This window comes from Gastrolobium bilobum, unplaced genomic scaffold (genome assembly GCF_033153095.1).
Source record: "Gastrolobium bilobum isolate Gb01-03AN ecotype WA unplaced genomic scaffold, APGP_CSIRO_Gbil_v1 utg11162, whole genome shotgun sequence".
Taxonomy (NCBI): Eukaryota; Viridiplantae; Streptophyta; class Magnoliopsida; order Fabales; family Fabaceae; genus Gastrolobium; species Gastrolobium bilobum.
Window position 1 is genome coordinate 241,252 of NW_026897605.1, and position 72,089 is coordinate 313,340.

Below are 72,089 nucleotides of genomic sequence, written 5' to 3' on the forward strand. Positions count from 1 at the left end.
ACGAGAGGTGTTCGTCCACCACTCATGGGCATCGCCCTCCAGCATGTAAGTTGCAAACTTCAGCTTCTGCGGGTCTGTACACTGCATGACCCGGAAGATCTTGTCCAGCGATTGCAGCCATCTTGCCGCAGCAATAGGATCCAAAGACCTATCAAAAGAAGGTGGCTTATGCTTTCAGAAAGCGTTCAGCCGACGGTTAATCACATCACGGTCCTCAGCAGGCTCCAGATAGGGTTCCATCACCCTAGTGACATGAGTAGCACTACCAATGTGACTCAGGGTCTCATCCTGAACACTAGGTGGAGGCGGCGGCGGTGGTGGCGTTGGAGGTGGTGGCGGAGGATACTGACCTATAGCAGGTCCAGTCCTCATTTTCTCCAATATGATCTGCATCATGGTCATGTTCGCCAGTCGATTTGCCTCAAAAGCATCCTCTGTGGCCTTTTGGTTCGCTTCTCTAATAGCGTCCATCATTGCCACATTGGCCAATCTAGTGGCCTCCTGCATCTCAGCCAATGCAGTCAGGATTGGATCGGGTTGACCCTCAACAGCCTCTCGTGTTCTCCTGGATCCTACCATGACTCTGCACAAGTTACACAACTTACAAGTTGATCAGGCTCACGCAATGTGATCACATATGTATCATCATAATACAACCCAACGGAGCAAACACAGAAGACAGACACAACCAAACATCTTAAGTTATGCAATACATACAGGCTTTTCCCTTGAACCATTGCTCTGATACCATAAAATGTAACACCCTGTATATATCCGGTAATGTTATCATATCATCGTATTAAGTTGCGCTTAATTAAAAATGCGGAATATCTTTTTCTTTTCAATTATGATGTCATTATCATTACCATCTTGCTTATTGATCAATTAATAAAACATTGCATGTATGTAAATTGCAAAAGACAGCTAACTGAAATACCTCATTAAATAAATAACAGATATAAGTCTCTAATTACGGAACTACAACACGTAGACCGGACAAATCCTGATAGTTTATGCAACTCAACTCAAAGTAGTAACAACCAAGTGGCATGGAAAAATCTCATGCTCACCCAAATAAGGCAACAAAGCCCAACATAAGTCTCAACTGAAAATCATAAATGACAGAAAACATAAACAACATCCAAATCCAGTCATGCCAGCATATAACATATAACAGCAATAATCATCAACTAAGTTCTGGCCTCCTGCCGCCAGAGGCATTAGCCCCCAAGTTACCTGAACCTGAAATAAGCATTCCCCAAACGTGAGGTGAGATCTCTAAACAAGAAATCTCAGTAAGACAGGGGGTCCTCAAGGATCTTCCACCCCAAGCTCACTTACATGTGCAATATAAGTTCAAAAGCGGTTTAACAATATAATTTCCAAAATAGTGCAATGCAACAGATAATCATGTCATGTGTGCCACTTCTATTTTACTGATCAGAGAAATACAGGAATGCGTCTATTACCCACACAATATGCAAGACGCTACTTGCACCCACCCACGGGCTCACCATCTTGTATGACGCTACATACTCAGGCTTACCGACAAGTGGAAACAACACATACATATTATAAGCCATTGCACATACCAACTCAAAAGCATTTCAAAATATCCAAAGCATATAACACGGCATGCATATAAACCATTCCCCCATGGGGTATGGTGGAACCACAACATGGCTAAACCGAGGACACGAAAGCTTACCTTGCAAGCTAACAATCCAAGCCAAGAGTCCAACCAAAGCTTAATGTCCAAACACAGCAGAATCACAATCTGATTTGGACCAGTAATCATATCAATAATCATACTCTATAAGCATACAACATCAAGACAACGCTTCTCTTTACGTTTTACGTCTTAAGGCTTCTACCAAAGCCATAAGCCCTTAATCATTTGATTCTGACTTAGACCAATAATTACAGAAGTTCAACTTCCTCAAACTAGGGTCTACAAACCCCCAATAGCCTTCTGTATGAACAGTGCAGCTACTTTTCTTCGAAAACCCAGAATATCAGGATATTTGTCGGGGACATATCCGGATATCATATCCGAATATCCATATTCGGATATCAAAAGACCCCATATCCGGATATCCATATCCGGAAATTAATATCCGGATATTTCGCGACAGAATGCAGTTTTTGCAATTCGCGAAGATATCCATCCAAGGTTCCAACTTTAACACTATAAAACGTCAAAGCATTCATTTTTACTCTGTTTTAAGTTCACATATCAGTTGGTTACTTGTTTAACTCATTAAACATGCCAAGACATCAACTTTAACCCATTAAACTCATGATCAAAGGTTGGTAACACTTACCCAAGCTTCAAACTCAGAAAAGAAGGCTCTTGGAGCTCACCAAGCAGCTTCAAATACTCAGGCTAAGATGGTGCACAAAAATGGCACACAAGATGAGTTCTTTCTTCGCGAAGGTGACACTTTGAAGTTCAAAATGCCATCACCAAGGTTCCCACAACCCAACTCCCAAACTCAGCCCTCAAAACAGACTCACACAGTGGCAAGGACTCAGAATATGCACCCTCACCCCCTCACAATGATAGCTCTCAAGTGTATACAAGCTTAAAGGTGAAGAACTCAAGCAAAGGTGACAACTTGACCAAGAAAATGGTGAAGGAAGACAATAGAACCAAGCACCAGCTGACCAGCCCCTCAAGAGTCACGTAGGATAGTGTATGGCCTAGGGTTTAGTGCCAAACTAATGTATATATAATCACTTAACAATTAAACACACAATATTAAATTTAATTGCTACGCTTAGCATTTTAATCCCAAAATCAGGATTCTGAACCCACTCAATTTTACCAGAATTTACATATTTTTCTTATATTTTTTGCAGCACATTTCCGGTACGCGCTTTTCCATAGCCAGTATCAGTTCTGGCACCAGTTCTCATTATTTTAACTTGAAACTTATTTTACAAGTCCTATATATTATTCTAGAAATATTCATGCACTTATTATAATTTTCCGGGATACTTTATCGGTACGCATTTATACCGACTAGCAGAACCGGTATCTGCACTTTTCGTCAAAGAAAAGACTTTCAACATTAAAACTCACTTACTATAATTATTAGAGCCTCATAATAATTATTAGGGTCAATTATGGAATTACTTCCTAATTTCACATAATTAATTAATTAACTTCCTTAATTAACGGTGCGGGTTCTTACAGGTTCCACAACAAATAACAAAAATGAAAAAAAAAATTCACCCTCATGAGCGAGTGGTTTGTATGACAAGTGACTCTCATTTTAACTTTCATATCCATCAATGGAGGCATTGTGTTCCCTATCATAAATAGCAGCAGGCTGAGCATCGAAGTCGTATCCTGACAATTTCGTCTTTATAGGAGTCACTATCACTATGTCAACACCGTAAATGCGAAATGTTAGCTTTCCTTACGAATAATGGAGGTTATAGTGGAACGCTCTTACCATAACCTCATAATTGGGGCACGACATATCCACAATCACCCTCATATGTGCCTGCTCCAACAGTGTCACTATGTCAAATCCCTCTGTAAAAAAGAATGTTAAATCCAATGAATTCGGCTCACAAATGCCTCTAGTCATAAAATCATACATAAATTGAGCATGCTCTGTGGGATCATCACCGAACAGGTATCCATATGGCAAGTCTGCAGGGTCAGCCTCAACCTTCCTTTAAGAAGAAGACTCGTCATCGCTGTGCTTGGACCGTCTTTCAATTGTGTGTCTTTTTGAAGGTCATCTATCAATTATATTAACACAAACCTATAAAAACACACGAAAATTGATCAACAACACAAATCACAAACATAATAATTAAAAAAATTGAAAAATTAGTTATGAAAATCAACCAATTTTTGTTTTAAAACTATACAACCACAAATCCTAAATCATATAAAACCATCAAAACCTAAACTAGACAACCATAAATCCAAAAAATCAAAGCATAAAATCAAGCCAATCGAAGGAAATTGATCTCATTTTTGTCCAGGGTTCATAAAAAGTTTTTTGCCCAAATATATACTTGAACCAAAGTCCAATCGGATGAACAAGGAGAGAATGATGTTGGGGAAAGAACCCACCACACGATTTGAGAAAGATTTCTAACAAAATTTACGAATTTGGGAGTTAGGGTTGCTCTCCTACTCAAGTACCTCGTTCTGTTTTTATCCCTTTTGGTCGAAATGGTTTTTTTTTTAAATCCACCTCACATGAAATACTTGAGTACTTGAGTCATGTATTCGAGTAACTTAGGGTCTCGAAACTTATTCGAGTATATAACTCATGTACTTAGTATTTTACCTAGTCAAAAATTAAATATAAACATATTGATATAGGATTTTATGATGGAAGCAAAATTATAATTTTTATTTTAATACGGGGCAAAAGTGTCAATCACCTTCAAATACTTGTACAAACTTTTTTTTTTTTTTTTTTGATAACAACTTGTACAAACTTTAGCCCTTCTTGAAAAGTTCAAATTGAGTACGAGAACTAAGCAGCCATTTGACAATTCCAAAGGCGCTTTGTTTGGCTATCTGCCTATTAGTCAGTAGATTCTTTTATCCTAATTTTTGCGCAATCCACGAGGAAAGTCATGTATGGTCAATGGAGATTGGATCATGCCAGGTAGAAACAAATATAAAGGGAAAACGACCATTTGAAAAACAAATAATCGGAAAAAACATATTATCAAATTGATGTAGTTAGTTTTGGGGTTAGTTTCGTACGTTTTAGATGCGGATTACCACGATGGCAATAGATTGTGTATAGTAAATTTATGTTATCAGTCCCGCATGTATTTGGTGAATAAATTTTTAATACAATTAATGCATCGAAGATTCGGTGCAACTGACAATTCATATTGTGATATGTAGATAAAAACTATTATATTATCGAAAAAAGGAAAAAAATTAAATGACAACTGATTAAATAATGTAATATTTTTTGTCCACGTGTCATAATATGATGATAGTTACACCAAATCTTTAGTGTATCGTTTGCATTAAAAATTTATTCATATTTGATAGGAGACGTTTTAGAATGCAAATGCAAGCCATTCGGGATTAGTGAATTATTTTTATAATTATTTTTTAAAATTGCATTAGTATATTATTGAGCCAAATACAGAGGACAAAGGATAAATCTTAATTCACAAGACTAGAAACTTTGTTCCGGTAAAACTGATGAGGATTGTTATGTGCCAGTTTATCCTTAGACGTTTTGAAAAGAAACTGTTTTCCAAATTCCAAACATGTGATCTTCCGGTCGGTCACATTATAGCCATGTTTGCCGCTCAAGGCTCGTCCTCCAAGTAGGAAACAAATATGAAAAACAATAACTTAAAGGATAAAAAAATTCTATATAAAAATTTGTACAACTTTGAGTTTTAGGGCCCGTTTGTAGGATTTTTTTTGTTTTTCTTGGATTTGTTGGTTGGATAAATAGGAATGCATTATTTGGTACAGGATTTTTAAAAATTTTCCGGAAATCTGATTTTTCCGGAATTTTATTTGGTGTGTAAATTTTTTTGAAAAAACCATCCAGGAATATCATTCAGAAGGTAGTATTTTAGAATTTCTATGGCAAGAAAAAATTTAATACAACTAAACATAGCATCAAGAAAAATAACTCAATATTCTCGAGAATATGTTAGTCTACCAAATAACTTTTTGATAACATTCTCATAAAACTTATTTTCTCATCATATTCCTAGAAATCATTATTTCCGGATAAAAAAAAAATTTCTCCTTTACCAAATGCCCCTTAAAAATTATTTAAGTGGCTGGGAACTGGAATGATAAATGAATAGACGTCAAAAGTGAATGAAATTATGAAAAAAATAATATAAAAGTGGTTGAGGCATAGTGAAGAGGTAGTAGTAGATGCGGTTAAGTAACCCACCTGGCTACCATAGCTTCCAATCAGAAGAATGAAACTGAAACGTAGACAACAAACTAATTAACCGATGTTATTTAAGAAACTTCCATGAATGTTTTCAAACAAGAGCAAAAAGACAAATTGAATAACTTTTTTTTTTGGTAATCTAAATTGAATAACTTCTACCAAGGGAACAGAAGTTTTACTGTCCTTGATCGTGACCCATTTTGAGGCAGTTGTTATCTTTCCTATTTGTCGGAATTTTCTGCCTTGATGCAATCCATCCTAATAAAATAGAGTTATTGAGGTTGAAAGGTCCAAAGAAAAATCAATAAATCATTTATTTAAGGGGACGTTTGGTACTTGGGAATCTCGAAAATTCTCAGGAAATTGAATTTTTCTAAATTTTAAATTTATGGATATTATCATAAACTGAATATAAAAATTATATTTTTGAAAATTGAGATTTTTGGCTAAAAAAAAATTTCTCCTCTACCAAACACCCCCTAAGTGATAAAGAGTTAGTTTCCTTATCTCAAGTTCGAACTTTAAGAATTGAAAAAATAGTTTTGGGAGAATTGTTTCCTATAATGAGTCTAATAGTGTTTGAAGTGAACTAATCATATAATCTATGAAATGATGGATATATTCAAAAAAATATTCCAAAAAAAAAGTTATCATGTTTCTTACTTTGTAGTGAATAGAAGTGATTAGATGCTACACTTATAATTTTTTTTAAACAATTTAAATTAACTATTAAAATATTCATTAGTTTTAAATATAACCAAATTTATTCAACATCAATTCTCTTAAATTTTAATTTGATGCATGTCTGTGACTTTGAGTTTTCTCAAGATATTCTCGACCGACAGCTGAATATTAATTTTTTTTAGACGTAAACCTCTACTGGCAAAGCATTTAATAGTAACTCGTTGATCATTGTATCTTAATTGTTATCTTTTGGTTAGTATATACTAGTACTTTCCTTATTAAAATCACAAACAAGTGAAACTTAAATGACATTGGAGTAAATAAAGTTAACTGAGTCTTGCTTTTTCTAATCTAGGTAAAAAATACCTGGAATCGTCAGTGTACTACAGGGTTAATTATTAAAAAAAGTTTCATTTTCACAAATGCATGAACTTGGACGAAAATGAAGAAATTTTGATGTAACTGATATCAACAACCACCTGTTGCGCAGAAAATGTAGGAAATATATATGTAGGACTCACGTTGAAGAGCTGTTAAGAACTATTACTACAGTCTGATGTTGTGAATTGTGATAAACAACTTCACATTTTGAAATTTGTACAACAATATAATTGATATCTTCATAAAAAGAAAATAATTTTTTAAAATCTTCCAAATGTAAAAGAGAAGAAAAGAACAAATGAGTAGGAATAGTAAATTTCGACATGTGAAATTCATCTTCAGGTTGATGGGTTTTTAAATTTGTGTGGGATGTGCTGGCTTCGCCACTGATAATAACATTGGTGAAAGTAATACTTTGAGATTGTGATTTATTGTGTCGTGTTATTCAGCATAAAAAATGATACACTTTGAAATTGACAAATTATTTGTATCGTGTTAATTTATATAATAAATTATTCACTTTGAAGTTAATGAAATATTTCTCTCATGACATATATGTTCGATCTTGGTCGATCGGGTATGTCCACCCATATGGTAGGGAGTCATTATTGGATTTGTATACTAAATGATTTCTATTTATAAGAGAGATACCACAAGGGTTTACGGATCATTGTGCACTAATGAAAAAAGGCATAGGCAGAATATGATTGTGTGCATAGTGATAGTTAATATAAAATGAGCAAAAATTGTGTATCCGGTGACTTTAACCCCTATTTTGAAATTGACAAATTATTCGTATCGTGTTAACTCATGTAATAAATTATACACTTTGAAGTTAACAAATTATTTGTTTTGTGTCATATCAATCTCATAAAATGAACAAATCATGTTGGTATTAAATATATTCATATCCATATTCATACTAAACTCGTATGATATCATATCATGTTAACCAAAATTTCAGCAGACTTTAGAACCAACAAAATAACTAATAAAGGGCTGTATACAAAAAAAAAAAAAAAAAAAAAACTAATAGGGCCAAAATAATGATAGTTCAGTTGATGCATGAGAGCTGAGCAAGTGAAAATGAAAGAATGTGTTCGATCCTCCATAATATCATTTTTTGGGGAGGAATTTAAAATGTTAATCCTAAAGAGGTCCTAAACAGAATTGCCTTCTATAAAAGATACACGTAATTTATAAAAAAATAAAATAAAATAAGGGAATGCTTCCCGCCTTTACATGCAACAAAAGATATGGGGAATACTTTTTCTATTTGCGTTAAATCTATCGAAGGTAAGATTGACCGTGGAAATTTGTTACTATCGATAACTTTGACAGAGAAGACTTTCACCATTTGAGGAGAGGAAAATGATGGGATAGGTACACGATACCGCTGGCAATCAATCAAGAAAGCCTTTGGTGGGTATATGGGCAAAAAATCCGTACTAACGTTAATTTTGAAATGTATCTCCATCTAAAACACATTGCAAAAGAATGGCCAATCTAGAGCAGTCAAACACGTAGGTTTGACTGACGAGATAAGTCCCGCCGGTGTGAAAGGCGAGATCAGAAGCCACGTAGGAAGCCCAACCAATCGCGTCAGTCCATGTCACGTGTTTTCCACGTATCCCGCCACCTGCTGTGACATGTACCAGTCCCGCCATGTCAGTTGGCGAGACTAAGCCACGTAGCCAAAGTCTTGTAACACTGGTTGGCGGCATTCCTTTACAACCGTTCATTTCTTATCTCTTCCCGAACCGGTGCCTCTCTCCCTCCTCCCTCTTGTTCCCTCCCTCTTCTTCTTCTCCGTTTGTCTCCCTCGTTTCTTTCCATTTTCGTAAGTCAGAGAGTGAAGCAAGCAAATTTTTGGGTCCAAAGATCGTTCTCCAGTCCGTTGGCACCTCCGTCGGAGCAACTGTGTGCGTTCCCATCTTTCCGTTTAGTCACGAAACCACAGGTATTTTGGCATTGTATTTTTTTTACCTATTGGCTCGATTTTTATATGTGTGTGTTATGTTGTTGTTTGTATGGTGTTGTGTTTGAACTACTTATAGGCATGATCTGGTTATTTTTTTTCCGGGGACCACATGTTTGTTTTTTGCATGTTGTGGTGTATTGATGTGGACAGATTCATGTGTTCTCAAGTTGTTTTGTTATATATCTGTTAAAAAAATTGCCTCACTTTTTGATTTTAAAATCTCTTGGGACATAGTTTTGTAATGGAGTCCGCTGTCAAACAAAAATTACAACATATATGAACGAACAATTGAATTTGAAGAAGGGCAAACGGTGGTGGCATGAAAGGAACTGAAATTACAACATGAACAATTGAATTTGAAGAAGAGCAAACGGTGGTGGCATGAAATGAAACGGTTCTTTTTTTTTTTTGGAAATAATGAAACGGTTCTTTTAATAATTATTAGTAAATACAATTTTAATTAGTAATTTTTTTTTTAATTAGTAAATAGTGGCCCATTTGTTTGCGTAATTAATAAATAAGATAAATATTAATATTAATCAAATATATTAATTATAACAAACCTGCACATACTTAGTCATATTAAATAATAATCATGTCATTAAAGCCCTTTTCAAATATTCTGCATTAATTAAGAAAAATAATTTTGGAATCCTTAGTAGGCATCAAGCTAGGTTATTCGTAAGATTGGCCATTAATCAATGTAATTTTGGCTTTTGGTAAACAGTGATTAATGTCATAATTATGTTGTAATTTTAATTAGTGACCTGATTAATAGTAATCATATTGAAATTTACAATGCTTTATAAAAACCATGTTAGAAAACTAAGTTGTTAATATTGAAAATTATAAACATTAATCTGAAATAGTAATTTAGATTGAATATATTTATAATAATTACAATTATTAATTATTGAAATCGTAATAATTGTTTTAATAATTATATAATTGCAGATCTCATGTTAATGAATAAAACCTAAGAAAAAACATATTAAGTTGATTTAATAACTATTAAAAAAGTAAATAAATAGCCATTACCATTTAGTGAATTAGTTAAATATTATTCATGCTATTAAATCTCTTATACAAAATAATTTATTAACATTACAATGTTGCAAAAATGCTTTAGGGTAATTTAATTAATGTAATTGGCATGATTTAATAGTAATTCATGTTTGTATTAGTATTAATAAAATTTGTCTTAGCAATGGCATAGTGACCTGTGTGTAAAAATAAGATAGTATCAATGAAAATTTGTAAAACGTAAATTTAATGACTGTATATTTGCCAAGGTTAATTAAATCGACATGAAACTTTATAGTAAAGTAATAAATACTATTGTAATTATTTAGTATATGCTGTTGTTATTACAATTGCAGTCATATTTTATTAAATAGTAATTGCAATAGTACCTTAATTATGTAGTCCCTATAATAATTGATAAATTTTACAAATTGTTGTTAGTTAAATGGCTAGTGATGGACCTCGCATTGACCCTGGTCCGAAAGAGTGGGGTGTACTAGATGAAGATGTGCAGCAATGTCATAGATCCCAGGTGGTGTGGAACGAAGGACATTTAAAGTCTCTGAGAGTGAGACGAGCTTCAGAGGGTAGGGGAAACAGAGATGTACACGACCCAGATGACATCCCCCAGGACCTGCAGCAGCATTTGGTGCGTGCAGGTTTTTGGCATGCGGCTCGCATGAGAAGATTACCGGTATGTTTCATTTATGAATTTTATTTTATTTATTACATGTTACCAATAATAACGACCTTTATGCATATTTTTACGATTACGCTTCTCACATGCAGATTGACCATAGGCTGATTACTGCACTGGTGGAGAGGTGGAGGCCGGAGACTCACACTTTCCACATGCCTGTGGGAGAGATGACACTCACTTTACAGGATGTTGAGGCCATTCTGGGTTTACGCACTGAGGGTCGGGTAGTTTCCGGCTTTACCCATGCCAACTGGGAGGACGTAATTCTGCAGTATATGGGAAGATCTCCACTTGAAGACGATTTGGATGGTGGAAACCTTAAGATGAGTTGGTTGACTCATCATTGGGGTCATTGGGCCACGCATTCAGGTACTCACGAGGGACAGATTAGGTACACTCGTGCCTATCTGATGCGTCTGTTTGGAGGTTTCTTGCTGTGTGACAAGTCAAGTTCAGTTGTCGGGAGTAGATACATTCAACTATTAGATGGGGACTTTGAGGAAACCAATACATATAGCTGGGGATCTGCGGTACTTGCAGTACTGTTCCGTGAGCTATGTCAGGCAACATCTTCAGGGGCCAGTGATATTGGGGGATGTACGTTGTTGTTACAGATATGGGCATGGACCCGTTTTCCTACCATAGCACCGCCCATGCCACTACCAAGTGACCCAGCCGATCACTATGGACGACGGTATACAGTAACATTTGTTTCAGTAGCCTTTTTTTGGTATTTTTGTATCGTTTTCCTATCATTCATTTGTGTGGGATGTATTATTTTTTTGTAGGTTTAACAATGTGGTATTGCAGCGACACCGATTTCACCTGAAGGATTACCGGATTGAGCTTGATCAAATGGGTAGAGACAATGTACGAATGATTCATCTAGTTGGTTTATATTTGCATCGTATTATAATGTTCCATGTGGCTTATGCATATTTTATTTTTATAGGTTGTGTGGGAGCCATATAAGGAGGTTGGCTATGAGTTTCTGGGTGCAGATGCTGACATGCAGAACAAATGGAGGGCTGTTACACCTGTACTCACCTTCCACATTGTCGAGATGCACCAGCCTGACCGTTGCATGCGGCAATTTGGCATGCAACAACACATCCCTAGACTTGCTGGTCGGTTGAGAGGTGCACATGATCTTACGTTACGGGGTAAGATCACTGAGAATTGGGAATCGAAGATGGCCCCCCACATACAATTGTGGAACACTAGACATGAGCGCATTGAGACAGGCGAAGCGTGGCAGGGGATCATGTCCCCAAACTCTGAGTACATGACCTGGTATTTTAGGCACACTCGACGGTTCATGACGAGGCAGGTCGCAAAGATTGGCCATGTTGTACGTAATGTTATTGTTCTTGCCTTTTATGTATTTTATTGCGAATACGTGTGGATTTAGGACGGCCCTGTCCACGCATCATTGAGACATCAGGCACAAGCTTTGGACCGGGATGTGGGGGAATTCCATCTTCACTACCAATCGGCAAAAATGGAGAAGAGTAGACATGCATAATGGAGGTTACTGAGAATACCGGATCCACGTATTGCTCAACATCAAGGGCTACCTTCTTACATGATGCAATAACATGGCTACACGGGATTTTGAATGCTTGAAACTTACCACATTGGCATTTCCGATCAGTGAGGTTAACCGAAAAAGTAGACCCTTGGTCATCGACTTCAAATGAGGTGCGCGCCACATTATACTCCCGAACACGCATTGATGTTGCCCTCTCATTGTTCTTTGTCATCGCTTCTGAAATAACATTTGAGAAATGCTTTCCAATCTCGACATCTTTCTGTGCTTTACACCCTCTTTTAAAAAAGTAACGAGCAAGTCGACTATATGTGCATTTTACCAAAGAAGTTATTGGCATGTTCCTCGCTCCCTTAAAAACCCTGTTGACTGATTCAGACAAGTTAGTTGTCATGTGACCATATCTTCGTCCACCCTCGTCGTAACTCCGAGTCCATTTCTCTTTTGGAACAGCCTCAATCCACGTAGCGACTTCTGGACTAATGCTGCAGAACTCGGCATACGCGGCATCAAAGTAGTCTTTATTTGCAACATATCCTACGAAAAAAAACACATATTTATATAATAAAGGACCCAATCGACAAAGGATTTACACAGTTTCATGTAACTAGTTTGCATATATAACCTAGCTTCTTTAGGAAACCCTTCATGTATTGATCCTTGAATCGTGTATTAAAATTGCTCCCCACATGACGAAGGCAAAACACATGGTATGCATTAGGAGGTTGCCATCCAATGTCTGGATTGGCCACTGCTGATAAAATGCTTTTGTGTCGATCAGAAATAAGGCTTATTCCAGTCTTACTGGTTACATGCATTCGGATGGATGCCAAAAAATATTCCCATGCATCTTTAGTTTCACTTTCAACGACCGCAAATGCGATTGGCAATACCTCATTGTTGCCATCTTGCGCTGTGGCGATCAATAATGTCCCTTTGTATTTACCGTACAAATGCGTACCATCGACCTGTATGACTGGTTTACACCATTTAAACGCCTCCCGACATTGACCGAAAGTCCAGAAAACACGTTGAAAAACCCTAGACCCAGTAATAACTTGTCCATTCATGACACACGATCCATGTTGAATATGGTAAACAGACCCCGGAGAAAAATTCAACATGTGCGCGAACCATCTTGGCAAGAACGCGTATGACTCGTCCCAATCACCGTAAATCTTAGCAATTGCTTTCTGCTTTCCCTTCCACGCCTTCCTATAAGAAACATTATATCCAAAAAGGGCAGTAACTCGTTCTTGTATCAAGATAACGGCCACCGACGGCGAAGCCTTCACCATGTCTGCATACACATATAGATATGATTTGTAATTAGTTATAATATCCACCTTCACATGATAAACACATAAATTGTCGCAGTACGAAAACTTCAACAATGTATATAGTACCTAGAATGGCCTCAGATATAAATTGTGAATCAAGTTGTTTGTTATCTTGCGAAAGGGTTGTGCTAACACAAGAATGTTTTCCACCCCATTTAGTGACTACCCAGCTGTTGCTATTCTTCGGTTTAATTGCCCTTACTCGCCAATTGCAACCTTCTTCATGCTTACGACATTTCATAGACAACTTCGTGGTAGTACTCTCAACCACTACAGCTTCTTGATGCTCATTCATGCAGTAATGTTTTATAGCGGCTTGCACATCGCTCTTCAACCGGAACTCTTGTTTCACATACATTTTGTCTCCTCTTGTCCACTGACCACGACCTAAGCCTTCAACATCCAGTATGTCTTCGTTCGGATAATCCAAATTAACAGCCTCATAGTGTGGGATGTCATCCCAAAATGGTGTCACATCTACAAAAAAAATAAAAAAATACGATATGGCAAATATTAAAGCGATTAAAAAAAATTTAATAATTCAACACGTTCAATGGCTAACCTGATGTTGGTGGAATAACCGCATTATTGGACGCAGGGATAACTGTCTCCTGTGTTATGGGATTATCATGATGTTCATCATCTCCTCCATCACTATCATTCTGATCATGGTCATTTGCCAATAGAGTGTCTTCATCTTCCTCCTCCTCTTCATTGTCAGGTTCAACATCTACCATATAGTCGCTTTCATCTCCATGCGCAATAGTTGATTGTGTGGGTTGGGGTACCGATGATGACGACATTTGTGTCTGACTGTTAAGGTCTAACCCACGTGTCGGTGTTGACATTTCGTCTGATGTCTCAATATCCACGTATAACTCAACAAATTGAGAAGTAGTAGAGTTTTGGACAAATGTTCCAAGAAAAATATGAATGTCCTCATCATCAGTTAGATCAAAACCTGCATATTTGCGATTTCCACTTGAGACTCTACCCGTTATTGAAGAAATTACCTGATTTTGTTGCAACTTCAACTTCTGACGAATCTTCTGAAGTAGATCTTCAATGGACAAGCCTCGCACAATATACATTGCTCTTTTTTCCCCTTCGAATCTCAACCCGCCTACACCGTTAATTTTAGAACCATTATAATATACAAAAGACTGATATTGTTCCATTGTAATAATACAGGGGTATATGCAAATAACACAAAAAGATCAGATGCAAGTGGAGATTAAAAAAAGTAAATAAACAACATTTGAATCCGCATTACAGCAAGTGACACAAAACCTTTTGGAAATTAATTACACACAGCAAGTGATACAAACAAATTACTACAAGTAAAGAAACCGTCCGTCAAAATCATATACAAAAATAGCAAACATAAACCAAATTCCAAATTTTCAATACTAGCAAACACCGGAAGACCCTATATATAACCAGACATGTATCAACCGTAAGTGTCAGTGGCGAGATTGACTATCGGACGCTACCCCACAATTATTTTGTTGAGTACGGGACGTTACCCCACGAGTGTGGCGAGGGGAGGCCGGAACGCGTCACAAGAACTGCGGATGTGTCACACACGTGGCTTAGTCTCGCCAACTGACATGGCGGGACTGGTACATGTCACAGCAGGTGGCGGGATACGTGGAAAACACGTGACATGGACTGACGCGATTGGTTGCGCTTCCTACGTAGCTTCTGATCTCGTCTTTCTCACTGGCGGGACTTATCTCGTCAGTCAAACCTACGTGTTTGACTGCTCTACTATGGTCATTCTTTTGAAAAGTGTTTTACGATGGAGATACATATAAAAAATAACTTTAGTACGGATTTTTTGCCTGGGTATATGAATTATGAAGTGCTAAAATTTGCCATAATTTTGGTAATTTAAGTTCTGTTCATGTGCTACATCTCTCACACACTGTCTGAATATAACCAGTAGTATTATTTACTTAAAAGTTTATATTAAATCAATTAATGTTATTTAGATAACTGTACTTATTATTTATTAATGAATAGAATACTAAAATTTTAAGAAAATAGATAATTTTTTTTTATTTGTTATAATAAAGACAGCAAGATCTGAATCTATAATCTCATATAAATTATTCAAGTCCTTCATTACTAGTTCACTCCTAATTACTTAACCAAATGTTTTGTATGATGTTTAGAATTCAAAGTGGTAAAGATTCATTAATGTAATTTCAATCTTGATTTACTAAAATAGAGAAATTAATTATATTCAGCTCTTATATATATCCAATATAATAGTCATTGATCCTACTAAAATCTAATAGTTTACTGACTAATAAATTAGAGTCGTAAGTATAACTAATAATAAGTATAAGACTTATTATCTAACATGAGTGAAAGTTAATTCTTCCCACGTATACTTATATAAAATAAGAAGATAAATGAATTTTGCTTTAAAACCTAGAGTTTACAAACCCATCTATTTTTCTGTTTTCTGTAGATTCTATTTTCTTCACAATTCACATGACGATGTGTTGTGACTACTATCCAATATATACATAAGTATTTCCTAACATTATCAAGGATGTTTATCAAGTTGGATTGAATAACGAACCCGAAAATTAATTTGAACCAATTACTATAGTTCAAGTTAATGAGTTAAATTGACTTAATATGTTTGGTCTTTTAAAGGAATTGACCTCAATTTATTATCTCAATAATTAAACAATGACATCAACTTAGTCCCTAGCTATCTCAAAATAAGTCGACATCAATTTATTTTTAATCTTTCAATCTCATAGCCTGTGCAAAAAATTGATAATTTTGATATATCACTTTCCATAATTAAGGAACTAAATTAATATTACTTATCTTTTTTTTTTTTTTTTTTTTTTTTGTAATAATATTACTTATCTTTCATAAACCAAAGCATCCCAACCGAACCTTTAAAGAACCAAAATCAATATTGACCCTAAAATTTGGGTGCAACAGCATTTATAATGTGTTAAGTGTATTCTCCTTTAATTGAGATACTTTTTGTTTTCTTTCTTTCATTTTTAAGGTAACTTGTTCACTCTGAACATGTTATACTAGTAAGGTAATCCATTTCAACCTACCAACATTTCCCTCCTTACTTTTCTACTGTACAAACCTATTTCCCTGAAGTTAATTTCCATAATATCATTCACTTTCACTTGCTCTGCTTATTCTTATTCTGTAATGAATATATATTTATGGATTCGTTTTTTCTACCATTACTGCAGATAAGTTATTTGCAGTAAGCCCAATACGATATCGTTTTGGGGCGGAAATCATGGTATTTTTGTAATTTTAATTTATTTCAGAGTTATTATAGTCTTTATAATTTTAATTTTTTAATTTTTCAATCCCAAAATGACATTGTTTTGAAAATAAATGCGGATAACTTATATGCATTAACTGCAGAAATATTTTTCTATATATTTATTCATATTAATGTATCTGTATCACAGAGAACTTTAATCTAATTCTACCTTTTAATATACCACAAAAAAAAAATTATAATACTACTTTTCAAAGTATATTGTCAAAAATAAAAATCATAATTAGCGGACATAAGTTTTAAAAATTTAAGATTTCTATAACAGAACTAATATTTAATAAAAATAAAAAATAATTAAAAGAATGATTTGAGATTTCATATTAAGTTTGTCAAAATACTTTATACCAAAAAAAAAAAAAAAAGTTTGTCAAAATACCAATTCATCAAGTAACAACTTCTTTCTCTTACCTCCGGTAATAATTGATCCCAAAACGAACCTGTCATCTTGCTTCTTCTTTAATTTGTAGTAAGTATTAATTGATTTTAATTGTTGAAGAGGTACTGTGTTAAATAAAGCGAGCAAGAATCAATAATTTTGAATTTCTTTCTAAGATATGGTTGGAGAAAATGTAAGAAAAGTGAAAAACGTAACAATTTGGCACACCATATTTACCCAACTATACCCCCTTTTTTTTTTGGTAACAAAGCCCAAAAAACACAACTATACTTTGATAAACAGGTAATTAAGTGACTTATTTTAATTGTTTATTTCTATTAGTTTTCATATAACATAAATAAAACGTCCTTGTCTTTTTGAAAAATAGTAATGCCTATGTTTTATTTAATAACAAATAGGTGACATATTGTAATAATTAACTAGAATTTCATTTTATTTTTTAAAAAGAAAAACTAGTTAATGGTAGTTACGTTGACACATTGAGATGAATAAACATGAACTCAGGATGACAAATTGCATATTAAGTCTATTATTATAAAAAAAACAAAGACTTGGGGTATGAAATGTACCTAAAAGGCGTAACGTGTCAAAATATACATGCATCATGCATTAGTAAAAGTTATTTTCAGAAGTAATATCTAATAAAGTTGTACATCTAATGAAAGCTAACTTACCATTACCAATATAAATTCAAGAAAAGAAAAGAAAAAAGTATAGTAGGTATAACATGACATGTACTATATCCTAAAAGTAAAGAACGTGTACCTGATGTCAAGCCTTGGAAGTTGTTGAAAGAAATTATGTTAGTGAAGTACTTCAATAAAGAAAAGTATTTAAGGTTTTAATTCTAATGAAAGCAAAACCAAAATTTCAAAAATAAGTAAAAATCTTCACACACACAAACACACAAATCTTCACACATGTTGTTGATGTTGCCATAGGATAGTTGCACTTTAAATTAAAATAATATAAAAGGTTAGTTAAACTAAAATAATCAATAGCAAAACCAAGTTGTTAAATCGCAATATGTATCATGTATTATTTGAACAGTTTTTTGTATCGTGAATTGTAACGAATCATAATATACAAAAATATAATAAAAAATAATTTATAAATATTTATTAAAATATTTATTTAATTATTTTCTTTATTAATACATATTTTTAGGTTAATTTTTGATTTTAAATCAAAAATTAAATCATTATTTTTTTCTTATTAATAATTATATTTTAGATTTTTTTAATTTGAATCATAAATCAAAATTTTTATTTATTTATTTTATTAGAAGTCATAAATTTTGATTTAATTTTCGTATTATATGATACGCAATACGTATCGTATAACACAATTTCTTATCATCCTATATAAATCTTTTTTTGATACACCACATGATATTATCGTTATGCATGCTTATTAATTGTATCGTATTGTACGAATCATATCATATATACTAAAAGGAAAAATATTTTCTCATATTGCATGAGAATTGAATTATCATGTTGTGACCGTTCGATTTGTATGCAAAGTTTTTCTTTTCTTTTTATTTTTTAATAAATGTAAAATTCACCCATAATTGAGTCACAACGTGATAATTCAATTCTCATGCGACGTGAGAAAATCAAACTCCATAATAAAAATACCAATAATTATAAGTAAAATTAATAATTACTGCTTAGAGGACAAGACTAATTAAAAGTAGGTGGCGCGAAAACAACTGGTCCTACTTCTCCCTCCATTCCCCAACTGAAACCGTTTTCTCATATTTCGTTTTAATTTTTATTTTGTTATTTTTTTAATAAAATTTTTCTTAAGAAAACCTTTTTATTCTCATTGGTAGCACGAAATCATAAATTTTTTTTCTCTCTTTTAATTGTCTCCCTTTATCGTTCCCTCTCTGTCTTTCAAAATCACGAAAAAGCTTTCGCCGAAAAACCAGTCTCTGACGACCGGCCGTACTCCCTCCGTTCATCTCCGGCGACATCGGAAGGTTATGGATTCTCTACCTTCGTTCTTCTTCGGAGGAAGAAGGAGTTATCACTCGTTTATTTACACTGATTTTCATTCACTTTCTGAAGCTTTGGGCGAAGTTCCAACGCGTTTGGGCGCGCGAAATTTCTCATAATTGAGAAAATTATGTTCTGATTAATTTCCGCTTTGGATATATATTTTTTTAATTTTTTTTTCTTAATTTGTTTGATCTAGATCACTTCATTTACTATCACATTATGCAGGGATCACTTTGGTTTTTATTCATGATCGAGTTTTTCTGCTTTTGATTTTCATTTCTTTTTTCAATAGATTAGAGGTTGAATTTTCAAAATTAAGTTTCTATTTTGTTTCTTGATTGAACGAAGGGATTTAGAATAAGATTCAATGAACTAGCTTTTCGTGTTGTTTCTGTGAGATTCGATTCGTTACATCAACAGTGGTACACTGAACGTGTCTTCAGTAAGAGAGACACGAACATGTCGTCCATCCATCCACACATCTGTCATGGATCTCTCTTCGGAACCCTTTGTTAGTTTGTTTCTTTCTAAATTTTCCGAGAAATTTTTTTTCTTCTCTTTCTTTCTTTGATTTCATCGAAATTCGTTCATATTAATCAGCAAAACAATTCGGGGTGGTTAAAAACGAAATTACTATTCTATGCTTTTTCTATTATTAGTGCTGTTATTGTAATTTTATTTATTTATGGGAAAAATATAAAAGATAGAAACTTATATCATTTTAAATCCTAACAGTTGATTTTCGTTCATCAACAGTTATAATCTATTGGGTCAAACTTAATGGATCAAATTTATTATTAATTAATTAATAATTTTGATTCAATAGATTATAACAGTTGATGGACGGAAATCAACAATTAAGATCTATAACTTATATCTTTAAAATAACAGATGTTATTTTCTTTATTTATATATATATTTTTGTTAAAGGAAACGATGTCTCTGAATTTTTTGCTTGTTTTTTTCCGAAGCTAATTATATATGTATTTCTGAATCGTGCTAGTTTTATAGGGATGGACAATGATCGTCCCTGCACGTGGACCTGCATGTCTTTACACATCTACCCGAGAACATTACCACCTGCGATTCCAACCTTCGATTAAATTAAGAACATTATAATAATTGTGCACAGCATACAAACAAAACAACAGACATAATTTAGAGGAAAACTCATAAATAAACAGTTAGAGTACCACATAGTATACTATGGTAATTACTATTAATTAGTATGGTGGTTCATCTTAGGAAAAAACCTACAACATTGATTTAGGTGAAGAATAGTTTGTTTCTTCGGGGGAAGGAGAGGGTAGTTTTTTCTGAAATAGAGAGTTTTGGTAATCCCTTTCGTTGAGTATACCCTTTTATGAAAAGGGGTTTGTTGTTGCTGTGAGAGTGAAGAAATAGGAGATAGTGCGTTTTATGTGGAGTGAAACCCATTGCCAGCGCACGCACACAACCATGGCACTCCCGTGAGAGAGGGGAAAATTTTAAAGCCTGTACCTTACCCTACGCACTTCCTCTCTCTTATCCTACACCATCCGTTATCTAGATTCTAAGTCCACTTCCTCCTTTCCCCAATTTCCAAGGGGACCCCTCCCTTACCCCCCCTGCAATTTGAAACCTTCTTATTGTTCAGTTAAACAAATAACCAACGTCTAATGATAATAAACGGTAAATGCACATCGTGGTCGTGACAGTTTCAGAGAGTTTCTCTCACCCATTACACCAAATGTTGTTTGCCCTCTCTGTGTTCTTCTTGCCATGTCCTGATCTGGTTCAATTTGGGCTCAATTTAATGAGAAAAACACACCCACTTGCGTTTACTGGGTGTGATTGTCAAAATCGTTCTCCGACAGATCTGAGTCTTTGTAAAGATGTGCGCTTTTTCCATTATTATTTTTTTCTCTTTTCCTTTTTGAGATGGGTTTAATTCTTTTCTTTTCTGTTTTTTTTTTTTATTTATTTTAATCTGACTTTTAGGCTGTTGCATTTCTGGCAGATTTACTGCACAGTAAAGGACCTCCTTTCTGGATAGTTTTGGGGCGGTTCATTTATTCCGTTGAATGCGGGACACATGATTGTCAAGGCTGCTGAATCTGGTTTAGTTTGATGAAAATTCCTATCAATGTGGTCTGATTGGGATAAGGTGGATGGATGTGTGTGAATCAGAGCAAGCATCACAGAAACACAAAGCTGTGGTGACCCCAAGACTACCTTTGATTCTGACTGAAAAGAACAATGCAGCCACCACCAGGCGCTCTCGAACAAGGGAGGTTAGTTCTCGGTACAAGTCACCTACTCCTCCGGCCACCCCTTCTGGTCCTCGTAGATGCCCTTCACCAAACCTCACAAGAACAACACCTTCTTCATCCTCCCAGTTGTTACAAAAGAGAGCTCACTCGGTGGAAAGGAAGAGACCTTCAACCCCTCCATCCCCACCACCTAGACCTTCTACACCTGTCAATGAGTCTTCTGTGTCGTCAAGAAGGATAGCAGGAAGCCGTTTGCCTGATAGTCTATGGCCTTCTACAATGAGAAGTTTGAGCGTTTCTTTCCAGTCAGATACCATCTCCATACCTGTTAGCAAGAAAGAGAAGCTAGTTAGTAGTGCCTCTGATAGAACTCTGAGGCCTGCTTCAAATGTGACACACAAGCAGCCTGAAAGTCCAACCACAAGAAAGGCTACGCCAGAGAGAAAGAGGAGTCCCCTTAAAGGGAAAAGTACTTCTAATCAGTCTGAGAATTCTAAACCAGTTGATAGTTTGCCTTCTCGGTTAATAGATCAGCATCGGTGGCCGAGTAGGATAGGTGGGAAGGTATCTTCTAGTGCATTAAACAGAAGTGTTGATCGTGCTGATACCAGAACGTTGAACACTTCTGTTCCAGGAACTGGTTTGTCTTCACTGAGAAGATTGTCTATATCAGAAGAAGAAAGTAAACCCTTGCAACGGGCTTCCAGTGATTCTGTAAGACTATTATCGCTTATTGGAAGTGGCAGAATAGGAAGAGAGGTTAAATCAGTTGATGACTGTTCGCTACATGAATTAAGACCTCACAAATCTGTTTCTGCAACTCCTTCGGATAAAGCAGGATTAGCAACTGCTGGAGTCAGATCTCAGTCCTTGTCAGCTCCGGGATCACGGCTGCCCTCACCTAGTAAGACCTCAGTGCTATCCTCTTCTAGTTCAAGAGGTGTCAGTCCGTGTAGGTCAAGGCCATCAACTCCTCCTTCTAGAGGGGTTAGTCCATCTCGAATAAGGCAAACCTATTCATCCATTCAATCCAACAATTCAATTTCAGTGCTCAGCTTTGTTGCTGATTTTAAAAAGGTGAAAAAGGGCGCAGAAGATGCTCACCAATTACGACTTCTCTACAACAGATACTTGCAATGGAGGTTCGCCAATGCGAGAGCTGAGGCGATACTTCACATCCAAAATGCTATTGTGAAGGTATTGCTGAGTACCTTTGACAACCTGACAAACTCTTTTTGATGTAGTTCTTCTGCTGTGTATATGATTGCATTTGTCAAATCATTTGCCTATTTTTTTATTTTTTTATTTTTAAAAAAGAACTTATTCAATGGTGCAGAAAACTCTATATAATGTTTGGATCACTACTTTGTCCCTGTGGGAGTCTGTTATTAGGAAAAGGATCAATCTTCAGCAGCTGAAGCTCGAGCTTAAGCTAAATTCTGTTTTAAATGACCAAGTAATATTTCTCCCTTCACTGGAATATAATTTTATATGCCAGCTTTTATTGTTCATGGTATATCATAGTTACTTTTTCCTTCTTCTTTTTGTGTTTTTTCCTTATAGGATAATTTAACATGAGATAGTTATTGACTGACTCGTTGGTATGTTTATAAGTGATGCAAATATACACAGCAAGAGATAGGTTCTATATATAAAAAAAAGCCACTCCTTATTAAACCCCGACTAGCGAGGGTTAGAATGAGGACAATCATTGTACGCAGTCTTCCTATTACATATTTTTGCAAAGAAACTATTTCTCGAATTCGAACCTGTGACATTTCTGTCACAAAGGAGCAACTCTACTGTAACACCCCGTTTTAGAACCAGTTTGTTAATATTACGTATGGCATTAAGCGTAGTTACAATCACAACAATTGAATTATAATACGAATAAACTTTTCCTTTTTCGTTAATAAACGTTTCTGTCTAAAATCAATTTCGTAATTGAAACAATTCCAGTAACTGTAATCATAACTTAAACGATGAGTGGAACACTGGATGTAATTTTATTTAGACCATACGTTGCTACCCCAGTGTGCCGAGTAGTTCCCTTAGACCAACAAGGCTTGAAAGCTCATTCTTATTGATATTCAACACTAAACACCTCCACTTTTTATTAACTTAAAGAATTTTATACTACTTCTATGGTCCTCATCTCCCAATATGTTATAGATCTCTTCGTTAGTTGCGCGTGGATTCAAACCACGCTCAAATGGGAACACCGTAGCTCAAGTTATGAATTTTTGAAGAAAAAGGTGCTGAATTCGCAGGTGCCACAGTTCTGGAGATCACACTCTATTTTAGTATTTCACCCATAACTTGGGTTATACTTATCCGATTGATGCAATCTTGGTCTCATTGGAAAGCTAAGAAAAAGATCTATAACTTCCATTAAGACACAAGGGTCCAAACCTATCATATAGGATATGAAAAATTGACAACAAGACATGATATCTTTATATTTACATTGATCTCAACCTAAATGTCTTCTTTCACCTAATTGGCATTGTATAACTACTACAAGACATAATCCTTACAATTTTAAGACGCACATTTATCAAAATAGGCATTCATGCCCTTCCATCATATATATACAACAAGTACTATATTACACAGTATCCAAATTTCTTTAATACATAACCATGAGACTTAGCTACAAAACACTATGATCAAATGCTTGGCTCCCATCAACAAGAGACACTAAAAGAGGTGAGCATAGGCTAAGGCCATCAAAATAAAGCATGACGTACATATATCAAATGGCTTTCAAATGTAAATCCTATACATGGGAACTACTAAATGACATGCATAACCAAAATAATGCAACATCCTCATGTATCAATCTAGTCCAAGTATGGCCACTTGCCACCAGAGGCTTCTGTGACTCTGGACCTGAAAGGGGGTCCCCACAACACGGGGTGAGATATACGAATATACCTCAGTAAACCAGGGGTCCTTGGAGCATTTCTCCACCCCATAGTTCACTCACAGTATAATAGCAATAACAGTAAGTAATACAGTAAATACATATTCATGCAGTGTGTCAAACATCTCCAGGAGACATCCCTCGAGCTCTCATGCTGTCCTAAGGATACTCAGGTGCAAATAGTCCTACTGGCCAGCTAAACTACCAAGTATGAATTACGCATCGTCATGCAACATGCAAAACACAGGGAAACACCATCCTATGCCACACCCAGTGCATACACATACGTATAACAAAGCATTAAACTACTTTACTACATTTACATACACTATCAACAACCACTACCCATTCAGGGCTTGGTGGAACAATTAAGGGATCAATTTCCAGGGTCTGAAGGCTTACCTCAATTGCTTCCAATCTCAACCTTTGTCCCACCCAATGTGCAAGTGCAACTAATCAAACTTCACAATCAATACCTACATCAAAGTACTAGACAATCTATCAAGGCAATCCAATGAATACCAATATATTCATCAACCCAACAAACATATTCACACCACAATAGGCATGGACTTACCAATCTCAATGAGCTAATCAAATTCCATTGCTTCCTCCAATGGTTGGTCACTCAAGGATGGTCCAATTGCCTCAATCCTAGCAATCACATGGATACAATCAATATCCAACCAAACCATTGCTTACAAATGCAAGAAAATCCACAAACTAGGCATAAATTCTTGCAATTTTCATAGTATAATCAAATGACTATCTAAGTTCATTTCTACCATTTATTCATCATTCCTAACAACATTTGTAAAGGGGTTTCGCTTCAATCTAAATCAAACCCATAAAACCCACAAAATCACTATTCATCATCTTCAACCTCATGCAATCTCCATGGAAACAAGTGTTAAGGAGTGGAAACTTATCACACAAGGCCACACAACCAAGGAATGAAGGTCTCTTAAGCTCCTATGGAAAGAAATGCCCTCAAACTCCTCCAATCACAAAATGGTTCGAATTTTGGGAAGAAGAAATCTCATTCCACAATGCTTCCTACTCAAAACCAAGCTTGGATTCACAAAGAGGGGAAGATTTGAAGCAAGATTGGCTTTGGAATGGTTTGGTTTGGTGGAGAATCAAGGAAGTTAGGGTTTGAGTTGGAAATGGCTTTCTCTCTTCCTCACTCTCAGCATCCAACGAAGAAGGGAGAAATAAGTGAGTTTTTGTGTTTTTAGCATTTAACATAGTTGAGTTATTTCCACCGAGTAAAAGCTTATCTATCTATTTAACTCCGTTCTCTTTCAAACTTTACCCAAAGGTTTGGAATATTTTTCTAGGAATATTTCTACTTTTACTTTTATATTTTGGGTACTTTTGCCTACTAACATTTTTACCGCATAATTTTCATTGACTGTACTTTTTACCTCAAAAGTGACCCTAATTTATTTAATTAGATATTTTACCTAATTTAACCCACTAATACAAGATTAATTGCTTAATTACACGCAATTAATTAAATCTCATAGTGAGGGATATTATATCTATCACTGCTCCAGCCAGCCCTTTAGATAGGTCATATATAGTGAAAAGTTGTTTTTCTTTTACTTTCGGATTATAGTTTATTTAAATGAATTTTAATTTTTGAAAAAGAAAGATTATGATTCTGTTTGTTGAAGTTGGAGAACATCTGATATAGTTTTGGAAAGGGCTAACATTTTGATCTAGATACTGTTATTGCATGAAATCTTCTTCAAAGTTGAGGTTCTAATTTCACTTGCTATAAGTGTGTGATGCTATTTTGTTTCCTTCTTCAATTGTTCCATATTTTAACACTTAACCATACATTTTTTAAATGTGGACCATTGACAATGACTGAAGCAGATGACCTACCTTGATGATTGGGCTGTGCTTGAAAGAGATCACGTTGATGCTCTATCTGGGGCTGTGGAAGACTTGGAGGCGAGCACTCTTCGTCTTCCAGTAACTGGAGGAGCAACCGTACGTATGGTGGTAGGGTGTCTTTTTGATTTTATAACTTTAGAGAAACACTGACTTAAGTACTATGTTTGCACTTTTACAGGCTGATATTGAGCATTTGAAGGTTGCTATCTGTCAAGCTGTTGGCGTCATGCAAGCAATGGGATCTGCAATATGCACTTTGCTCTCGCAGGTGAGTTGATGCTTTTCTACATGATTTGTACAGTATATATTAACATTGATGGGGATAAATATAACAGACTAAGATTTTCAATAATTTGCATCATCACCTAGCACATGTCTATCAAGCTATTTTGTAAGCCAATGCATTTATTATCAAACTTGTTATTTTCACTGTGGGCATGTTTATCCTTTCCTTCCTTTTGATTTCCAAATTGTAAAATAAAATTTTTGGATTTATTGGTAAAGGCCTTATTGTTGATTTCTTTATCTTCGTCAGATCATATGGTCTATTCCTGGTGCTTACACCATGTTATTTTTGTGTGTAATAGTTAGAGGGTATGAACGGTTTAATTTCTGAAGTTGCTGTTGTAGCAGCGCAGGAAAAAGCCATGCTTGATGAATGTGAAATGCTACTGGCTTCGGTAGCAGCTATGCAGGTGAGAGTCATGATATATGGTTTAAGAACATGAATTATGGACAGCAAATATCTCAAGCTTATATTGCCTTTGAACATAAATTAATTAGTAGGAAGTAAATTCCACTTCCACTTCAGTTATATATCACTGTGCGTTGAATAATTTAAATTTGATCTGATTTGTATTACACATTGTAGGGATTCAACTTTTAAGTCATGATGAATTAGAGAATCGTACTAATGCACTCTAGATCTAGATAATCAAGACCCTGGTTTGATTGTAAACTAGTGTCACTTCCTTACTATGCTAATGTTTTCAATATATTAGTACCTTCCTTTTTGGTTTGTCTTTCATTGACTGTGTCAGCAGCATATTATAAAGAGAGTGAGAATTCAGATTATGGAGTTTTCTTGCTCTTGAGCTACACTACCTCATTCTTCACAGAAGTAACTATGTCCTATTTTCAGTCAAAGGACGGATATCTGCATATTAGACAACCATTTTGTATCTTAAAACGAGTTAGTTGTTGAGGAAACTTGAGCGCGTCATTATGCAAAATGCTTCTCAGGGTCAAAATCTTTCTCTTGTTGATTTTTGCAAAAATTACCTACGATATAAAGTAAATTTCTGAAAATCGTGAAGAACTTTTTGAGCGTATGGTTTACTGGTCTCATAAAACAATGTTAGGATTTAGAACTTAATCGTTTTTCTAGGAAGATTAGGACCCAATTGGCAGGATATAATTTCTAGATATTTTAGACATTCTTACTTGTATGAATATCACAAGACTTAATGGAACATCCGTCTCGAGTCGGTTCAGTTAGCACACATATGATACTAAACAGAAACAGCGGAAGACTTAACTTAGGAAAATACGCGCTAACTTTTTCTTTTTCTTTTATCCTTTTCTCATGATATATCACATTGCATACATCTTCTAGTTTACTTTTCATTTGACGGAGACGAAAATCAGACAAAGTAACATCTGTAAATCGGACAAATGGGGATTTGCGAATCTCACTCTCAAGATATCCTGATAAACAGTTTATATAATCTATGATTATAGAAATATCAGATATCCATCACAAGTCACATACCCATCCATGGGCTCATATATAACTTCGCTCTGTGCCACTAAATCTAACAGCATGCAAAATCAACACATACACATAACTGAATACTGCATCATCATATAAGCATGCCTGAATACACAATTGTACATGCATCAAAACGGAAACGTGTACAAGACATATATAGGCCATATACAAGGAATGGATCAGACATCATGATCCTCAAAACAATGGAATACTAATGCAAAATAACAATCCTCCAAAATAATAGTAGCATACTGCTACCCAAAATTCGGTCCACGATGCACTCTATCCATGGGTCGTATCCCTGCCTCGTGTAGGCTCACCGACAATCTCTACACCTGAAATGATGTCCCCAAACGGGGTGAGATAACAAATCTCAATAAGCTCCAGGTTTATAGAGAATTCTCCATACCCTGGGCTCACTCCTACATGAAAGTCAGATACAGAGTATACAAGGCATCATATAACAGATATCACAACTGAACAAAGCATATATACATATCTTATTAGAGGCGTACGCAGTCATTCCCAAGGGAGGACCCAAGCGGAACCAGAAACATATTAGAGGTGTACACAGTCAGTCCCGAGGGAGGACACCAAGCAGACATCAGTGCACATAGAAGCAATGGCCAAAGATCATTACAGAAATCACATCAGAACAAAAAATATCATATTATCAAATAGCTCTATATGAATGTATCTATACAAAGCATCAAATACAATCATACAATTCAACCATAGTCCACTAACCATGGTGGAGCACACAAGTAGGAATAGACTCCTTAAACATAGAGCTTATCTCTTGAAGCTTTTTAATTTGCTTACTTGAAGAACAAGCTACTTATCTTGCTCCAAAGGAATCTAAACGCTCACAGTCCCTTGGCACACCTAGAGAAAGAATCCAAAACAAAACTCAATAAAATGCTACACTGGCATGTAATTACAAGGCATACACTTTATTGTTTACTTTCATTTCTTCACACTTATACCAATCCTATGTCAATCCACAAGTCAAGACCGCAATTTCTTAAACTCATTTATTAGATCATTTAAGGATGATTACCTTACATAGGGTCTTAGAATAACCCAACCAAGCTTCTAAAATACTCTTTACAATTTTTAACAATTCCTAGCCTCACCACTCCCACAAGGCCGAATCCAAGACTAAGGGAAAAGCTAGGAATTTTCATCTATTCATTTCACACCACCAAAGGTCCCTAAATTATTTATGCATTCCCCTTAACAATTTAAACACAACATAGGCATACTTTCCTTCACAAGGCCGAGGCACCCATAAAAGAAACCAAGATGCCTTTCGTCATTTCTTAAGCCATCTCACTTCATAATCCTATTAATTCCATGCATTGGAACCTCAACACATTATCAAAACAAAGTTTAACACAATCAATCCCTAAGCAACCCTATAGGTCGAAATCTAGAGGGAGCTTTTCCAATGGATTTTTCTTTTTATTAACTCAATTTAACCACTCATACACACTTCCACATACATATAATCCTTCACAAATTATGCAATTTAATTTTTGCACACCAAACCCCCAAAAAGCCCAACATGGCCTAACCCTACATAGTGGTCCAGGGGAATTTTTTTCAAATTCTAAACACATGTTCATACTTATTTCACATCCTAACTTCATTAACCACACTAATCCATCTTAAATTTCAATTTTCAAACTAAATAACATTCCACAAAAAGTGCTCATAATATTCAAAACTTAAATCATGACATTTAAACCAATGGAATGAGGATCTCTTACCTCAAATCACCTATACAAGGCTTGGAGAACAAAACTCAAGCTTGGTTCCACCCAAAAACCCAATCTCTCTTTAGGATGAATAGTGACCGAAATTTGAGAAGAAGAGAACTCTTCATACAAGCCCTTTCAGCCCAAACGAATAGGTGGAATGGGTTCAAAATGATCTCTACTTAAAGTTTCATGTGTGACACCTTTGTGTTTTGGTGGCTAGATGAGTGAGAAAGAGAAGAGAGAGAAACTGAGAAAGCAACCTAAACTCCCCCCCCCCCTTCACCCTTGGCTGTCGCTGGTTTCTGGTGTGGAAGGAGAGAGAAAAGTGAAAAATGGTAATGAATAGTGCTCACTTAAGTTTATAAAGTCATTTGGTCTTTTACCGGTTGTTTTCCTCTCATTTAATTTCACTTAAATTGACCAGGAACTAACTTAAAAGCTACGGACATATTTTTATTTTTCTGAATTTATTTACTTAATTTTTATTCCCAAAGGAATAGTATTTTTAATTCATAGTAGGGTGCACCGTTTATGACGAAATGCATTGTGAATCACTTACTGTGCACTGTTTACGCACAAAACTGTAAAACTTATAAACTTAACACTTTTGGTCTAAACATGACTTGTTTGGCATATATTGGACTTCCTTAATCTTATTTCATCAATTATTTAGTTCTGGACTCTACCGGTTGCTTAAACAGAGGTACAAAATACCTGGCAGAAACACTATTCATGAGATTTTCACGGAAAGTGCAAGACTATACAATTTTTCGTTCTGAACTCATATTTGACATCAGAATTTCCCAAATTAGGTCTCTAAACTCATTTTGCTCATTTTAAGCTCTACCGGTTGATTTACAACAATGCAGAACATCTGGCAGAAAGCACTATTCATGACTTAGTCATGATTACAGTCAAAATACTCAAAATCATGTTCTGAATCTAATTATGACATTTAAATCCTTAAATTAAATCACTAATTAAGATTTACCAGCGAGGTCATTATACTTAATCTATATGGCTTATGCGTAGTTTGCTGTATAACCTTTAGATTATCCTGCCTAAAATAACGATGTTAATACACTTGGGTTTTAGTTGCTAAAGTGATGCAGCTACACTATCTATTGATGTTTGCTTATAAGAGAACTTCTGTCTTGATCTTCAGTTGAGAATTCCCACGGGTAAATATATTCATAAAGTTTTATGCTTCTTTGTAATGCCAGAATGGACAAATGAGAAGGACAATGAATATGCCTGGGGCATGGGTTTATTGAATATTCCTCTTGGAGGGTTTAGCCGTTCAGGGATTTGATGGCCTGGCTGAAGTCTATCTCTCCTTACCCCTTTCCTCATTTTTCTATCATTGGGGTTCATGTTGTTTGTCATTGTTTCTTAGGGGTTATAATTAGTTTATCTTTTTTTGATTTACCGTTCTTGTATCTTCAGGGTCAGCTCAATATCTAAAGTCCAAATACAGTTCTATATCTTTATCAATTATCTTCACGTTGCTTTCCCTTGTTACCTGTTTTACTCGTATTCCCCTTTGCTACACGGAGCTTTATCTCATCTGTTTGTCTCATAAAATTTAGGACAATGAACTTTTTCAGTAATGCTTACTGTAAAGCAGCTAACATGACAAGTTCGTGAAAGAACACTTATTAGGGAAAGCTGGATATTTCATTTTATTTTATTTTTCCCATTTCTGTCTGGAGATCTTATAGTATGTTTTATAATGACGGGACATCCTTTGATGATGGGCTTGGACAGTTTAAAAGGACTTGTGTCTGAAATTGTTCTTCATCATCAATTGATGCATAAATGGAATAGAATTGCATTGCTTTCATCACCACCATCATGCTTGTGTTAGTTTCTAATCAATTTTGGCAAAAACAGGTTGAGGAAAGTAGCCTTCGGACGCAGCTAATGCAAATCAAGCAAGCTTTGGGTATAAGCAAGTAGCCAAATTTCGGAAATTTAAACACACATGAACCTGACCTGCTGCCAAGCTAACAAGTAATAGCTTATCGCTTGCGGCTTCAGCCATAGCATCAGTATCTAATATATTTCAGCTTCTTTACCACTGTAAATTTTTTAATAGGTTTTCTTCCCGTTAAATATGATGGAATCGATATTGTTTTATCATCCTTTTTTTTTCCCCATCTTTTTCTTCTTTCTTTCTTTTTTTTCTCCCCAATACTAGAGAGGCATGAGGCCTCCAATTGTAATTTTGTATCAGGCAAAGGAAAAGAAAATGAAAAGCAATGGAGCAAAATATTGACACCCATCCAAATTTACGCTTTGCTTTTATCATATTTACCATCAACATTTTGACTTTATACAGACTGGCTTGTTGCAAGTTATCTGAATAATAATAGGGGAGGGTTATATTTATTACCAGATAAGTTTATCACTCTTACAATCAATCTCATCACCGTTAGATTAAAATTAAATCTAACGGTTCATAATTATCCTTTATAATCCTATTTTTTACTCTCACACCCCCCTCTCTGTCTCTCTCTTTAGGTTTGAGATATGCACATTTCTTTCTTTCTCTAGGTTTTAAAATCAACTCTCTCATACTCTTTAGTGTTATAGTGTTTTGATCTTCAATTCCAGTAAAAATATCTCACCAAAACGAATAATCGGACATGTAATTAATTCTTTCCGTTACATAATAAACGCAGCGCAAAGAATTATAAGGGATGTATTCCATTACAACTTTTACGAGTTCGGTTGTCTGATAACATGCCCTTAGATTTAATTTTCGAAATTATAAGGGGTTGGTTTGAATTTGTGTTTTCGGATGTCAAAGTCATAAAAAATTTGTATCCACATTTACGCTTTCAAAGAATTTGGAGAGAGATGTGCAGATCCCAAACCTAGAGAGAGAGGGGAATATGAGAGTAAAAATTAGGATTATAAGAGATAGTTATGAACCGTTAGATTTAATTTTAATCTAACGGTGATGAAATTGGTTGTAAGGGTGGTAAACTTACCTGGTGGTAAGTATAACCTTATAAAGAAGTCCCTTAGAATTTAGAATCATACCATTTTTTTTTTTTTGGTTTAATGTTTGTCCTTTTAAAAGATATAGAATTGTATCATTTTAAGTAAGAGAAAAATACAATCAAGAAAATAATAGGTGGAGAAAGTGAGTGATATTTTTAATTTAAATTTTAAATAAAAATATATTGGTTTGTGTTTTTCTCTCACTTAAAATGACATAATTATATATTATTTAAAAGAATAAATATTTTTTCTCTTTTTTAATTTTAAGATAATAAAAATTTAAAGCAGAATATTTAAATTTAAATTAATTTTGTAATAAGGTAATTATTATTCACAACTCGAATATTAAAGCTACATAAGATATGCCCTAATATTATAAATGAAAAAAAAAAGTTTGTATTTTAATTTTTTTTAAGGAAGCTCAAAATAAAATAAGAATAAAAATAAAAAAAAAAATTATGGCATTCATCAAACACCTGGACTGCATATGCGCACGCAGATGATCCACAGCGTGCACATTATGTGAACCAGTTAGCCAGAACTCGCTGCTCAGCTTAATCAACAAAGGGTGCACTATAATTGAGGTTAATGTGATCCTACCCTACTTGTCTTTTATCTGATGATTAGTTCCATTATCATGCAATAGTTATCTATGCATTGCTGCTGGAGAAGTTAATAGGGAAGATGAGGAGGGTAGGATATTATTAAGAGAATGTTACTTACTGTAAGCATGATGTGGAAGAAGAATAAGAAAAGAAATGCATGCATGGTTGATGGTCATGTTGAGAAGTTAGCCATCCCTTTTTTTTTTTTTTTTGCCCTTATTGGAACTGAACCCAGAACTGAGTTCAGGACCATAAAAAATGTGTGGGTTTGTTCAGGAAATAGATTTATCTGTCATTAATAGGAAAAATATTAAACCCTAACTTTAAATGACAAATGTAAACCAATATATAAGTTATCTGCTTGCAGGAGAAACATTAACCCCTATATAGCATTGCATTCTTTTGTGTCCATACAGAAGATGATGTTCTCTTTGTGAATGTATGGAAATCATATTTAGTTTCAATCTTTATGGTTTGCATCTTCTCTGAATTTTTGTAACGGAGCTTTTAGTGATATGTTTTCATATTTAATTTTGAACTATAAGCATAAAAGTCACCATGTTTCATCTTCCATCTGATTATCAAGTGTTCTCCAAATTTTTCATCTTCTTTTTTTTTACACCAAAATTTCCATTTTTTATTTCCCTTATCTGTTGCTAGGTTCAGCATCTTCTCTGGATTTCAGTCAGTCTAATAACTGTATCTGCTATTTGGACTTCAGGTGAATAAATTAAGTGATCTTGATCTCATTTGCAGCCAAAAAAATCAATGGTAACACTTGTTCCTACTTACAAAATTAACTATATAGCTCTACCCTTTCGCTTTTCATTTAATGCAAAAAGGGAAAATGGAAAAGAAAAGGACATGTTGCATGTTGTTTCACAAAAAATTGTACTCGAGCATTATTTCATATTGGTGCATCTAGGCTCTTCGAATTCGTTTCGTACTTGTAAAAAAAATGACATGCATCTTCAAGAGATGTAGGTAAAACAGATTCAGCAACTGATTCCACATTGCTTGATATCAGGCCCCTTAGTTTTTAACACAAAAGGGTCAATTCTTACCCAAACCAAGGAGAAGATAGAAGCCAAAAGCACAGACCATATGACAATAAGAGTTGGTGTTCTGTTCTGCCTACCCATCAGACCTTTAAGGAAAGGGTACAAATGGACAATAACCCATGAAGAAAAGAAGAGCTTCCCAAGCATTGCTCCCCAAGAATGTTCACCACTGTTTATGGCATCTGTGAACCCTGCTACAATACCAATAAGGTTGATTATTATGATAGTAGTTGGAGGTATTAGGAGTGCAGTCCATTTAATTGTGTATAGTTCACGAAACTCCCCATCATCTGGGGCCTTTGATGCAACACTGAAGTTTGTATTATTAACTTTAGCTAGGGCTCCCATTAGGCCTTGTACAAGGGCAAAGAGGTTTGCAGACACACTGCCAATGACCCAGAATTGCTGATTTCTCCACCATTCCTCAAGGCCAACTCCACTCCATCTCAATTCAAGAATAGCCGAAGCAAAGATTGAGATGAACAGAGAAATAAATATTAGACTTGCAAAAGTTCCTACCTGGAAATTGAACCAATGAACAATGGCTTCATCAGTGAATAAAGAAAGAGCTTGAAAGCATTTCAAAAGTTCTCAGGAAACTTTGGTAGCAAGTACGAAGAACCTTAGAGAAATTAGATTTATGTTTCTATTCTCATTTTATAGGGAATGTATACTAAACTTTTGTTTATTCATTTTACTTGAGTGATATTTAACCCTTGCTACATGCATTACAGTTCATTTAATCTAGCATGCTCACTTTAAAAATGTAAATGAAAAACTGCCTTGTTAGAGGTTCATGATTATCCAATGGTATTTTCTAAAGGACAAGCCCCTATGCACAAGGCTCCCAAACTTTGCCAGGGTATGGGTGAGGGTAAATTGTACGTTGTCTTACCCTTTCATTTTCGCAAAGAGACAATTTTCTAGACTCAAACCCGTGACCTTCCTATCTCAAAGGAGCAATCTCACTGTTGCTCTTATCCAATGACTATCATTAGTTGTTTTTGTTAAGGCATTAATTGTAATAAATAAATTAGTTAAAGAAAATTTGTTACCGATGGTGTGATGAATTTGTCAGTGAGCAAGCAGATTGCAGGAATGAGACAATATATTAGGAGAGGTATTGAGCTGAAGGGGTAGACAGTGCTGTTAATATAAGCAATTCTCTGAAGCCCCTTGAGTCTTCCTTCCTTGAAGCCATACCATAGTGGGCAATGGCGGCTGAAGAGGATCTGAAGTGATCCCACTGCCCATCTTAACACCTGGTTTAGTCTATCTGTAAGGTTGATAGGAGCTGTACCCCTGAATGCAGGTCTCTTTGGCATGCAGTATACAGATCTCCAACCATGACAATGCATCTTGAAACTTGCAAGCATATCTGCTGCTATAGATCCATAACTCAAACCTATCTGCACATGCCAAAAATGATAAAGAATGTTTCAGCTGTATATCTATCATCTCATTTGGGAAAACCTTTGAGGGACATGGAAAAGTGCTTTGTTTTAATACCTCATATCCCCAGAGAGTTCTGTCTTCATAGCTACAACTCATGACATGAATGGCTTCTTTAAGCAGGGCTTCCTGACTTGAAGAAGGATCAGCACCACCTTCTTCTGTTATTGAAGAATTCACAAAAAGTGTTGAGTTTCCAAATTTATTTTCAGCATTCATCTGTGACTTCAATAGCTGCTTGTCTTCATCTGTTGCTGCTATAAAAAGAAAAGTGGTTGTTAAGATGGAAGGGGATAAGAAAAATGTTCCTGTGTTTTTGTTAAATTATGGAGGATTCTGGTCACCTGTTATGCTTCCATCCTCTCCATTTTCATCCTGTTTTGAGTGCACTTGCACTATTCGTGGGCGTTTCGAAGCCTTTGGAGAATCAAAGCCATAAAAAGCGTTCCTTCTGAAGATACATGCTGAACCAACATAAGCTGGTCCTTGAATTCCATCAAGGCACCTCATGTTAATCTACAGAAAAATGGTACCATATCAAATTCCACTCACACAATGAAGGGAACAAAGTGAATTTAAAAAACAAAGACACAGAATTTAGAGCTAAAACTATTGCACTTACATCAAATAAAACACTGTTTTTATTGGCATAACGATCATGTCTATCTAGGCTGTCAAATCTTAGTGGAAACTGGACAAAGCCAATGGTATTCCCAAGTTGTATGTCCATAAAGAAACACATGGCCTCTCGCACGACTTTGCTGTTATTCACATAATGATTGCAATCCAAGTTCAGCACGAAAGGAGCATTGCTTAGCACGGCTGACACGCGTAGCTGGACAGAAATTCAGGAGCTTTTAGTCCACAAAAAGCTTATTTTAGCTTTATGAGAATGAGAAAATATAATCTAAACGATGAGAGAAGGTGCTTGAAATGTTTACCAAGGCATTCATTGCACCAGCTTTGCTGTGGTGTTGAAATGCAGGCCTTTTCTCGCGAGATATGTAGACAAGGCAAGGAAGTTCATTACCTTCATGGCCTCCATTCTTAGCAAGAAGGATTTGTATCATACTTGGATGATCTTTGGTATTGTTTCCTGGCCATGGTGTCTCATCTTGCATAGTCCACCCTTCTGGGGGAACTCTCATGGATTTAGCCACAAGTGCATTTATCCTCACCTTAAATTCTTCATATTCTCTCTGTCAAGTAACAAGAAGCAGTGAGATTTTGTTCTTCATTCTAAAAGGAGGCATTAAGATGATTAATGCTAACCTTCATAGTACGACGTTCTTTTACGTATGTGGACTGAAGCTTATCCTTCATATAATCTATCTTCTCAGAAAAGTACTTCTCTGGTGCTCTAGGTTCTGCAGAAAATTTTTTGCAGAAAGGTACCCACTTTCGCGCAAATTCAGCAGTTTCTTGAAGAGCTTCAAAGGTGAGCATGGAAGCTCCATCATCAGAAACATAGCATGAGATTTTGTCAGCAGGGTAATCCAAGGCCAAGATTGAAAGAACAGTATTGGCTGTAACTAGAGGAGGTTCCTTGATTGGATCTATGGTAGTGACAAAGATATCTATTGGAGAAAGCATGTTTGGCTTGTTCTCCGGTTCAAACCTGCATTACAAGTTTTAGACATTTAGCTTATTAATTCATATTTCAGCTCTTATTAGAAGTAGAATCAACCATAAAGTCATGAACGTTGTATAATGTGTTGTTAGTGACTCATTATAATTTAATAGCCCATGTTATTTTGTAATATTGGTTACTTGGTGCCTACTCTTGCTCTTGGAAGTTATATGAATATGAAAATTAGCTCCATTTAGATCACAGCTGCAGAGAAATTCATGACACCTGATTGAAAGACGATCAAGGTATGTCTCGCGATCAATAGGAAACCATTTTGGAATCTGATCAACCAGCCATGACAATGCAAGCCAGATTTCACATATTACAGATGTGAACCAGAGTCCAATTGCATCAGGTACTGGGTGGAAGATTCTGTACTGAAAGAAGAGTAATAGAATGATGAACCGAGCCGCAACCATCATTCTATAAGGACTGAGTCTGCCTGATGGTATTGCTACTTTCCTTGAGAGTGGCTGTCTAGTTTCATCTTTCCTGCATCATATTATATGACAGCACACAAAACATTAATTAGTTTAGCATTTTCCTAGAATTCAGGACACATGGTTGCTAAAATAGTATCACAAGGTTCCTAAATTACGGAATGGTGTCATGATGATGCATACATGGCCTTTTCAGGATCAACTGAGGCATCAGTTTCAGGCATCAGATTGCCTTGACTCAACTTCCAGTCATCTATTTTCTCCTTGTCATGCAATTTTGCACCACCTGCTTCATGAAGACATGTTAATTATATTAAGCAAGTGTTTTAACTCTATTTTCTTACTTATTGTAGCAAGAAGAGAAAGTTACTCCTCCATCATAAAGAGATCCATAATTTCAAATTACAAACTAGGAAACAAAAATTAAAGGTGATAACGGAGAAGGCTAAAACATACCAGGTTCTCCAATACTGTGAGAAGATATGGGTAGCTCCCCATTCACCTGCATGTTGCGTACAAATAGTCTAAATTACTATGTAAAGGAATAGTCCAGTAAAAATGAAAATGAAAACCTTAAAAAAAAATATCACTCCCTGTTAAACCCGACTAGCGAGTGTGGGGTGAAGATAATCCTTATACGCAGCCTTATCCTTGCATAATTGCAAAGAGACTGTTTTCTTGATTCGAACTCATGACCTTTCAGTCATGAAGGAGCAGCTTTACCACTACTCCAATTTGCCCCCTTTAAAGGTAAAAATATTAATTATATACATTAAATGCAAGTAGAATTTTGTTTCCTTCTATAAGGCTTAGACTAACATTTGCTAAACCTACCGGTATTGATTTAGAGTTCTCATTATCATCTCCATGGTTCATTTTCCCTTGCAGCTTCTCTTCATACTGAAGCTTGTACTTTTCTTCTTCCATTTTGAATTCATGTTCAATATCATCCACATCATCTTCATCTTCATCTCCCTCCACTCTTGGGCTTCCTTTTCACATTAATAAATAACAATCAAAGACAAAAGTTACAAAATATAATTTCCATCGTCTCATATATTCAGTATATAGTTACTTGTTTTCCAATTACCTTTGATACGCTTGTATCTTGTATGACACTGAGGGCAAACTTGAGTCCCTTCCCTTCTTTCATACTCATAGCATGGCCTGCACACTGGGAAACCACACTCCTCACAAGCTACAAACAAGTCTCCATCCACCGTAAGTCCCACAGAATCACCACATATGTCACAGAGTTGACCATCTAAGTTCTTCACATGCTTAGGCTGCAACAAAATTAGGTATAAGTTATTCAAACATATAGAAAATGTCACCAAATTATAATACAAAGAAACTTCTCTTCCTTGTTTCTCAATTGTTTACCTCATCGCGTCCTTGAACAACCAAAAGCTCATTGCTGTTATGAGACCCTGCAAAAAGTCCAGTCCTAGCTTCCATGGTGAGTGGGGAATGGAAGCAGTGCAAGTATTGGTGAATGAGGTTCTAGTTTATATATATAACACCTCTCCTGAATTAAGGTAAAGGGTAGAGGTTCCTGTTTTTGGTGTCCACATAAAGGTGCTAGTGTTGGTTGTGGGGTTATTATTGACTTGAAGAGTTGAAGTTATCCTGCAACTAAACTTGCGTTGAAACCAGGATAGAGTTTGCATTTAAGAAAAATAGCTTAATGCTGAGACATCATCTTTCTGAAAAGGGCACGTATTTTTGTGTAGTTTATAGGTTAAAGTTCTCTCCTTGTTAAGGTGCGTAGGTGGAATAAGCATATCTCATGTATCAGTTTCATAATGTTTATACAGCAACTATAGAAACAGGACGTTCTTCCTAAGATGCTTGACGTTTTATACTTACTAGTGACACTTATGCTCAAGTTCAGATCCATGTTGCTGCTTGGTATGCAACTCAATCTTTTTCAGGATACTGAGATCCTCTCTCTTGATGTTTCCTCTCACAAAAATTGATGTGTTATGTTGTTTTAAACACAACCCCACAAAAATGACTATAATGGAAAAGAAGGATAGGATGTCACCACCTTGTTTCTTCACTTAAAAGATACATGCTTCCACCTTTTACATGCAATTACCATCGTAGATAGGGTGAGTTCAGCCATTTACTTTTTGAATTTGACATGATAGCAATGTTAAAAGAGATTCTTCTTGAAGATATGCATATGAACCCAACTTGATATTTTTCATGTCCTTATCACATTAGGAAACAAAGGACTGAAGTCTAATGTATAAAATTTTATTCCCCTCTTTCTTCGTCCTCCTTTATATTATGTTCATGAAGCAAAATCCTGACACGTCAATGATTGGATTCAAAGAAGATGGCTTGAAGATCAAATAAAAAACCAGGTCGCCAGATACCAATGTATTGATCAAGTAAGTTGTTTTGCTTTCATGCTTTCTAGTGCACGTTTTAAGCAACTCATTCTGTTGAATGTTTTTTAACAAACATCTTGAGCCTTATTTCAAACATTTTGTTTAATTCAGCATGTCTTTTATTTTTCAGCGGATATAATCATTGTGAAGCACACCTGCTTCGTAATTTATTATTATTATGTTGTTGTTGTTGTTTGGCAATGCACTAGTGCATGGATGAAAAAGCAAGCAGAGGAAGAAACAGAACACAGTAGCATTCGTATATTCCTTCTTATGTATAAATGTAGTGGAGAGTAAGCACGGAAAAATCCACTAAAGGGACATTCTAGAGTTAATGCCCAATGCAAATTCTTAAAATAACGTTCTTAAATACATATTTTCTTGAAATATGATACATTTTTTGCTGTCCAATGGCAATAATGAAACTAACTTCATGCCTCATGATTTTAGTGAAACAATTCAGTTTAGAATTCATTATGTTACCTCTCTCTCTCTCTCTCTCTCTCTCTCTCTCTCTCTCTCTCTCTCTCTCTATATATATATATATATATATATATATATATATATGAGAAGAATCCGTTCACAAATATTTTTTACAAATTACACTAAGTATGACCGGTCATACACTCTTGATTGAAGTATGACCGATTATACTTAGTGTAGTTTGTAAACAAAAATTTTGTAAATATAACCTTCCCCATATATATTGAAAAAAGTATTTATCTTGCCGTATAAGATAAAATTATTTCCTACAATTCTAAAATGATATTGTTTTGTGGTTAGGAAACAAATATCCGATATTTTGAGATTTTTTTTTTTTTGGTAAGCGATATTTTGAGAATTTTACTTGTGTATTAGGAAAATTCATTTTACAATAAAGAAGCACAATTCTCAAAATGCTCGTAATTTTTTTTTTTTCAAATCCTAAAACAACATCATTTTAGGTTCCACAAGATAACTTTATCTTAAAAATAGTTTTCCCATATATAATATATATATATATATATTATATATATATATATATAGGTCCATCAGGTGTCCAGTGACCGTATTATAACTATGTACTCTAGAGAATACATAGTTATAATATGAAAATTATACTTTTTTTCACTTTCCACGTTAGCATACAAGTTTCTTAAGAGAGAGAAAAAATTATACCTTTAACATTATAACTATGTATTTTCTTGAGTACATAGTTATAATGTTGTGACTGAACAAAACCTTATATCTAGTAACTGGACACCCAATTTTCCACATATATATATATATATATATATATATGTAATTTGAGCTGAATTTTATGAGAAATATTTGCTCAGTAAGCTTTTCCAAGTCTATAAAGAAAGCTATGATTTTATCAAAAAAAGAGAGAAATAGAAAACTAGGATTTCAGTAAAGTTTTTGCTTTATAATGTCCAGGGTTACACTTGCTGCTGCAATTGCTGCCACTAATGACAATGTTTTTAGTCTAAATATTTTTGCTTTCTTCTTTTAACTTTTTCTCTTTCTAGTTTATATTATTCTCTTGCATATGCTATTTATTATATATGCTTTTGAATTTAACATCATGAGAAAGAGTACAATTAAGCAACATTTTAATATTGCAACAGTGAATAGCTAAAACTGTAATTTTGATTTACTTTAAAATCCTTAGGCAGGTTGAGCCAGAACATATGATAACCAAGATGTCATTGACAACATTTACAAAAAATGAAAAACACTGCATTTTATACTACACAAAATTTTCACTCTTTCCTTATTCATCCTTGTGCATGGCCAATTTTTGTTGGTTTGCGCATCATAGTTTAAAATCAACAATGTACATAAATTTTCTAAAGATGTTCATCAAAGAATATAATAGGAAAACAAGTCTTCTAGCAGTTGATTCCACATAGCTTGGTATCTGGTCCCTTAGTCTTGAGGACAAATGGATCAATTCTTACCCAAAGCAAGGAGAAAATAGAAGCCAATAGCACTGACCAAATCACAACAATTGTTGGTGTGCGGTTTTGTCTACCCATCAAACCTTTAAGGAATGGATACAGATGAACAATCACCCAAAAGGAAAAGAATAGCTTTCCAAATAGTGGTCCCCAAGATTGGTATCCGTTGTTTATGGCATCTGAGATTCCAGCAACAACACCAACAATGTTGATGATTAAGATAGTGGTTGGAGGAATTAGGAGAGTGGTCCATTTAAAGGTGTATAATTCTCCAAACTCTTCATCATCTGTTGCTTTGGATGTAACAGTGAAGTTGGTGTCAATTCCACCTAGAACCTTCAAAAGACCTTGTATAACAGCAAACAGGTGTGCTGATACACCACCAATGACCCAGAATTGTTCATTTCTCCACCATTCCTCAATGCTCACTCCACTCCATTTCAACTCAAGAACACCGGTCGCAATGATTGAAGAGAAGAGAGCAATGAAATACAAACCAGCAAAAGTGCTTATCTGGATCATCATCAACCAAAAGAAAAATAGCATTATAAGCTAAAGAGACCTTGAATTAGGATTGGAGGACCTAGCTTTTTTAAACTAATGTATTGGATTAAAAGGTTAAGTCCTAGTACATAATAAAGATGATTAGCATTCACATCATGTCTTGTTGTTTTGAAGGTTATTATCATGGAAAAGTGGCAGGCTATAATGTCATAAGCATGTCAAGTATAAGTATAACTCAGTTGCTAACAGGAAGAGAAAGAATAAAATTGTTACCGGCGGCATGATGAATTTGTCAGTGAGTAAGCAAATTGCAGGAAGAATACAGTAGGCAACTAGAGGTATGGAGGTGAAAGGGTAGACAGTTGTGTTTGCATAGGCAAATCTCTCAAGCCACTTTAGCTTCTTTTCCTTGAAACCATACCATAAAGGACAATGGCGACTGAAGAAGATCTCAATGGAGCCAAGGGCCCAACGAAGCACCTGGTTAAGTCTATCTGACAAGTTGATAGGAGCAGTACCCTTGAATGCAGGTCTCTTTGGCACGCAGTAAATGGACCTCCAACCACGGCAATGCATCTTAAAACCTGTTAGAATATCCTCTGTGATAGATCCATAGATCCAACCAAGCTGCACATTTGAAAAGCAAAAACATGGTCATATGAGCTAACTTTCTTATAATTAGAACAAACCAAACCATTACCCATTAAATCCCAACTAGCGAGGGTGGAGTAAGGGCAATTCTTGTACACAATCTTAACCTTGCATATTTACAAAGAGACTATTTTCCAGATTCAAAACCCGTGATCTTTTGATCACAAAGGAGTAGCTTTACCACTACTCCACGCTCGTCCTCTTTTCTTATAATTAGAACAAATATAAGATATATATCAAAAGAGTCCTAAGGCAAGAGTGGTTGTTAGTTATTGTACCTCAAGTCCCCATTCAGTTTTATCTTCATATCCACAGCTGATTACATGAATGGCTTCTTTAAGCAGACCTGCTGGACTTGAGGAAGGAGGCACACCACCCTCTTCCATCAAGGTTGAAGTCACAAAAATAGATGACTGCCCAAATTTCTTCTCAAAATTCATCTGGGACATCAGAATCTCTTTGTCATCATCCATCCCTATTTTAGACAAGTGATCACAGAAGGTTAGTGTACGTAAAAGGAAATCAATTTGGATATAAGTTAGTGCCAAGAAAGACTAATGATTAATAAAAAGAAAAAAGAAAAAGAACCTTTTAGGCTTGCAGCCTCTCCATTTGCATCACTCTTTGCATGCTTATTCTTCTTGCGGCTTCCAAAACATGGGCAGCAGTCACAGCTTACCATTTTTGGACGCTTGGGACCCTTGGGAGGATTATAGCCATATAAAGCTTGCCTCCTAAAAACACAACCTGTGCCCACATATACAGGACCCTGAATACCATCTAGACCCTTCATGTTAATCTGCAGAAAGACAGAAGAAAAGGGTAAGTAATCAAATATTCTGCACATAATGTTTAAAAGAAAAACATTTGCATGGAAAAAATCCTGTTATTGCTGAGATTTTTTTCAGTGACTTACATCAAAGAAAACCGTGTTCCTGTTAGCATAACGATCATGTGTATCAATGCCATCGAATCTCTGAGGAAACTGGACATAGCAGATCTTTTTCCCAGTTTGAGGGTCCATCAAGAAGCACATGGCCTCTCTGGCAGCCTTACTATTATTCACATAATGATCACAATCCAAGTTCAGCATGAAAGGAGCATTTGTGAGAACAGCAGACACCCGAACCTGGAAATCACAGCAATTATTAGCAAGAGTCAAATAAGTTATGATTCATTAAGGTGAATGAATGGACATAATGGAAGTAACAAAAGATGCTAAAAAATTCTACCAAAGCATTCATGGCACCAGCTTTCTTGTGATGTTGAAAACCAGGCCTTTTCTCTCTGGAAACATAAACAAGGCGAGGAAGCTGGTTTCCTTCAGCATCAAGACCTCCATTGTTACCAAGAAACACTTGAATCATACCAGGATGATCCCTAGTGTTGTTCCCTGGCCAAGGTGTCCCATCTTGCATGATCCACCCTCCTGGAGGAACTTTCTGTGCTTTTGCAACAAGTGCATTGATCCTAACCTTAAACTCTTCATATTCTCTCTGTCAAACACAAAATTAACAGTGAATCCATGTTCTAAAGTGATATCAAAATCTCAATATTTTTTATTTTTTTTTCAGAATTCTGCTATATATTAAGAGGGCGAGCCTAAAGCAGTGATAAAGTTGCTCTTTTGTGACTGAAAGGTCACAGATTCAAATCGAGTAAACAATCTTTTGACAAATATATAAGGACAAGACTGTTTACAAGGATTATCCTCGCCTCTATCATCGCTAATCAAAGTTTAATGGGGAGTGGTTATTCTGGTATATAAAATGTGTATACTTAATACAAACCTTCATAGCTCTACGCTCCTTAACAAAGGTGGGTTGAACTTTGTCCTTGAGGTAGTCAATTTTCTCACTAAAGTACATCTCAGGTGCACGAGGTTCTATAGAAAATTTCTTACAAAACGGTACCCACTTCCGAGCAAACTCTGCAGTTTCTGAAAGGGATTCAAATGTACACATTGAAGCTCCATCATCAGAAATGTAGCATGATATCTTATCAACAGGGTAATCTATGGCCAATATTGAAAGAACAGTGTTTGCTGTAACCAGAGGAGGTTCCTTCATGGGATCCACAGTACTAACAAAGAAATCTATAGGAGCAAGCATGTTGGGTTCACCTTCACGCTCATACCTGAAAAACAACAACATTTTTGTCAGCAACATGTTAACTTTAGACATTGGGATCATGGTAGTTAAAATCAAAATTTTACGTAAAAACGGAAGGGAATAAAAATCGTAAAACATAAAATCGTAACATAAAAAAAATCGTAAAAACGTAAAAGCACTCGGAATATTGGTAAACGTTTTGACGATAAAAAATGGTATAATCGGATCTCAATATTGCCATCAAAATGACCCTTGTAAAACCCATTATATAAATTTTATACACACATTACATGACTTACAAAAATACAATTTTCTATTGTTTAGATTGCACGGAGTGAAAGCTAATCACTTGGAGTGTAGAAATGATATCAAATGTTGCATAAAGGTGTTCTTTCCTTTGATATAAATTTTGAAGAGATAAAGAATGTTGACCAAAAGCTTCAAATGTTTTGTGTCCTAATTAGACTCTCCATCAAATTAACCATTCAACATAAAGTGGTGACTTTTGCAGGAACTGTGCAACCTTTACCTGATGGAAAGACGATCAAGGTAGGTTTCTCGTTCAATAGGAAACCATTTGGGAAACTGATCAAGAATCCATGAAAAAGCAAACCAGATTTCACATACAATAGAGGTTAGCCATAGTCCGATTGCATCATGAACTGGGTTCATGATTCTGTATCTGAGGAAGAAAGCAAGAATAACAAGCCTTGCCACAATCACCATCCTATATGGATTGATTTTGCTTGATGCTATTGGCACTTTCCTTGATAGTGGTTGTCTTGCTTCATCTAACCTGCAACAATTCACATTCACATAGTGACCAAAATATCAGTTAAGGGATGACCCATCATTGCTATTATTTAATTCATTTCATTATCATGAACAAATTGGAAGCATGCATACATAGCTGCATCTTGATCTTCATCAGGTTCAGGCCCCAAATTTCCTTGCTGCAATTTCCAGTCATCCATTCTATCTTTCCATCCCTCCTCTTTCTTTTCATCCCATCTTGCACTTCCTGCATTGATCATCATCATATACAGCACACCACACAATTGTTAATCATTTTCACCATGTTGAGGTAGACAAAGAGAAACATTTCAAGGTTGTGTTCATGTGGCAAAGGTTTAGACTAATTAAAGAGGATTGGCCAATCACCATTATCAAATCTAAAAAAACTTAGAATAAACTACATCTTACCAGGTTCTGACATGGGATATGGATGAACTCTTTTATGCAGTGAAGATGATAACATCTGATCCCCATAACCATTGGATGATATTGGGAACTCCCCACTTACCTGCATGCTTGCATGAAAATTTTTTAGTTCTATTGAAATTTATAGCACTGGATTGTGCTTTTTTTTTTTTTTATTGAATATAAGAACAAGTTCTTTAGTCTAGAGAGTATAAGCTTGATTAAAAGTGGTGTAAATCTTACAGGGCGAGAAAGACCACCAGCAATAACATGTGGGAACTGAGCATTCTCATCATCTTCAGGACCTCTTCCATAGCTCATCTTCCCATGAAGCATGGCTTCTGCAGTATGGCCATGCTTGTTCCTTTGGTCCTCAATATTGAACTCATGTTCAATATCATCCACATCCTCTTCATCTTCATCTCCCTCCACTCGCGGGCTCCCTTACCACATTCACAACATAATCAACAAACATATAGATCATATCAGTTTCCCTCCTTGTTTTACCATTTAAGTTCAACCAATTCAAAACACTAGAAAATTTGAGTGCTAATAACATTACTACAACTATATCCAAAGTTTTAAAATAGCAACTAAATTCATTTGAGGCTAATAAAAACCAAAAACCACTATCCATCAAACCCCCGACTTTGCGTGCATAGGGGTAAGGAAAATCCTTATTCCTTTTGCAAAGAACAGCTTTATCACTACTCTAGGCTCGCCGTATATGATTGAGGCTAATGCATAAGGCTATGAGATATAATTGCTTACCTTTGAGACGCTTATATCTGGTCTTGCACTGTGGACAAAGTTGGCTCCCTTCTCTCCTTTCGTACTCATAGCACGGCCGGCACACCGGAAAACCACACTCATTGCAGGCAACAAACAAGTCTCCATCCACCGTGAGTCCAACACCATCGCCACAAATCTCACAAACCTGGCCATCCAAGTTCTTCAAAGGCTTGTGCTGCACCAAACCAAGTAATAGTATTATTAATCTAACTGTTTGATAAAAACAAACACAAAAAGCCTTTTAACAATGCATGCTTATTGTTCTAGTATCTTTCATTGTTACTACATTACCTCTTCATGGCCATGAATGACCACTAGCTCATTGCGGTTGTGTGATCCAGCAACTAGTCCAGCACTGGCTTCCATATCTTGGTGGTGACTTGGTGAATGGGACAATGGATTGATGATAAAAAAAAAAAAAAAACACAGCACAACACAAGGGCGTGTTGTGATGTGGTGTGAAGTGTAGTGTAGTGTAGTGGTGAGGTTGAGATCAAAGGTTTGTGTTTTATGAAGGAAGATTAGTGATGATGTTGCAGGGCTTGTTGTTCTCACCTAATGTGTCCACATAAGGGTGTTGTTGTTGGTTAAAGGGTCACCATTGCCTTAAAGCTAAGCTTCATCTATTTTTCAACCACCATGGCCTTTGAAGCCTTCTCCAACAGCTATGTTAGTGTGAATCTTGCGCTTCCTTTCCTTCCTTTCCTTTTCAATCTTACAAGGCTCCAAAAATGGTCACTCTATATTATTTTCACTTGCTTGTTGATCACATTTTTAAATTAATTTTTTCTTTGGTTGTTCATAAATCATGGTACAAGCTTAATTACTAGTGGTTAAGATGTGCCAAATCAGCCTAATATTGAAAACACATGGTTGATGTTAAAGGATGGTTTATTAGTATCAATCAAATTAAGTTTTATGCTTTGATGTTTGGTTAGTGCAAGTTATTTGAAGGATTTACGGGGAAAAATTAAAGGTGGTGAGGTCAACAAGGTAATATAGAAATGAAATGAGATAGTCATAAAACCTTGCTTTCCAAAGATTATTAATCATTGGTATACTTCTATGGTCAAACGCTTTTTCTTAACATGGGATGAATGAAATTCACACTTATCTCACGTAACGTATAATTGTGTCTCGTGAGAGTGATGTTTGGAGATTAGAAATCAAATCTTACAAAGCCATTTCGTATACCACACTAATAAGTAATAACAATGGCTACATTAGAAGAAAAAAAATTTCAAAAAAAGAGTCCCAATGGGCATTACAAGGTTCCTCATCAATCACAATTAAACTTTGAGCCATACATTATCAATAAATTTAGAATATTTTTTAAAAATGAGTTTATATGTCATAAAAAATTATATCAAATTATCATTAAAAAATGATCATATTGAAATTGTTTTTTCAAAAGTTGGTGATGGTTGAACACAATTTTAAAGCCAACTCTAATATATATCGACAAAACCTTTTAAATTTTACAATTGATTAACTTTTAAGAAAACTTATTTAATTAGAATTCTAATTAGCAACTTCACGGTAATAATCTAATTATCTCACATTTGGCCATCTCGTAATCCTATTCTACTATATATTTAACTTTGAATGTTTGTACTCTTTCCCAACTAATGAGGCATTTGTATATTATTTAAACTTAAAATCAATAATTTCTTATATATATATATATATATATATATATATATATATATATATATATATATATATGCTTATATTTCATAAAAAAATATAAATCCTATATTTTCTCAATAGTTAATAAATATATTTTCCACTTTTAGATTGCTCCCAAAACTTTACAGTTAGGGGTGGTAAACAAACCAGAGGTCTTTCAGGGGCCTTTGGCTCAGCTCGTGAATGACTGAGTTTATATGTCTAAAATTGGTTGTTGGAATCAGGCTTGAACTTGTATAAAAGCTCGTTTAATAAAAAGGCCTCAAGCTCCAATTCAAAAGCTCGGCCTTAAAGTCTCTCAAGCTGACCTAATATATTAATTTTTATTTTTATTTTATATTTTTTATACTACTTCTAATAACTCCCTCTCTCTCCTCAATCTATTTCAACTCATTTTATTAGTTAAACAGACATTTTAAATAATTTTGTTCTATATTATGTTGTTTGGATATACATTGAATTTATGAATATTTAGTGTTGTTGATTGTATATTTTATTTGGATAAATTTTTATTGTCTTATTTTTTTAAAACAGGCTAATAGGCTAAACAAGGCTTTTATTTTTTGTAAATAAGTCAGGCCACAAGCCGATAATTATATTCATAACAGGTAACAGGCTTGGTCAAACTGACACATTTAAACACAGACTTAGTGCCTGTTTGGATCCTCTCTTTTTTAAGCTAGAAGCTACTTATGAGCATAAGCTAAGCCAAACAGGTTTTGGGAAAAACTCTTATAACGAAAAGCTCTTTTTTTTATAATGAAGAAAAAAGCTGAAAACTAAAAGCTCTTAGGAGGAGCTTTTTTTTTAAGCTCTTATCTGTTTTTCTTGAATTGTGTGCTTTTATTTAAAATGGAGAGTGATAAAGATAGAGAGAGATATAATTTTCTTGAATTATGTGATTTTAAGTAATTTTTAAGCTAAAACTTTTATGTAATTTCCAAACAGCTTTTAGCTTCTTTTTTTAAGCTCTTTTTTTTAGCTTTAGCTTATAAGTAGCTTCTAACTTAAAAATAAGAGGATCCAAACAGGTTCTTAACTTTTTAATACCAAAGCTCGGCTCGGCTCGGCTCGTTAACACCCCTATTTGCAGTTAAAAAGTTTCATTTTTATACACTGAAAGTTCAATATCATATTCCATCAGTCAACCATGAGCTGAAAAATCATTAAAATAAATGTAAAATACATTTTATTCTTTTAAGGTTGTTCCCTTTTACAACTTATCTTTTAAAATGTTTTGGCTTAATTACATTTTGATCCTTCAATTATGGTTAATGTGTGATTTTAATCTCCTAATATATAATGTTTTACAATAATTGAATTTTTCAATTTTTCTAATTGAAAAAAGTCAAGTCCCTTCATGAATTCTTTGTCCAATTAGTAACAGAAATTACTGACATCGCTAAAATTTTATATATTTGACATGACACTTTATGGAATAAAAAATTTTAATGGACCGATTAATTATTTAAATTAATTAATTTATAATATTTAAAAAATTTCATTATGTCTAATATATTTATATTGGAAAATATAAACAAATTAAAGTTACCAATAAATTTATTAAAATGTCAACTTAGTAAAGGGAATCATTATGCAAATATTGAACGACAAAATGATAGAAGACCTAATTATTTTCAATTAGAGAATTTGAAAGATTTGATTGCAGCAAAAAAAAAAATTCTGGGAACCAAAAACACACACTAGTTATGGTAAAGGAGCCGAAATCGCATTTAAGCCTTTTTATTATCACTTAACCTCTTTTAGTTTGATTAACAGTTTTTTTAATAAATCAAATGGAAAATAACCTCCATATACTGTAGCGATTAAGGAAAAAAAATTAGGTAGACTAAGTGATACCAAAAAAAAATAAAAAATTTGTTGCTGTAATTGTAATATCACTTGGTGTGCTCATACCTTTTTTTTTCTGTTTGGTGTAACTTAAAGTTACGGTCTCTTTGGTTTAAGTAAATATTTTTTTTTATTTTCTATTTTTATTAATAATTACAAAAATACTACCCTGTTTTCCGCAAACCAAATTTTCCTTGTAGGGATGGCGTATGATGCACCGACACTTCAAACATCCTGATGTGTCGTGTCCGACATTTCTGGACACTTTGACACTCCTCGAGACTAAAAAAAAGGTTCAAAGATTGCGTTACGTTACATTCTTAGTTCCAACTATTAGCTTCTTTGGATTACAATTATCATTTTATTGAGTTTAATATAAATATTTGGGATATATTCTGTTTCTTTGTAAAATTGATGAGTATTATAAGTTTAGCTTCATTTTTTTATTAAATTATTGAATAGTAAATATAGGGAAAGATATTTGTCCTTTTAAATAACACAACTTATGTCATTTCACTCTCACAAAGAGGTGGGACCCACACCTTTATATTTTTTTGTCCATTCTCTCTCCTCCTTTATCTATCTCTTTCTCTCACTTAAAATTATACAACTTTACGTCCTTTAAAATGATACACATTTTTTCCTTAAATATAATATACAATACATAAATTAAAAATATTATTTAATATCAAAACGTGTCCTAACGTGTCAAAATCTAACATTTTTTAAAATTAACGTGTCAGAATACCATGTCTTATCATATCTGTATTCTATGTTGGTATCGGTGCAACATTGGAGATAGCAATGGGTAAGGTCTAGGTAGGATATTAGAGTCTATACCGGTACTACTAATATTCTTAGCCTCAAAAAGATTTGACCTTTTCCATAATAATTGCCATGATAAAACTCTTTTGAAGTTGTAATAATGGATGAATAAGTAATAGCGTTAAAAGAATTACCTTTACATCCTAAAACAAATTCTTAAAACAGTTGCATATACTTTTCCTTTGAACAATCCCTCACTAATTTTGTGTTAAAGACATATTATGGATATCTAGACTACTCGTGGTTGTTGAATTCCTAATTGTAACTAGAAAAGCACAATTTTTAAGTACAAGAAGGAAAGTATAGAGAATGTTTGGGCTCTGTTGAGATTGGCCTTAGTTTCCGCGATCCTTCCATAAATATATTATTCTAAAACCATAAAATTAATCCACCGCATAAGAATCGAGCTCTCGCTAGACTCGTTTATCACAGAATAATATTTGAAATGCAACTTTTACAAAAATACGCCATTTTCTGCACAACATAACTTGCACAACAATATCTCTGCATAAAAATGTGCTTTTTATCACCTGTGTTGTTTCTGTAGACATAATTATACTTCAAAGTTATCTATTTAGCTTTCTTTTTTTATTAGAGAGTACATATAATATACATCTCTATAGACGAGGACATTCTAACGGAAGGTTAGAAACGAAAGTTACACAATACCATACAACTAGAATAGGTGCTCTCTACAAGATAAGGTTTCCCATCACAGCAATAAAAAAATGCACAAAATTTGACTAGTCGATCCTTAACTGCTGTCAAATTACAGAATGTTAGAACCCAGAGAAAAACAAAAAAAAAAATTGAAAAAGACATTAAACATTCTTTTGAAAAAATAAAATACTCATGTACATATAACGTGTTGCTTTCAGGAGACTACGTTCTATTCAAGTAAAAAACATGTCAAATTTGACTGGAAAATGTGTCCTCTACAACAAGAAAAAGGTTTCCCATCACAGCTATAAAAAAACACTAAATTTGACTGGAAGATCCTTAACTGCTGTCAAATTACAGTCTTAGAACCCGGAGAGAAACAAAAAGAAAAAGGCATTAACATTTAAAAAAAAAAAAAAAAAAATACTATTGTATACGTATCACGTGTTGCTTTCAGGAGACTACGTTCTATGCAAGTAAAAACATGTCAGCAATCTTGGAGCGTAAGCACTTCAAAACTAAGCTACCTTCAAATCGTTAGGTACGTAGGTTGCAGCTTCTACATCTTGCGATAGAGTAGTCACTCCGACTTTGAGACCACAATATATAAGCATTAAGCTGCCCCTTAAAACAGGTAAGCGTGTTCAACTTACCATATCAAGCACGCATATTCACCAGAAATTGATGGCTTTCCCTGCCAATGGGTATGTTGTTGGGACAGTATACTTCTTGATGAAGGTATGAAGCCTCAAACTAGTCACCAATTCCACGTGCATTGAATTTGAAAAGTAGTAAATATTACTACTGTCAACTTCAACTATTCAATATTCAACAATAATAATAATAATTTTAATAAAGCACTTGGATGAAAGATTGCTTAGGCTAGCGGGATCCCTCTAGTAACTTATATTCGTTGAAGAGAACTATCATTTAGGAATTATACATATGCTATAAAACACTCAGAGATCCCAACCTCGATGAAGAATGTAAGTTACCCACACTCTATTCTACAATTAGAAACTTGGTGAAAGTTTACAGTTATGCTTGGACACCAGCGGAGACTTCATCTGCTGCTGACTTGTCTCTTTCCTTTGGTGGTTCTTGAGTTTTCTGCAGATCAGCTTTACTTGGAACCATAACTATGAAGATGTTCCTGTCGCGGAAGCTTTTACTCTCCTCTGTTGCAAGCTGTATATCACCAGAGTGTGGTTTGGATAAGAAATTCAAATAGTTAATAGAATTAAAAGTTCCCCATGAAAGCTAAAACAGAAATCAGCATGTTAATTGACTTGTGGTTAAGTTTTCCAATGCTTAACAATTATCTTACTCGATCATAATAAGGCAAAGAGGTATCACATACCTGCCCAACATCACTCTGGAAAAGTTTAATAAGCTCAATAGCAATATTCCTGAATTCGTTTTCACGGCCTTTAAGGTTCACTATGATCTTAACCTGCAGGAATTGATCCAAAAGATATCGATAAAGTAATACCATAAAAATAGTATGCTTTTGTTCTGTATATAATATGCCCGCATAACTAAAAAATTCGTGCAACCTTTGTCACCATCTTTCAAAAACTTCCGTGCAGCTTTCAACCGCACAGAATAGTCATGTTGATCTATGTTGAATCTGTTAATAAAAGTTTAAAGAAATTTTTAGTAAAAAATCACATATGACAGCAAAAATAATTGAGCAACCTAAACCTCAGCTAATCCCAGCTCATAAAAGGCAACCCCTATCACTGCTCTAATTGGGGTCATTTATTACTAAGTTAATGTTATACCTTTCGAAATTAGGGGTGAAAAATCCACTGATTGGCTTTTCATAAAAAAACTCACACCTGAAATTATCACCTCCATTTTTAAGGGGAAAACCAAATAAACTATAAAAAAACATACATAAATCATAGAATAAGTTTGATGTCATGATCAAATTCAAGGGCCATGATTGCTGCTGTATATGGACTAGCCAGCCTAGAAAGCCTTCAGAGAAACATTTACCAAAATAGACTTACTGATGGCCCCTCCCCCCAAAAATCTCAACATTCCAAAATACTCAAAATTATCAGAATTCAAACATCTCTTACCCCTCCATCATATCTACTAAGGCCTCATTACCATTCAAAGATATAACACAAACCTTGAACATAAGGTCAGCAAAAATGGATACCCCCAAATGATTGGCTACATAAAAAGGGACCAAGCAAAACAGAATCTCTACCATACCATGTGGCAAAATGCAGAAACACACACAAATGACTGAAACCATGATCAAATAACACCAAGCATTGATTAACAAATGTGACATGTTCTATCACTATTCCATTCCACTATAGAGTTTCCTAAACACCGGAGCTCTATTTTATTTCCATGATTATTTTCTTTCTTCCTATTAGTCGTCTCTTTCTCCTGTCTGTTTTATTAACAACCTTCTCTCTGCCGTCTGCTACTGCCTACTGCAATCTGATGACTTTCCGGCTAGCTTTCTGGCCAGCAACACCACCATCAGCCACTCCTCTAAATTGGTCAATCTCCGGTAGTTTCAGGATCAACCTCATCTCGCCATCTAATGACTTTTTTGGTGACTTTTTCTTATCAATAAGATATACAATGATGAAATAGTGACGAAATGGTTGTGATTTCTCTTATCTCACAGATAAATTATGCTGGCAATGAATATTATATGGTTGCGACGCATCTAATTATCGCTCAATTAACATGGCTACCATCCTGTAGCATTTTGATAATGGCCACTATATTATTACATGCGCATACCTGCACGACATTGATCTTACTATTGTTTCAAATGCAAAGGTTTACAATGGAGAGGACTACGTACAACAAGAGTAGCATGGAAGGTAGAATTCCCTAATTCATCAGGCCGATGAACTGGGCCACCATAGCTAGCAATCTTGTCACAGTATGCATCAAGGGCTGGATCCATTTGTGAAAGCATAACATGCACTGCATCATGGAGCTCAAGCTGGGTACTGCTACAAAAATGAGTGCTCGACTTCATCATGTCCAACCAGAGGATAATATGGATCAGAGTTATGAAGCATTTAAAAGGACTAAGAATGGTGTTGCGCATGCAGAAGACAAGTCACAACAAAATTCTGTACCATCAAAGTCTTCCCAGGAGCATTAGGCAAATGAAATAAATTCTGAAAGGCTGGAACCGTGTCAATTGATGAAAATTTGCATGGAACTTACAATGGCACTCGGATTGTCAGTAGAGCTTGAACAAATAGCCTTGCTAATGGCAACAGTTTTGATGATGTGACAATGCTAGATGGTGAATTTTCAAGACAAGTGGAGTCTGTCAAGTAGCTTTTGCTAAGCGTAGTGAAAGTTACTGCAATTCCACTTCTGTATCGGCATAGGCTTCTACTTTGTGGTGGTGAAGGTACATCATTCTTATGTGGTCTTTGTATTTAGCCTTGCTGATGGAAGCAGTCTTGATGATGCCACAATGCTAGATGGTGAATTTTCACGACAAGTGTAGTCTATCAAGCAGCTTTTTGTTAAGTGTAGTGCAAATTATTGCAATTCCAGTTGTGTATCGGCCTAGGCTTCTACTCTGTTGCAGTGAAAGTACAGGGCTGGATCATTCTAATGAGTCTTTGTATTTAGCCACAAGCTTCGGCAGAAAATCTATGTAGCTTGATCACCCTTTCTATGTAGCCACCCCTTTGGGCGACTACATTGTCAAGTAAGTACCAAGGTTTGTGTTATCTCTTCAAATGGTTATTCCAGTTTTGTAGATGTGATTGTATCAGATATGATGAATGGATATGAGAACTATAAAAATTATTGTAATCTAGTTGTATTTTGGGAAGTTTAGTTTTCAGGTGTGGATTCTACCTGAATTTTTTAAGTAAAATTTGTACTTGTTTTCCTTTGATTTGGAAAATGCTTTAAATGAGATCAGTATGTTAGTTTTATCTATGTATATAGTTACGATGTATCACATAATTTATGTTTATGATAGGTATTATACAAGGGCAAGCCTTCAAGTAGTGATAAAGTTGCTCCTTTGTAACCGGAAGGTCATGGATTCAAGTCCAGAAAATAGTCTCTTTGCAAAATGCAAGGGTAAGCTGTGTACAATCAATTCTTATCCCAACCTTCGCAAAATCAGGAAGCCTTTGTGCAGTGGGGTTTTCCCTTTTATAGGTATCAGATCAAAATCACACACAAAGGGAGATATGTATCTCCTCCTCAGCTGATATCAAGGTGATATCAGATCAGTGAGGTCTGATATGTGTATAAAAGTAGGAAAACTTGCAGAAAATAAAAAGAAAGCACACTATATCCCAGGCATTCAAAAGGTCAGGTTCTCTCCCCACTTCTCTTACTTTTTTCCTGCTACTCTGTTTACATCGCTTCCCATGTGTCCCACGCTGCTTCACTGTTTTCTCTCTCTCTCAATCATGAGACCCATGCCACATAGGATGTTAGTTACTCACCTTCCTAGTCATGTTACCTAGGGGAGCTGATCCCCTGCTTCTCATGCAACTTCTTCCTAACATACGCTTTCTTCTTGGGTGGGTATATATCAGTTTGTCTCAGAGCAGCACAACTAAAAAAATTCCTTCTGATACATCATGTTCTAACTTCAAATTGATCCCAAGTCCACTACCCGAAGCAAGATTTTCATGATAAAATGCCTAAAAGTTAGAATACACGGCTTTCTTTCTTTATTGTCGCTGATAGTTTCTAAACAATTAAAAAGCACCAAGTCTGTGTAAATGAATTGAAAGTTCCAAAACAATTAAAGAGGTACACATGTCTAATGCTTTTCAAGAGAACCCATAGTCAACCTGCCTAAATCTAGGGGTCATAACAAAATATGACATCTTCACAGTTCTGAAATCTGACCATTTACTTATTAAAGTTTAAAATTATTAATGCTTGACCTATAATTACGCTTCAGAATTCCGTAAAGATTAGAGAACAAATGAATCTCAGAAATAACAAAAATAAGGAAAGAGGACCTAGGCCAGAACATTACCCCATTTTGAGCTCCTTCAAATCCACCCGATTGGCTGTGTTTAAAAGAACATGTCAGTAGTTAACCTTTATTGGTAAATCTGAGTTCTACATCAATCAATTAGAAGAAAACAGCAAAGTTTAAATTAAAATAAAAATACAATGGTTAACAGCACTTTTTTTCTGCTGTCCTCTTTTCTTCTTTTGCAGTTCAAATCTATATTTACTGTAAAAGAAGCAAATATAATTTATCTCTAAATTTCAAGCTCCAACAATTCCCAAAGGATAAGTATATAAGGGCAGTGAGCAGGCAGAAAAGGAAAAAAAAAAAAAGGCAAATATAGTCTTTCATCAACCATATGCTTATCTTATTATAGACTGATTTTAACTTCCTCTAAATTTTCAGCATGTGAGTTATGTTGAAAAACTTAATGACCTACCATCAAAATGAAGAATATACACCAGCTGCTAGAAGCACTGCATCCATTTATGCACAACTGAATGCAAACAATACTCCCACCTTCACCACCCCTCCTCCTTGCCCAGTAAAAATTGAAAAAACAAGTAGTTGCAATTGCATAAAGCTAGAAGGAAAAAAAAATAGACACCAAATTAATTATTAGTCTATCAAGCCTATTGATCAGTACTAAAATATTCAATCGTTTGAACATGTAGACAAGAGATCATTAACTACTAAACTTACTGATCAAATGTCTGCACATGACAATTTGACACGGATACAAAAAATAGATTATCAATTACAGCCATCAACTAGAAGAATTGTGATAGTATATTATTGTGTTGAGATTTTTGTGTGATCGTAAAATCCCTCTTGGACTAAAACGATATTTTATTTAACAGGTGTGCAAAGCTATACGGAGTTGAACATTAGTCAACACAGAAACAACATGACCACAAAATGAAAGTAGCTGAAATGAGGATCTTGAGATCGATTTGTGGTCAAAGAATGATAGATAAGATTATAAATAAAGATATTCAATGAAAAGCTAGAATAGACCAGTGGAAAAAAAGATGAGAGAACATAAATTGAGATAGTTTTGGCGTGTTCTTCGAAGACCCTTAGATGAAATTTGTTATCGAGAGCATGACATAAAGAAAGGAAAAGGTCGACCGAAACTTACCGGGGAAAATTAGAATGGCATGTGGTTTGTTGTAGGAAAGAGTGGAGAAAAGCTAGAATTTTTCTATGTTTTTATTTTTATTTTTTATTTTATTTTATTTTATTTTTCCCTAATCTGTTCTTGCTTTTATATGGGTTCTTGGACTGCCTACCATAACTATTTTGGGATAAAAGTGATATTGAGATTTAATGTGAACTTTAAAAGATATCCAGGTAAGCCAAAAAATAAATTTAAATAGAAGTGCATAATTTCTCTCCGGATATAAAAAGATCGTACTTGTAATCTATCATTTTAACAACAGGAGGATCTGCATCTGGGGATACTATCACCTGAAAAAATAAGAGAAGATAAGTCACTGATATGCACTCATGTCAGAAGCACCATGCATTCCTACGATCATGTAATAAAAGTGTGTACTGATTCTACTAATGAAACTGAGTCGAAACACTTCAGTTTTCATCATTTAAAAAAACTGGCTAACAAGGGTTATAAATTGCAGACAGCATCCAGTGATGCGACCGCGTAACATCCTGGTTGCAGTTGCAGCCGCAACAGCATTAGGCCATGACTGTGGATGACATTGAACACAATTGGCCGCATCAGCCCATAACAATTGCAACCCAACCGCAATTTAAAACCCTGATGGCTAACTATTACTTAAGTTTAAGGTTGCAATACTTGTCTAACTGAATTGTTAGGAAATTCTTTCCCTATATATTTCTCAACTTCATATCACCAATGGACTCCGGGAATTCAATGGCAGTAACCACTGAACACACAAGGCCACAGAAATTCATGCCTACTATTCAAGTTTAACTGTTTGAAAAAAATGCCAGTAGCGAAGAGCTCCCCCATCTTCCCAGAAAATCCACTGAAAAGGGAATCAGATAGCCACCAAAAATATATAGAATCCGGCATGTGCATTATCCAAACACAGTGTGCAACCTAACTACGACTTTAGGAAACAAAAAAATAAATAAATAAATAAAATTATACCAAGTCAAGTTCAGCATCTTGAGCCATTTGAAGTGCCTGAATCTTAGACACGACTCCGACCTACGAAAACGGAAATGATTCATGATGGAATTGGAACATTAAGTACTCCTAACAAAGCAAACGATGAAGTAACTAACCATGTTCTGATTCGCATCAATAAGTCTAACCGAAGCTGACCTATTATTTCAAATCACAACAAAAAAAAAAAAAAAAAAATATTCAAGCAATACAATTCAACAAAACTTGAAAATAGAGACGCAATGGAGTACCTGAGGGCGGAGATGTCGAGGGATCGATCTTCGTCGGAGTCGGAGGGGCGTGAGTCGCCGCCATAGCGGGCGGTTACGGAGGCGGCGACGGTGAGAGAAATAGGAGATAGAAAACGAGAGTTTGATTTAAGGGGATTTGGGTTAGAGATGCAAAAGGTAAAGAGTTTGATATTTACAGGTTTATGAATGACTTCAAATTTATGGGGAATTTAGCAGTGAGCCCAGCCATGACGCTATAAGCTCAGCTCAACAAAAGAGTAATATACTTCAACAGTGAAGTGAGTGTTTTTTAAATTTGGCGCATTGTTCCGTAGGAAATTGACCCTTTTGTCACTCATGTCAAGATCCATTAAAAATTTTCCAAAATTTCACGTCTCATTCATACTACAACAACAAGTGAGATTGGATTGACACATGACGAAAAAATATGCAGTGGTCCTTACTCTCTCCTCTTTCTCCCTTTCTCTCTCTTCTCTCTTCTCTCTAGCCGACTCACGTGTTCCCGGAGCACAAAATAAACGCTCGACACATGACAGTTGCCACAAATTTCACCCAATATTGTACCGATATGTGATCAATGTGGCACACTACCACAACTGGAAAGAAGTTATTCACCTGACTAATCTCAGGTCATGCAACGAGATTAGGTTGTCAACCCGAGTTCAATCCGTCAAAAAATGAGTCAAATCACGGGACATTATTTTTATGAAAAAATACAAAATATAATATACAAAAATGGACAAAATCCACATATGTTGTCATTATTTTTCTTCCTCCTCTAAACCTAAGTCTCTAATCTTCTCACATCCCTGCCATTTTTATATTGTTAGACTGTGTTGGCTCTGTTTGGTTCAAATATCTTACCCACTTGGTACCAAGTAGTTCTGATTGTTTCTGGATGTCGATCCAAATTTGGTTGAAGAAAATTCGAAACTAAAATATTTTGCTTTTATTTCTCTTTTTGTAACTCTTTGTTTAAGCTAATGGAAGCCACATAGCTGATGCATTAATACTACAGGGTCATTTAAATATGCTGAAAACGAGTCAACTTGCGAGCCAATTTTCGAGTCAACCCGCGAGCCAACTCGCGAGCTATTTTTTCAAGTCAACCCACGAGCCATATTTTTTAGCCAACCCTAATCCGACTCGGGTCAGATTGGGTTGGGTTTTCTGGCTCGTTTTTTTTTCGAGCCAACCCTAACTCGGCTCTTTTTTTCGGGTTGGGTCGGGTCGGGCCGAGTTGGCCCGTTTTGCCAACCCTACTTCCCTGCATATTTCGTTGGGTTGCTGACAGATTAGTGGCAACCATACAACAACACATGCATAAATGACATGTGCCATGTAACAGCTCGTTACATATAGGTTACATTGATTATGTTCATTTATGAAAATGCGATTAAATTTTCTTCTTTTCATTACGCTAGCATTTAAAATAATAATAAAATTTAATGAGTAAAAGCTGTGATCATAACTGAAAACTAAATGCGGAATAATTAAAACAATTGCCTAACTATCACAAAATACTTCTCTAAGTCACTAAGGTAGTGTTTGGTTGAGGTGAAATTTTTTAATACTGAGGAAATGTAAATACTAGGGATCTGCAGGGAAAGTGAGTTAGATAGGAAAGTTTTAAAAAAGTTGTTTGGTTGGGCAAAATTTTACCAAGAAAATTGAATGAAATTTCTGTAATGTGTGTTTGGTTGAAGATAAAATATTGATGGGAAAAATTAATCAAATTGCAAAATTATCCTTATAAAAATACCTTGGTTTTATTGCAACCTTTGTGTCTCTGTCTTCCATATTACAACCCAGAACTTGAATCAAGAAAGTGTGCCTGACTAATTAAAGGTTGTCTGCATATTCACTTGAAGATTATTAAGTTGTTCACAAACATGATTGGGTCCCTTGACTGCAATGCTTGCCTCAAATCATTCCTCAAGTTGAAAACAGTAACCATCCAAGTGGTCCAGCTTCTGTCTTAGCTCCCCCAATGAAGATCTCATTTCACAAAGTGAATAAACATAAGGCCACATCTCTGTTCTCGTTTGCTTCCATAAATATACAATTTCTTCGATGTCTGCATATTCTTCGATGTCTCGTTTGCTTCCTTTTAAGAAGCTGACAAACATCCTTAGATTCTGCTAGTAAGGGGGTAAATTTGTCACATTTTTCATCCCCAAAAAAGAGTTGTCCGGTATTCACAACAATACCATCATCCTAAAGGGCTTCTTCAACAGTGCAAAACTCCAATTTTTACACGCGGATGTCGATTGCTAGGGAAGCCACTTTGATGGACAAATTTCAGCTTATCCCTCAACCAAACGTGGAGAAATGAGATACCCACATGCACCTTGCTGCGATAATCTCCAGAAGCCCCGAACCAAACACTACCTAAGAGATTCCCATAAACCAATTAGCATAAATCTCACTTTTACGGTTTTTACACAACTGAACATGATTCAGTAATCTGGATATTACGAGAGATCTGCATGCTACAAATATCTCATCTTTTAGTATGTTATTCTAGACTTAATTATCTTTCCAACTAGCTATCACAGGTTCCATAAAGTTCTCGTTTGCTCCGGTTATCATCGTTTGAAGTTGGACAAGCAAAGCTGCCAGCCAACCTCAAACAGGGCTCCAAACAGCCTCTACTCTTTCAACGATTCTGGACAAACTACACCACCAATTGCTCTCAAATTTTTATACAATAAACTAGATACATCTAGATTCAATTTTACATTTCATGGGCCTAATTTTACCAAGAATTGAGGTGGGAATAAATTCCCCAAAAACAGCACTCGACAGCCCCATGTGCAGGGCAATTCCGAGCAGTCTCCATTCAAACGCCTCTATAGGTCTGCATACAACTCCAATGGCTACCATATTTTGACACAATATAGTTGACATCTCAATCTTCAAAATGATGTATGGCACGTCCCTATTGGACTTCTGTGAAGGGAGATATGCTCTCTCAACGTTCACCCAAAATCTGTCATTTTCTAGAAAATTCAACGGCATCTCCTTTGTTTATTCAACGTATCCCACTTTATCAAAAGTGTGTTAACTATCATCAATGGTACCGAATATTCAAGGGTGGCACTCAAGGACCAGCAATGTCTTGGTGCTCTTACAACCCACCATAATTTATATCAATTTTGCTCACTTTACATTTCATTTCTTACAATTTAAAACTTAAATCGTTTCAATCACTTTGATCCAATTGCATGCATTCTTTAAACATACACATATTCATAACCTAAAATAGGCCTATTCCCTTTCATCATATAGCATACTTCAATATTACAATTACAAGTCTCCAATTACAACATAACACAATAAAACCTTCAATTACACATAATGAAAATAACCTAAACATAAAGTATAACAAATGTACAACTAGACTTAGACAAAAAGATGGCATGAACAAATATGACAATATACATAGACCTAAATCCATACACAATGTTCATGCCCTAAGTCTAGCCTAGGTCAAGTGGCCTCAAAATGCAAAAGAAGCTCTATGTCCATATGCTCATCATACGGGCATCTTGTCCACAGCTCCTGTCCCACTGCCACTACCTGAAATAAAGTCCCCAAAACGGGATGAGATATACAAATATATCTCAGTAACCAAGAGGTTCTGAAGATTACTCCGTCCAATGGCTCACTCAGATGTAAATCAAAAATATATTACAACAACCAAAAAAGGATAAAGCAAGGGATTTAGTGAAGTAGGGATGTGTAGGGAGTAAAAATACAATGAAGCTAGAATGGACGATGCCAAAGCCATGCAACATTCGGCCTATTGGCCTCGACATATAGCCTACGGGTTCTCATCCAAGAAAGTGTTCCCAGAACATCAACCAAGGCGCCCTCCATCCATATACACCCGAGACATTCCTAGAGTGCTCCTCAACGGATGACACCCCATGACCTTAAGTCAACTGGAACTCCCTCACGGAGACCTATCTAGTGGAAGTCCGTAACGCTCGAAGGCAATAGTCTTCTAGCCAGAGACACAGTACATCCTATGTACCCAATATACATACATATATGCATGAGCATGTTATAATACACTATCAACATACATCTCCAACCACTACCTCCAAGGGGCATGGTGGAGCACAGACGAGGACTAACTCTAGTACCAAGGGATTACCTGATGGAAACTCCTTCTCTAGGTAGCTCCAATGAAATATGTCACCGAGCTTGGTCCAACAAGAAATGCCTACACATAGGTCATTCTCATTTCAATTATAACCAAATAAAAGCATATACATGATTATTCAAGCACTCATGCATCTTTACACAATCACTTACCACAATCCTGTTGGTCAAGGACCAAAGGCAACCCACCAAGCTCAACGCTCCAAGTTTACGTCCGTGGGAGGCAACTTACAATGATCACACAAGAATCATCAACACAAGGTGCAACCAACCAAAATTTCAAGCACCACAAGCCCACCCACACACATCACAATTCGGCCAAGAGGCCCAAAATTACCAAACTATGTTCTTAATTTTATTTCAAGTTCCCACTAGCTTCCTAAGCTTACCACAACACCAATTTAAGCCCTTAATTCCACCTAATACCATCATAGCACCATTTTTCGTAATTTATGCCATTATGGCCGAATACACACACTCACAGACAACCAATGATTTTCTTTCCAATTCAACTACATCACACCAACATACAATCTATTTAAACACAATTCACAATCACACAACATCCATTACACAATTTTTACATCATCCAACCTTATAACCCCTCAAATGGTCGAATTCCACATGCTTGGATACCTAGGGACTTTTGATTCATTTCAACACTTCCACACATCATACAATCCTATAATTAACTCATACAAATGCTCCACAACTCAATTACACAATCCTACAACATGTCAATTTCATAAAGTCATGCATTCCCACATCAAAATTTGTCTAAGTTACCAATCAATTCCTCAATAATTTTTATGAGTTCAATCACTATAAAACAGCATTCTAAGCCACTTTTATCTAATACATATTTTCAATTTGAGCTCTCTAACCATATCAATCCAAGCATGCAAGCATTAGGTCATCAAATTGAAATCCAATGATTCAACCAATGAAAATGTGTTGAAACTTACCCATAAGCAAGGCCTAAGACTCCTCCAAGTGATATCCAAGCAATGGTTTGATCAAACAACCCAAGAACTTCAAAAACTCCTCACTTGGCCGCAGACATGGGTGGGGTTTTTCTCTCAAATTAGTGGGTTTCAAGGATTGTGGGTGGTATGGTTGTATTCGGATGATCGTTTACATGAAGTTTGATGACAAACTTTCTTGAATTTGATGGCTAAATCACAAAGAAATCAAAAAAGAACTTCCCCCCCCCCCTTTTCTTTGAAGAATCGCAGGTTTGAGAGAGTGAGTGAGTGAAGATGATGATGAATAGTGCACTTGCACATGTGTCTTAAGGTCACTTAAGTGGGGTGGGTCCCACCGCCACCTCACGCGATTCAAATTAATTCAAATCTTCTGCTTATTCCACTAAACGTCCATAAATTTTTAAACTATTTAGAAACACCAATTTTTAACATTAACCATTATCCTTTAATTGTCCTTGATCAGATGAATCCGGAGTTTTTCGGTCGTTCGGAGAAATCACAGTTTTAAGCTGTTATGCGCGTTGTGGGCACGCTTCCTCAAAAACCCTAATTTCTATCTATTTTCACTAGAAATCATTTCGTAGCCCTATGTACCATTTGCAACTTATTTCCAAACCTAGAGCTCAAAATTTATTTAGCACGCTTTACGGTACAACTGTACCGCGATATTTTTACTCGGTAAAAATATTATTCATTAAATTGCAAGAAACTTGCCTAACCACTGAATTTTTCGTTCTGAATCCATTCCCAGTGTTGATTTTTCCATTTTAGACCTTCTACTCAATTTTTCTTTCCTAGGGTTACGTGTTTGGCAAATTATCATTTTATCCTTTTTACGTATTTTCATTCTAAATTCAGGATTTTCTCTAATCCTACCCTTTATTCTACATTTCATATATAATTATACGTTTTAGAAATACGATGTGTTATATGTCAGTGTCACAACCTCACCAATCTTGTTAGGCAGCCTAACAAGTTATGTGCGGCCAATTCCCTCACCACTCATCACTCTCAACCTTCTCACTATCTCTCTACAATTTTTTCTCTTTCTACAAAAATTTTCTCTCTCTACAAAATTTCTCTCCCTAAATGTGGATTCTCTTTTTAAGGTTAGTATTTATTTTTATTATTATTGTTATTAACATGTATCAATATAAAAAATCCTAGGATAGATGACATGTTTAATATTTATTACAAGAATTAGAATAAGTAAATTTTAGGATAGATAATTATTTTAGTTAGTAATTAGGTTAGTATTTATTTTTTATTTTGTTATTATTAGCATGTATTAATACAAAAAAATCCTATGATAGAAGATATTTTTAATATTTATTACATGAATTAGTATAAGTAAATTTTAGAGTAGTTAATTATTTTAATTAGTCATTAGGTTAGTATTTGTTTTTTATTATTGTTATTATTAGCATGTATTAATACAAAAAATGCTGGGATAGATGAAATTTGTTATATTTATTACATGAATTAGTATAACTAAATTTTAGGATAGTTAATTATTTTAATTAGTAATTAGGTTAGTATTTATTTTTATTATTGTTATTATTAGCATGTATTAATACAAAAAATGCTAAGATAGATGACATTTTTTATATTTATTATATGAAGTAGTATAAGTATATATTAGCATGTATTAATATTTATTTTTATAATAGATTCATGGCATCCCCGCCTAGTTCACCGCCTGATTCACTGTGTGGTTCACCGCCCCATGGGGACCATGACCCCACACCTCCTGGATCCCCGGACTCTCTTCGTAGGTTGATTACACTGGGGTCCATTAACCCCTATCTTCTGACATTACAGGAGAAGCACATATTCACATATGTGTGGAATGGTGTGGCAGATCGGCGACTTAATGTCAGGATGGCAGCCACACACGACCCTATGCACATATATGAGGATATTCATCCTTACTTGAGGTAGGCAGGTTTCTTTCACGTTGCACGATTGTGCAACCACGATTTGAGTATACATTGTTTTGTTTATTGTGGTTCACAGGTTTTAATAGTTAAAATTTGAATACTTCACCCATTTTTACTGTTCCAGATTGACCATGAACTTATTTATGCTCTTATGGAGCGTTGGCGCCCTGAGGCGCAGACATTTCATATGGCCCACGGTGAGATGACCATTACATTAGAGGATGTACACCATCTGCTGGGTTTGCCAAGGGATGGTCAGGTTATCGCCGGTCGGGCTGGACAACATGATCGGTGGCAGCTGATACATGTATACCTTGGACTTGTTCAAGCCATAGGGCGATATTTAAATGGAGGGGGGGTTAAATCTACGTTTTTTGCATGAGGCATATGGTGACTATTCTCAGCATAATGCGACAAAGGCATAGCGTTGTGCCCTGATCATGCGTATCTTGGGGGGCTATTAAGGATGGTTGGGGTGACACATATCTATCTTCAGGATTCACCGTCGGCCCCATATTAATGTCGATAGAGTAAATGGAAGGGAGAGAATGTTGACTTCTACACTGTCCACCGGAGTCTACTTCCGCATAGAGTTCAACAAATGTGGAGAGTGGATGATCTTGAAATGCATCTACTACTAAGGTGACATCTTCATCCTCAACAATCTCTACATGAACCCAACTTTCAAGTCCCGAGGCATATCTAGCAATCAACCGAGATAGAACTTGCCCTCGTTGTAATCTCAGCTTCTAATATTGTCTTCTTCAGTTTATTAAAACTACACCGAGGGCTCATACGAAATATTTCTGTATCTTCTTCGAAAACTTGTATTTCCTTCCATTGTAATATACTAAGACAATTACTGAATCATTACCATCACTTATTTTGAAAATAATAACGTAAAACTATAATAGAAAGAAATAATTATAAAGTCTAACTTGATAGAAAGAAATAAATGAGCATCGACGAACTGTTGCTGCTGGGAATGGGGTGGTTTAGTTATTATATAAAGAAGTATCAAAATCGAGTTGCTGCTGGGAATGGGGTGGTTTAGTTATTATATAAAGAAGTATCAAAATCGATTAGCAGCCCAGTGAGATAAGCCAGGGTGCTGACACGTGAAAATATCTAATCCAAACTTGGCCTGCAGCCCAGTGAGATACCCCAAGGTGTTGACATGTGGAAACATCTCAGATAAACTCGGTTAGTGACACGAGCTGTCGAACTAGCGCAAATTAAAATTTATTTTTTTATTAGGGTTCAGAAAATTTGTAGTAAAGTGGAAACCCTAAGTCGTCTCTCAAGGAAATTGTTTTAGTAAAAATCGCTTATGATGACAGAAAATTAAAAAGGGGTTTTGGATTTTGATTGAATAATTAAAAAGGCAGAATATAAATTTGGAATAAAAATTCGTAATTAAAAATTAACCAACCTAAGGTTAGGATTCCATGGACGTCTTTCCTCGGATAAAAAGATATCAGAATCGTGATTGATCGTCAATCGAATCAGAATCTTTATTTCCAATTGACAACCCTCTCTAAGTGATCGCTTAGCATTTGATCAAATACGGTGCTTCTACTCATACAATCGCAGAGTATCAGCCCGTTTGATTTAAGCTCATAGGGTCAATCAATCTAACCATCAAATCTGATGATTAATCCCTTTCCATAATCGCAATCGCGAACCTCAGATTGAATATCCACGATCGCACGATATCAATCTGAGTTGGGAAGGGAAACAAAACTGATTTAAAATAAAGCGCAGACCCTCAAGACTAATCCATGGAATCCGTTACCCTTAGGTTGATTAAAAGGTTCTTAGCCTCGCATGGCTAAGGTAAACATGATTAAAATAAAATAAAAAGAAGAAGAAGAAAAAGATGAAGAACGCGAAGAACACTCTAGAGAAAGTGCTTTGATCCCAAAATACAAAAATTCAGAATCAATCCAATGTTTCCTACTCTTCCGTCATATACCCCTACCCAAAGCGGGTTAGGGTCCAGTTCTGACCGGCCCATATGTCTAAAATATGAAATAAAATAAAATAAAACTTCAGCAAAACATGTCCGAATTGGTGCAAGAAATCGACTAGCTTCCAATCCGAATTGGGCTTCGAGCTCTTCATAAGAATTGTATCCCTTTGTGTTATCTGAAAAACCCAATAAGAACGGAGTCATTCCGAAAACTATGGACCAAGATATGGCCAAAATACAGAAGTAACGTAAAGCTGAAAAATTCTGACGAAAATAAATTAAACCCAATCAAAAACTAAAAATGTAAATTAACTCAAAACATCATTATTTTATTCAAATAAATCCTAAAAATACTAATCAAGAGTAACAAATAAGTGTAATAAAATATGAGTTATCAGTTAGCAGCCCAGCGAGATACGCATGGTGCTGACACGTGGAAAAGGTACACCTAATCTTGTTGGGCAGCCCAACGAGATTACCCAGGTGCATAGTTTTTTGCAGATATGGCAGTCTGACACATTGATCACGAATCTCGCTGCACTACAGGGCAAGATTTGTTGCCTGCAAGACACTGCCACGTGTCCAATAGCGAGAACGTGATGTGTCATTTTGGAAAAATATCACTGGATCGTGGCATACTGATAAATAGTACTTGAAACAGTGGCAAAAGGGTCAATATCCCTTGTTCTGTTTCGTTTGGGGATATTTTATTTATAACTTTTATTTTATTTTTTGGTGAAAATTTATAACTTTTATTTTAGGGAAAAGTGTGTGTAAAAGACACAAATATAGATCTTTTTAACAGAGAGATAAATATAAAGAGGCATGGTTCCACTAAACAAAATAAAGACAAAAAAAAATAAAAGTATGAATCATATCTCTTTATGTCTAACTCTCTCTCAAAATGATCTACATTTATGTCCTTTAAAAGGACACACATTTTCTTCCTTTATTTTATGGATAAAATATCTATCATTCTAAAATACATAATTTTGTATCTTTTAAGTGAGGGTTAATTTTTTATCATATTATGTCAGAAAAGATTTTTCTCCTACACATTCATCCAAATTCGCACCTCCTAGTTTTTCTTTTTTATTTAAACTTGATGGGCCTCACCATGTGATTTTTGTGCATGAGAAAAACCTTTCCTTATGAAACATGAAAAAAGATAAGCCCTTTAAAGAAAAATATTTTCTCATATTGTAGAATAATTATTTCTTCCTACCAATGACCTTCAATTTTTGTGCAGCAATTTCTTTTTTTTAAATAGATGTGTGTCTCACACAAAATTTGTCTATAGCATTAGAAAATATTCTCCTACTGCATAAGAAAATTAAAACCCTAAATTTAATGGGAAAAATTCTCTATATTATTTGTAAATGTGGATTACTTTTCTAAGTTTGAAAAACAAAAAGTTTCAAAAAAAAAGTACATTATAAAATTCACTTTTTACTCTATCATCGAAGAGTGCTTTAGGGCATGTTTTGTGCATAATATATGATAAGACCTGATAATATAAAACAAGATTAAATTTTAATACTATATGGTTCCACTACTGATCAAGTTTCAAGGATGCTTGAACAAACTACTACAACATCCATGATTTTGGTTTTTGGACACCTTACACTTTCACCCAATTTCTTAGGCTATAGGCAACCTTTTTCACTAGGGTCTTGCTTTCATTAACTCAAGTATACAAGAAGAAAGTGTTTAGAAATGATTAAGTAATCTTAAAATGCAGATTATACAAATTGAAGCATATAGGTACTGATGATATTGCAAGAATAAAGCTCAAAGTGTATTGATTGATCAAGAGGAGTAAGAATGAGAAATAAATGTGTTTGATTCAAGAAAAATAATCAATAATAGATTTATAATCAATGAAATAGTGGTTGAGAGTGGTTGGAGACGTAATAAATGAGTGTGTATACATATATATATATATATATATATATATATATATATATATATATATATATATATATGCGTGAATCGGATTTTTTGAGGAATATATCGAGAGAGAATTGGATTTGGTTAGACATTGTGTCGTTGGATATATGTTCACCAAAATATAGTCATTTATATTATTGGCTAATAAGTATTCGAATACTTTTCGTGAAGTATTCGAATTCTTTTGAAGTAATCGAATGCTTTCTGCTCCAATGGAGTATTCGATTACTGATCAATTAAGTATACAAATACTTTCTTAATAGAAGCTAATTATGCACCAAATTCAACTCAAAGGCATTCTAACTTGCTCCTAACCACTTTATATGAAAGGTTTTAACTTGATAATAATGTTCTGGAGTTCTGAAGCATGTCAATGACATTTTTCATAGATTTTTCAAATTTCCTTCGAGTATGTAAAGGCATGGATGATGCATATATAAGAACAAGTTTACTTTGAGTTCATTCATGCAATTTTGATAAACTACGTTTATATTTGAGTCTAATTCCTGTGAATACACTACTTGTTGGTTCTTGAACTTAGGTTATTCCATTGTAGCTTGATCCTTAATCTCTTTTTGGACTTGGTCATATGTCTTAATGAATTATAATGTGTTGACTTGTTCAATTGTCTTCCTTGAACTTATTTTTGATTGTTGCAAATTGTATCACTCGTAGTCTCTTTCCATACTTGTTTGCTATCATCAAAACTCTTGCATAATTGAATTCTTCATTTTGAATTCATTAATTCCACAAGATCAACCCTAAACTAACTTAAATTTTAAACTCAAGATAAAATCTTATCAAATCTTTAACCAATTCAAATTTTAAATTCAAATTAAAAAAAAAAAGATTTGATCCCATCAAATAATATTAGGGTAGCCTTCTCTGTAGATAAAAGATATATTTTGATG

At 35.1% G+C, this 72,089-nt stretch overlaps 5 protein-coding genes and 1 long non-coding RNA gene across 9 annotated transcripts; 2 read left to right on the top strand and 4 right to left on the bottom strand.

Annotated features, from left to right (window-relative positions):
- Positions 1-12,051: 12,051 nt before the first annotated feature.
- On the bottom strand, positions 12,052-14,670 carry LOC133308503 (uncharacterized). The gene is made up of 4 exons (XM_061509130.1): positions 14,142-14,670; positions 13,646-14,056; positions 12,865-13,539; positions 12,052-12,776 (listed from the first exon to the last, which is right to left on the bottom strand). The coding sequence occupies exons 1-4, from the start codon at positions 14,668-14,670 to the stop codon at positions 12,052-12,054; spliced, it is 2,340 nt and encodes a 779-aa protein (XP_061365114.1).
- A 6,404-nt stretch (positions 14,671-21,074) lies between these two features.
- Positions 21,075-32,121, top strand: LOC133308507 (AUGMIN subunit 8-like). The gene is made up of 7 exons (XM_061509135.1): positions 21,075-21,198; positions 21,322-22,771; positions 22,911-23,030; positions 26,385-26,501; positions 26,584-26,673; positions 26,993-27,100; positions 31,833-32,121. The coding sequence occupies exons 2-7, from the start codon at positions 21,473-21,475 to the stop codon at positions 31,896-31,898; spliced, it is 1,800 nt and encodes a 599-aa protein (XP_061365119.1). The 5' UTR covers positions 21,075-21,198; positions 21,322-21,472; the 3' UTR covers positions 31,899-32,121.
- Positions 32,122-33,423: 1,302 nt separating this feature from the next.
- Positions 33,424-40,790, top strand: LOC133308508 (uncharacterized). Its single transcript, XR_009751179.1, has 4 exons — positions 33,424-33,532; positions 34,275-34,324; positions 40,444-40,535; positions 40,666-40,790. It is a non-coding gene; the product is annotated as an uncharacterized LOC133308508 (long non-coding RNA).
- On the bottom strand, positions 34,549-39,594 carry LOC133308505 (cellulose synthase A catalytic subunit 7 [UDP-forming]-like). 2 transcript variants are annotated; one of them, XM_061509133.1, is made up of 13 exons: positions 39,520-39,594; positions 39,227-39,422; positions 38,971-39,128; positions 38,593-38,626; positions 38,320-38,422; positions 37,922-38,188; positions 37,339-37,684; positions 37,008-37,265; positions 36,689-36,901; positions 36,411-36,582; positions 36,124-36,323; positions 35,670-36,023; positions 34,549-35,133 (listed from the first exon to the last, which is right to left on the bottom strand). In XM_061509133.1, exons 1-13 carry the CDS (start codon positions 39,592-39,594, stop codon positions 34,549-34,551), a joined length of 2,961 nt encoding a protein of 986 aa, XP_061365117.1. The 2 variants fall into 2 exon arrangements, with proteins under 2 accessions (XP_061365117.1, XP_061365116.1); XM_061509132.1 differs by having other exon boundaries at positions 38,593-38,638; positions 38,956-39,128.
- Positions 40,791-42,224: 1,434 nt separating the features above from the next.
- On the bottom strand, positions 42,225-48,183 carry LOC133308497 (cellulose synthase A catalytic subunit 7 [UDP-forming]). Of its 3 annotated transcripts, none has more exons than XM_061509123.1 (13): positions 48,028-48,183; positions 47,716-47,911; positions 47,188-47,387; positions 46,948-47,047; positions 46,651-46,738; positions 46,274-46,540; positions 45,424-45,769; positions 44,866-45,129; positions 44,550-44,762; positions 44,222-44,432; positions 43,912-44,108; positions 43,256-43,609; positions 42,225-42,991 (listed from the first exon to the last, which is right to left on the bottom strand). In XM_061509123.1, the coding sequence occupies exons 1-13, from the start codon at positions 48,100-48,102 to the stop codon at positions 42,410-42,412; spliced, it is 3,093 nt and encodes a 1,030-aa protein (XP_061365107.1). In that variant the 5' UTR covers positions 48,103-48,183; the 3' UTR covers positions 42,225-42,409. The 3 variants fall into 3 exon arrangements, with proteins under 3 accessions (XP_061365107.1, XP_061365108.1, XP_061365106.1); XM_061509124.1 differs by having other exon boundaries at positions 44,231-44,432; positions 46,651-46,765; XM_061509122.1 differs by having other exon boundaries at positions 46,651-46,765.
- A 5,443-nt stretch (positions 48,184-53,626) lies between these two features.
- LOC133308504 (translation initiation factor IF3-4, chloroplastic-like) lies at positions 53,627-60,357 on the bottom strand (the record flags this gene model as incomplete). The annotated part of the gene is made up of 9 exons (XM_061509131.1): positions 53,627-53,949; positions 54,122-54,214; positions 54,301-54,391; positions 57,776-57,809; positions 57,915-57,979; positions 59,172-59,224; positions 59,892-59,951; positions 60,029-60,068; positions 60,161-60,357. Coding segments are annotated over 9 exons (783 nt in total), but the record flags the coding sequence as incomplete, so codon positions are not given.
- Between the last annotated feature and the right edge of the window lie 11,732 nt (positions 60,358-72,089).

Coding starts and splice junctions, on each gene's coding strand:
- LOC133308503 (XM_061509130.1), bottom strand. CDS start 14,670: ATGTATATTGTGCGAGGCTTGTCCATTGAAGATCTACTTCAGAAGATT. Junction 14,057..14,141: donor GGTTATTCCACCAACATCAG/GTTAGCCATTGA, acceptor TTTTTTTTGTAG/ATGTGACACCATTTTGGGAT. Junction 13,540..13,645: donor TATATCTGAGGCCATTCTAG/GTACTATATACA, acceptor ATGTGTATGCAG/ACATGGTGAAGGCTTCGCCG.
- LOC133308507 (XM_061509135.1), top strand. CDS start 21,473: ATGGATGTGTGTGAATCAGAGCAAGCATCACAGAAACACAAAGCTGTG. Junction 26,674..26,992: donor TATGCACTTTGCTCTCGCAG/GTGAGTTGATGC, acceptor TGTGTGTAATAG/TTAGAGGGTATGAACGGTTT. Junction 27,101..31,832: donor CTTCGGTAGCAGCTATGCAG/GTGAGAGTCATG, acceptor TGGCAAAAACAG/GTTGAGGAAAGTAGCCTTCG.
- LOC133308505 (XM_061509132.1), bottom strand. CDS start 39,594: ATGGAAGCTAGGACTGGACTTTTTGCAGGGTCTCATAACAGCAATGAG. Junction 38,423..38,592: donor TCACAGTATTGGAGAACCTG/GTATGTTTTAGC, acceptor TTCATGAAGCAG/GTGGTGCAAAATTGCATGAC. Junction 36,583..36,688: donor AAAACAGTGTTTTATTTGAT/GTAAGTGCAATA, acceptor ATTTTTCTGTAG/ATTAACATGAGGTGCCTTGA.
- LOC133308497 (XM_061509122.1), bottom strand. CDS start 48,102: ATGGAAGCCAGTGCTGGACTAGTTGCTGGATCACACAACCGCAATGAG. Junction 47,912..48,027: donor TCATTCATGGCCATGAAGAG/GTAATGTAGTAA, acceptor GGTTTGGTGCAG/CACAAGCCTTTGAAGAACTT. Junction 47,048..47,187: donor CTGGTGGTCTTTCTCGCCCT/GTAAGATTTACA, acceptor GCAAGCATGCAG/GTAAGTGGGGAGTTCCCAAT.